Source organism: Quercus suber, unplaced genomic scaffold, assembly GCF_002906115.3.
Source record: "Quercus suber isolate HL8 unplaced genomic scaffold, Cork oak 2.0 scaffold_282, whole genome shotgun sequence".
In the NCBI taxonomy this organism is placed as follows: domain Eukaryota; kingdom Viridiplantae; phylum Streptophyta; class Magnoliopsida; order Fagales; family Fagaceae; genus Quercus; species Quercus suber.
Genome location: NW_027069738.1, coordinates 589,657 through 660,827, shown reverse-complemented (window position 1 = coordinate 660,827; position 71,171 = coordinate 589,657). Strand labels below are relative to the sequence as shown.

The following is a 71,171-nucleotide window of genomic DNA, read 5'->3' as shown; positions in this document are numbered from 1 at the left end:
GTTTAATGTATTTTATCATAATGATTTTGCATATCAAAATACTTTTATGTTAATTGACAAATGCCTGGAAAATGTGTTAGTTAGTGTTGCCTATGAGATCTATCTTAAAAAGCACTTTCTCCTCCCATGATAATGGGATGGAGGATTGAGGTCTTGGGTTGCAAGACGCACTTAGTGTGTAACTTACCAATAATGAAATAAAAATGTAGTGTTACTTTGTGTTCTATCTGGCATTCTTGTTTGAGTTTTCATGTGTTACAGTAACCTATTTTTTGGTATATACATGCTACTTCACATTGGCTGGCCTGTTTTTGTTGTCCTTTGTTTGTTGCATTTCTCCTAAAAATTGTCATGTTTTCTATCCTATGTTAATAAAAAAGCTGTTTTTCTAATTCTCAATCTTTTTGTGCCTTACTGCTGTTGTGGTGCCCTTCCACTGGATGAGTTTATTTATCAGGTTGCACTGAGGGGGAAGCTGTTTTTCTTTCTATGTATTGGCTTTGTATTAAAGCTGTCTTCTAGCTTTCTTGTGTCGTTAATTTCTGTTTGCTATGTCCTTATTTACATGTACGTTTGTGTTTTAATTCTAGGGCTTTAACAACGCAACAGTGCCAGCTTCAGCCCAGGCTACTTTCCCATACGTATTTGCTGTCAGCAAGTTCTTGCAGGTATTGAACCATGGAAGTAATGTATTTTCCTAATAATTATTGTTGAGAATCACTATAATCTTTACTCTATTTCTCATTCCAAAATACATACAATTTATAAGGGGGGGAAAAAAAAAACTTTTTCTTGAGCTTAGGCATTTGCTTTTTCTTTTGCAGCCGGGCACCTTTGACCTTGTAGGCACCATCATTTATGAAATTGACCAGAATCCATACCAGAACACCTTCTACAATGGTACCATCGAAGTTGTTGAGGCTGGTGCTTTTCTTAGCATTGAATCCGTTTTTCTTGTTACCCTTGCAATTGCCCTTCTTGTCCTCCTTGGCATATGGATTCGTGGTCAAATTCAGAATCTTTCCAAGGTATGCACTCTCAGTCCTGCATTTTGTATTATTGGACTATTGTAATGTTAAATGTAAAATCTCATTAACTTAAATCCACAACAGTGTCCAATGTGACAATGTTAACTTTGTCCTGATACAAACCTTCATTTTATGTGCACTTACAATGTTAGTCTTTGAAACATACTAATTTTGTAGCATTGAGGGATAGGAAAATTCTATTTAACCTGAGTCTTTTGCTGCCTTTGTCTTTAATTCTTCTTCTTCTCTCTGTGAGAGATCAATGTGCTTATTGGATGCTTGTTTTCTTATCTCCTCATCACGTTTTATATTTATATTGTGTATGCTTCCTACTTCTATTAATTCTTATCTGTTTGTACTGGTTTAGAAAACTAAGAGGGCTCCCAAGGTGGAAGTTGGAACTAAGACCACAGATGCTTCACTGGATGAGTGGCTTCAGGTGAGTAGTTTATGCTTCACCATGACATTGAATGTTAATAGAAACTGTTGTCCTGTTGATTGTACAAAGTATTAGTGGCTGGTTTTGGTTTCTTACCTTCTATTTGCCTGGTGGCTGCACCCTGCCACGGGGGTGGGGATTGGTGTTTAAAAGGTAGTTTAAATTACATTTACATGGGGCAAATTAAATGAAAAAAAAAGGTAGTCAATGCCTTTGTCGATTTTGGTCTCTTGGATTTCGTACAGAACTTAAAAATCCCAAGGGCTAGCAGAGTCATCTGTGGACCATGCCTCATGAAGTGGAGGTCACTAATTTCTCCTCTTCCTGGGGCAAAGGAAAAAATATCCATATGGAACTAAAGGTCTATTATTGCTACTATGAGTTCTCTTTTACTGGCTATTAACACTGAAATTGTGATGGCTTGCTGATGTACTCTTTTTTCTGCCCTTTCCAATGCTCAGGGAACTGCATATACTCAGTCATTGGCAAACAAATCAAAGAAGAAAAAGTAGATAGGCAATGCTCATCCAGCTCAGCTGCACAAGCCACTACACTGAAGCACAGACTCTTGTAACTCTCACTAGACATTTTGAGTTTTAAGGGAGCTCAAGAAAGTCGGTAGTTTTGAATTTAGACCAGAAACGAACTCTCTTGCTGTTGTAGCCTTTGGAAATTTTTTTTTTTTTAATATTTAAATTTTATTGGAGATGATGTTGAGCATTTTGAGGTAAAACTAACGCAGATTTGAGTTAGGAAGGATACAATTTTCTGTTCAACTAAAAAAATTTTCTTAAATCACATGCCCTTTTTCTCTATTACACTTTTATCTATGAAGCTTTTTGTTGATGCATCTGGTGTTGGTTTGGTTTTCTTGTCCAGATATTACTGTCTTTGTGGTTGTAGATGAAACTAATACAACTAATTCTGCATTTGTTTTTGTCAAGTGGCTAATGATGCTATAAAGATTCTTGGTCAGTTGAATGTTCTGATGTGATCCCCCATGTGTAGCAGATATTGGTGTGAAAATAAATCTGATAAAAAAATCATTAAATTTTCCATGTGAAGGCATCTTGTGGTAGATCTGACCCAATTCTAGTCATTGACATTTGGTGATTAAATTTGGTAGAAGTAAATTGAAAACTTTAAACCTTTGTGACAATTACACAGTTCGGGTTCTAGTAACACTGTGTGTGCGTGTGGTTTGGAGAAGTTTGCGAGTTTTATTAAAATAAACATTTACTGATTTACTTCCCTCATGATGCAAATGCAACCCATTTTAATTTTGTCTGCTCTTTTCCTGGTTGGGACTGAATTTGGTTTCAGTCACAATCATGGATCTCTACAATCTGCTCAAAATTTCACCGAAAACCATTTTACTTGGTTCTTATTTGAAAAATATATATTGTTGCAGCCATAAGTCTTTTATTCACATGGTCGTAAGGTTTCAATTTTGGGATTTTTATTTCAGTTGGGATATTTTCAGGTGCCTTGATTTTGGCTTTGTCATAGTTCTGGCTCTTATGGGTGCGTTTCTCACTGTCATTTTTCTATTGAAGTAGGAATCTCCAAGGAAGGTTTCTCATGTTCTTTGAAGTAACAGGGAAATTTCAACTTGGATGATCAAACAAGGATTTCTGCCACTAATTATGTTGGTTGTGTCATAACAAAGAGAGCATTTTATGCACTAGGTATCTCACATTAGATGGAGCCGGTGAGAATAATTCTTCCAATATCATGAGTATGTATGTGTATGGGTTAGTAGTAACCTTTATTTTTTTGGGAGCAGCATAGTAGTTTTATTGATTAAGAAATAGGATCAGCAAGCAATGCGTCATTCATGTCTGTTGGAACATTCTTCATCTAGATCAACAAACCAACAAATCTTTCAATCACTTTATTCTTTTAGCTAAAGTATGGGCCACGACATTGCCTGTACAAACTCTAAATTACAACCCTCTAGAGAACATGAATAATCCTAGAATTAAGATTGAAACTAAACCCAAATTGTTCAAATTGAACAAATTATTATTATTTTTGAGTAAAATTGACATTCAGACCCCAAGAATTGAATGAACAATGATTTTTTTTTTTTTTTTGCATAAATCAATAGTTACAACAGTGAAAAGGAGAGATTTGAACCTTGATTCTTGTTTTGTTATCGGATTTCATGCTTTTTTTTTTTCAAAAGAACAACTCCTTAGGTCTCCCAAACAACCAAATAATAAAGTTTCTTTATACTTTTTTTTGAGTGGAAAGGGGTATTTGAGAATGGTAACTCAGTTGCGTGGGAGCTTTTCCAATCTCAGGACAAATTTTCAATGTATGAAAATGGCGTTGTACTTGACCGGACCACAGAATTATGGTTTCCCTACTATGGCAATCTCAAACTGATACGTGTAATCACTACATTAAATAAAATGTCTTCTACTTTGTCAAACTTTTACCTACTAAGGATACTTCATTTATGACGATATATATTAAGCCTCCCAATTTGCATAAACATAGCATTTTCTGGATTGATTATGAAACAATATCTATTAAACACAATGGTTTGTGTTTTCTTGTACATATAGGGTTTATTTGGTTAGGCGTTTTGGGAGCTTAAAAGTGCATTTTTAAAACCCAAAACTCTGTTTTGCAGCAGCAACTCTTCGTAGCTTTTTTATAAACACTAATTTTAAATCCAAAACACCATTTTGCAACCACTTATACAAACACACCCTATGATATAAATACAAGAGAAGTTTGGTTTAGGAACCCACCCCTCCCAACCAACAACTCGGCTTAATAGACATTTTCAAGATTGCTTTTTTTTTTTTCCTTTATTTCTAAACCTGATTTTGTTTCCAAAAACCTTCCTTGATTTAATTGATGATGTACCTTTTCTGTTGCTTTTGTGTAGACTGTAGAGAGCTACAATATGAGAGAGAGAGAGAGAGAGAGAGAGAGAGAGAGAGTAGAAAAAAAATTAATGTGATGTGGTTCAGCTTTTTTTGTTTTCTGAGAAAGGTGATTTGATTCAGCTTGATAGCTTTCATTTACAGTAAAAAAAAACCTTTGGAGGATGTCATAAAAAAACCTTAGAGCTTTTTTATTTTTATTTTTTATTTTTTATTTTTGAAAAATGAAGATATCTAGACATTTTCAAATATCTAATTACATTTTTTTGAGCTTTCATCTAGCATAGAAAACCTATGTTAACCATAAACTAACCTTAGATGTAGTACATCAAACCTAGACTGATGTCTTTAATAAATCCTATCAACTATACATCAGAAGTTGAAATTAAAATAAATAAATAAAGGACTAGGTTTAGAGTGTAGAAGGATATTAGTATTACACTATGTTTTGGACAACTTGCTACTGACAGTAAATAGAACAAGGAACCTACACCATGCAGTTGAGTATTGGTTATGACTTATGAAAACAAGAAAGACCAAATTTAGTTCACTTTCATAAAGTGGTAGGCATGTCATGTGAGCATAGTTATTATAATCAGCCAAGCTACACCGCCAAAGAGTCCTTCCATTTAGTGTAGTATGCATCAAACATCATGTATGCATCAAACATCATGATCACAATGTGTATCCCGTGAATCAAAGCATTTGGAATTTGGGGATTCTTTTTGTTACTGCAATTGTGTAAGTCGACAGATTTGTATGTTGAGCCTTTTCACTTTTCAGGCTTCTATCAAGTGATTTTCCGTCAACATTGTAGGCTGTTGGAGACTGGTTCATGGAACAGGCTAGAAAAACCCATTTAAGGTTGTGTTTGACATTGACTTAAAAAACCAATTTTTTTTACTATTTAGCTTATTTTGCATTCATGCGTCCTATTACACTTTTTGGTACTATTCATGAGTCCCACTATACTTTGTAGCTACTTTTTAGCTTTATCTATAGTACTTTCAGTAAAAAGTTTTCAGTTTCAACTAAATAAGGGAGCGTTTGGGATCCGCTCATTTTGCTAAAACTGAAAACTTTTTATTAAAAGTACTGTAAATAAAGGTAAAAGTTAGCTGAAATAATACAATATGACACATGAATAGTACCAAAAACTTTTTACTGAAAGTACTGTAAATAAAAGTAAAAGTTAGCTGAAATAGTACAATTGAACACATGAATAGTACCAAAAAATGTAATAGGACTCATAAATAATAGCAAAAATAAGCTAAATAGTAAAATAAGTTGGCAAAAATAATCTTTGCCAAACGGGCACTAAGTTGTTCACAAACAGACTCTAAGAATAACACATTAAGTGTGTGTTTGGTAAAAATTAAAAACCAGCTTATTTTACTATTCAGCTTATTTTTGTTACTATTCATAGGCCCCACTGTACTTTTAATACTATTTATGAGTTTCACTTTACTATTTCAATTAACTTTTATCTTTATCTATAATACTTTCAGCAAAAAGTTTTCAGTTTCAGTAAAATAAGCGGATCCCAAACAGACCCTAAGTGTCTGTATGAGAATAGCTTATCTATCATTTTGCTGAAAAAGTGTTAAAATATACTCGCATCTTGAAAAATGCAGGACAAAGTGAAAAAAAAAAAAGGGAAAAAGTGATATTTTAAAAAGTTGTACATAAAAACTAAAAGTCAAAAGCTAAAAGCTGAAAATAATGTCAAACAGCCTCTAAGCAATGCATCTACTAGAGTAGGCTTCTCCACAAATTTTGTGTTTTCTCATGCCATTTTTTATGATTTAAAAACCAGTGTCTAATTATATTATACCACTGTATAATATAATTTTAGCAAATTTCAGCAAAAAGTTTTCAGTTTCAACAAAATAAGCGAATCTCAAACAGACCTAAGTGTCTGTTTGAGAATAGTTTATCTAGNGAAAAGGAGAGATTTGAACCTTGATTCTTCTCATAATAGAAAGCAGATAATGTCACTGAATTATAAAACTTTTGACACAATGAGTACACAGTGTAAAGTATAAACATTAGGCATTATTATTATTATTATTATTTTGGGAGAGGTAGGTGGGGGTGGTTCTACGTTTCATCTGTGTTGATTAAATGAGGTGAAACTAATTTGTTTTGTTATTAGAGAAATTTGAATCTTAATTCTCCTCATAACAGAGACCAGACAATGTTACTGAATTATAAGACTTTTGACACAATGAGTGGACGGTGTAAAGTATAAACATTAGACATTATTGGAGGGGGGGGGGGGGGGAGGGGGGAGTAGGTGGGGGTGGAGGGGGGTTCTACGTTTCAACGTTTCATCAGTGTTGATTGAATGAGGTGAAACTAATTTCCTTTGTTTTGTTATCGGATTTCATGCTTTTTTTTTTTCAAAAGAACAACTCCTTAGGTCTCCCAAACAACCAAATAATAAAGTTTCTTTATACTTTTTTTTGAGTGGAAAGGGGTATTTGAGAATGGTAACTCAGTTGCGTGGGAGCTTTTCCAATCTCAGGACAAATTTTCAATGTATGAAAATGGCGTTGTACTTGACCGGACCACAGAATTATGGTTTCCCTACTATGGCAATCTCAAACTGATACGTGTAATCACTACATTAAATAAAATGTCTTCTACTTTGTCAAACTTTTACCTACTAAGGATACTTCATTTATGACGATATATATTAAGCCTCCCAATTTGCATAAACATAGCATTTTCTGGATTGATTATGAAACAATATCTATTAAACACAATGGTTTGTGTTTTCTTGTACATATAGGGTTTATTTGGTTAGGCGTTTTGGGAGCTTAAAAGTGCATTTTTAAAACCCAAAACTCTGTTTTGCAGCAGCAACTCTTCGTAGCTTTTTTATAAACACTAATTTTAAATCCAAAACACCATTTTGCAACCACTTATACAAACACACCCTATGATATAAATACAAGAGAAGTTTGGTTTAGGAACCCACCCCTCCCAACCAACAACTCGGCTTAATAGACATTTTCAAGATTGCTTTTTTTTTTTTCCCTTTATTTCTAAACCTGATTTTGTTTCCAAAAACCTTCCTTGATTTAATTGATGATGTACCTTTTCTGTTGCTTTTGTGTAGACTGTAGAGAGCTACAATATGAGAGAGAGAGAGAGAGAGAGAGAGAGAGAGAGAGTAGAAAAAAAATTAATGTGATGTGGTTCAGCTTTTTTTGTTTTCTGAGAAAGGTGATTTGATTCAGCTTGATAGCTTTCATTTACAGTAAAAAAAAACCTTTGGAGGATGTCATAAAAAAACCTTAGAGCTTTTTTATTTTTTATTTTTATTTTTTTATTTTTGAAAAATGAAGATATCTAGACATTTTCAAATATCTAATTACATTTTTTTGAGCTTTCATCTAGCATAGAAAACCTATGTTAACCATAAACTAACCTTAGATGTAGTACATCAAACCTAGACTGATGTCTTTAATAAATCCTATCAACTATACATCAGAAGTTGAAATTAAAATAAATAAATAAAGGACTAGGTTTAGAGTGTAGAAGGATATTAGTATTACACTATGTTTTGGACAACTTGCTACTGACAGTAAATAGAACAAGGAACCTACACCATGCAGTTGAGTATTGGTTATGACTTATGAAAACAAGAAAGACCAAATTTAGTTCACTTTCATAAAGTGGTAGGCATGTCATGTGAGCATAGTTATTATAATCAGCCAAGCTACACCGCCAAAGAGTCCTTCCATTTAGTGTAGTATGCATCAAACATCATGTATGCATCAAACATCATGATCACAATGTGTATCCCGTGAATCAAAGCATTTGGAATTTGGGGATTCTTTTTGTTACTGCAATTGTGTAAGTCGACAGATTTGTATGTTGAGCCTTTTCACTTTTCAGGCTTCTATCAAGTGATTTTCCGTCAACATTGTAGGCTGTTGGAGACTGGTTCATGGAACAGGCTGAAAACATTTTGTTGAAAAAGTGTTAAAATATACTTGTATCTTGAAAAATGCAGGAAAAAGTGAAAAAAAAAAAAAAAAAAAGGAAAAAGTGAGATTTTAAAAAATTGTACATAAAAACTAAAAGTCAAAAGCTAAAGTCTGAAAATAATGCCAAACAGCTTCTAAGCAATGCATCTACCAAAGTAGGCTTCTCCACAAATTTTGTGTTTCCTCATGCCATTTCTGATGATTTAAAAACCAATGTCTAATTATATTATACCACTGTAACAAACTTCTTATAATTATTGTCAAATGGAGGCACATGATCATTCTAATATATGTTTACAACATTAAGATATTATATATTTTTAGAGTAAATTGCATTTTTTGTTTCTCAAATATGAGGTTAGTTCGATTTTAGTCTCTCAATTTTATGAGATTTGGGATGCTAGATATCCATGTGACACAACCTAATTGAACCAACCTAATATTTAAGTGATCAAACTCAGACCAACCCTATATTTAAGTAACCGAAATTGTAGCAATCTCAATTAAAGGAATCAAAAATCAAATTTACCAAGCTCCAAAAAAAAAAAAAAAAAATCAAATTTACCTCAAATTTCAAAGATGAAACTATTCATTTTTTCAGAATTTTAAGGACCAAAATCAATCTTATCCCAAATTTCAAGGATCTTTTTTTAAGCAAGAAAAAAAAGAAAAAAGAAAAAGGAGATGTTATATTTCACTTCTACCCAATAATAATGAGCATAATTACTCATTTCAAATGCCCCAGAAGCAGTATGCTTGTGTCAAATACCAAATGGAATATATAATATAGAACTTTTCTCTTGGTTAGAAAAGCTTCTTTTAACTTGTGACAAAGATCTGTGAATATTTTCGGGTGAAGAAAGTGAGAAGCAATTGAATGGAGATCAGTACATATAACTCTTTTTTTTTTTAACCGAAATGATAGAACAGTACATATAACTTAAATGTATAGCATATAGGTACTTCAGTTTTTGAAAAGCAAAAATCTTTTCAATGCCTCTTGCTCCACCACCTACTAGTACTCCTTAGATTCAAATAAAGTAAATAGCCCTGACTGTGTACTATTAGCATTTGGGTCCGTTTAGATACAGTTGAAAATTGAAAATTGAAAACTGCAAAATATTGTAGCAAAATAATTTTTAAATGTGTGAATAGTACTGTGGGACTCATTTTTAATGAAAAAGTTGGTGAAAAGTGAAATTTGTGGGTCCGTAAACAGAACCGTGCACTATTCATGAAAAAAGTCAAATATTTCAGCTAAAAAAAAAAAAAAAAAAGTGCTGAAACACAAAACATGTGTTTGGGAAGTGCAATCGCGCTTCCCAAATGCACACTAAGCAGCCAGTACCATGAGGTTAGATTCAAAGGAGAGTGAAGGTCAAATAAAATAAGTGAAGCCCTAGAAACATTCACAGCAAAACATCTAAAAAATTTAGCTTTTACCAACATCAAAAGTTTTATTTTAACATTCAACTCATTAAAATAATATATCTAATGAGTTGAATGTTAAAATCATTTAACATTCAACTTATTAAAATAATATATCTAATATAATAAACAATAACTACAACAATCAACACATTAAAATACTTTTTTTAACAACCCACATTATTTATTTATTTTATTTTTTTAGTTTAAGCTACAGTACTTCTCTAGCAAGTATAAGTGCTTGTGGGGTGTGGAAGGTAAGGGCTAGAGTTCAAGTCTCCAGAAGGAAACTTCACACACATATATACTTAGATTAGGTTAGAATAGAAATTTTATTTTGTAAAAAAAAAACCTTGGTATTGTTGAAAAAATAGTATGGAGTGAATAAGAAATTGATATTTTCTATATTCACTTGAATATATTATTATAAGAGGTGAAAATCCTTGAGTCCCACATTGGAAATAATAGAAAATATGAGCTTTGGGCTGGATATTGGGTTAGGCTTTAGGCATGTGTGGACTAGGCCCACTTATCCAATTAATAATAATAGTTTATTATTTTATTATTGAGTCAGAGTCTGTGCACAGCAGTTGATATCTGAAACAGTGTTTCAGTTTTACGTTACGCATAGTTTCATGGTCCCTCGTTCATAGAAAAGAACTTTTCAGAGAAAAACTCAGACAGTGAGAATTTTGTACATTCATTGTGTCAAAGAGAGAGAAAGAGGCATTGAGTAGTTCGCAGAGCACGACCTTGAGTGCTTCTTCTTCGTGCTGTTTGATCATTTTTTCCTGGGAGGCAGACATCCACGAGTCTCAAAGCACCACAGATAAAGTGTGAGAAACGAAATCTGCTTTAAGGAGATTGTGTAAAACACAAGACTTGATCTCATTGTTCATCCTTTAAAGCATCTGGTCTGTGAGTCTTCAATTATTTGCAGATTTCTATTTATACATATTCAGTATTTATTAATTGTGTGAGGTTTTTATATCTATTTGTGTTACTGATTATTCTTAAATCTGTGTATGGTTCCTTTTACTTTATCACATCAGTAAATTGTTGAATAAATACCCAACAGGTATTTCATAACTACCACAGTCCTTTATATGCCTCATAATTGCTTTATGAATAAAATTTATTCTGCAACTACCTTGAAGTTATTAAAGACAGCGAAAGCATTATTATCTATAATATATATTGTCCTTCTACAAGTGTGTACAAATTTAAAATGTGGTGGACTCTGGAACAAAATTGGTTGATAACTGTAGGTGATCCACGTGAAGTTGATGTGTACTTCAATAATCTCAATGTCTTTAATGTGCCTTCTATTTTTGATAGCCTCTCTAACTGTATGGTCTTAAAAAAATCAAATAATGCAGTGCCATTTGCCAATTTTGCAAAATAATGAAAAACTTTACGGTAATCCAACCTGTGTTTTTATAAAAAGCATAGTATTTATGAGAGCTGGTAAGTAGGTTTAGAGAGATAAAGAGAACACAGAAAGATATAAGTTGTGTAGTTGAGAGCTCATTCAATGAAAGATAATGGCCTTAGATGATAAAGGCAAGTGTGCATCGTGACTGTCTTTCTCATTGAAATCTATAATTCATTTCAATAGGTCCTTATCCTTAGCCTCATGTGAGGCTTTAAAGTTTGGTGTCGGTGAGCCTTTCATATGATCATATCCTTGCTTCAATATCACTATATAATAAGGCTTTTGGAACTCTTATCACTCAAACCATAGAAGCATATAGCTTCTTAGCTCATAAGCTACTTTCTTCAGTTTTTAACACTTCATCTCCTTGCTTCATAATTATTGGGAGCCAAAGGAGTGGTTTCCCAATGCGGATTCTTCCTTTGTGCTTCTGGGCCACCTTGCTTTTTACAGCAAGTTTCTGCTATGGTGATCATAAGACAGTTGAGGTAGTTGGGCTAGGAGAATGTGCAGACTGTGAGCAGAGTAACATTAAGATTAAACATGCCTTCACAGGTATGGTTTTCTTTTTTGGAACCATCATAAATACTGAATTGTTCATGGTTGATGTATTGTTTCTTTTTTATTCTACTCATGATGGGTGCATTGTTCTTTTAAATGTCAATGTCAAGTTTGCCTTGTAAAAGTGCAATGTTGACATGCTTTGACTTGAAATGCTACTATTTGCTATTCTTGGTCCCATATTTTGTTTAGGGTAAAAGTTATGGACATTTCCTTTGGTGTGACACATCAAAAATATTGTTTTTATCTTTTTCAATGATAATTAAATTCATTTAGGTCAATGCTACCACATGATTAAATTTAATTGAGGAACCTAAAATACGTCAAGTAAAAAATTATACTTAAGTTTTAATCTACATTCTAATACTTGAAAATGGTAAAAATAGAAACTACCTAACATAGGAGTCCAATAGCAACAACTGGTCAGATTCAAGATGGCTATTATCTAGTCAGATCTGATACTGTCTGTTATTCTTATTTTCTTGTGTTTTGTCTCAATCAAATTACTGACTTTTTTCTTGCATATGATTAATGATGCCATATACAAACAATATTGAAAAACAAGTAATAATAATTTTGTGTATCATTGTGCAGGGCTTCGTGTAACAATTGATTGCAAGCTAGAAAATGGACACTTCAAGACAAGAGGGGTAGGGAAACTCAATGAAGAAGGAAAGTTCGAAGTGTCTGTTCATCATAAGATTGTAAAAGATGGAAAACTGAATGAAGAGTGCTATGCACAGCTTCACAGTGCATCAGCTGCACCATGCCCTGCACATAATGGCCTTGAGTCTTCAAAAGTAGTATTCAAGTCCAAAGCCAAAGGAAAATACACGTTTGGGTTGGCTGGTAAACTCAAGTTCTCCCCTGTGACATGCACTTCAGCTTTCTTGTGGCCTCACTATAAGCACCCACCACTACCCAAATTGCCACCTTTGCCTAAGTTGCCTCCCCTTTCTAGGTTCCACCATCCACATTTTAAGAACTTTGGTCATACATTTCCCTTCCCTCCTAAGGTGTTTCCACCACTACCACCAAAGGTCTTTCCTCCCATATTTAAGAAGCCTCTTCCTCCACCAATACCCAGCTCCCCTCCTAAGGTCTTTCCACCACTACCACCAAAGGTCTTCCCTCCCATATACAAAAAGCCTCTTCCTCCGCCAGTACCTATCTACAAGAAGCCATTTCCTCCACCAGTTCCTATCTACAAAGAGCCACTTCCACCTCCAATTCCAAAATTCAAGGAGCCACTTCCACCTCTTCCTAAAAAGCCATGTCCTCCACCTATTCCAGTTTACAAAAAACCACTTCCACCACTGGTTCCTATCTACAAAAAGCCACTTCCACCTCCAATTCCAAATTTCAAGGAGCCACTTCCGCCTCTTCCTAAAAAGCCATGTCCTCCACCTATTCCAGTTTATAAAAAACCACTTCCACCACCAGTTCCTATATACAAAAAGTTGTTTCCACCACCTGTACCTATAGACAAGAAACCACTTCCTCCACCAGTTCCTATATACAAAAAGCCACTTCCACCACCTATATACAAGAAACCACTTCCTCCACCAATTCCTATATACAAGAAGCCGCTTCCACCACCTTTACCTATCTACAAAAAACCACTTCCTCCACCAATTCCCATATTCAAGAAGCCACTTCCACCACCCGTCCCTATCTTCAAAAAGCCATTTCTACCTCCCATTCCAATCTACAAACCAAAACCACCAATATTCCATAAACCTCTTCCTCCATTCCCAAAGATTCCTCCATTTTTTAAGAAGCCATGGCCACCCATTTCTGAAACCCCTCTTCTTCCTAAGCTACCTCCTATACCCAAGTTGCATCCAAAGTATTTCCCACATCCCAAGTTTAAAAAATTCCCTCCCTTGCCACCTTTTCCTTCTCATCCTTAGGCCACAGCAGTATTTGCCCCAAATGTAAGTGGAAACAATGTTGTATTGTGTGATGAAGGTTAGTGTGGAAAATTTATAATTTATTGCTCCAATAAAGCTTTTAAAGTAGGGATATGATGGAAATGAAAAAGCAGAGAAAGAGAGAGAGAGGGGGGAGGGGATTGGGGGTAAGGTGAATCATTGTTTATTACTTGCAGAAGTTAGACGCGTGTGGACTGGTTTTTTGTGACATTGTTACCATGGGACTTTCATGGATGTTCAAATTCATCTGGCTGTTGTAATAATTTATAATGGTACTATCTCTGTACTCTTGCATGATATAGATCCCCCATTGTAATTATTTGATACATTCTCAATGAAATCAAGTTCTGATTTTATTGCTTGTCTTCTGCATGCTTTGTTTCATGCATGGCTTCTTTTTAGTCATGCAAGCATGGTAGTGCCTCTTTCAAAAAGCCATCATTTGTGTATGTGTATGCTTGTCCCGTTGTGCTTATCCCTCCTTGCGTGTAATATCAAGTTTTATAATTATCGTAAATTATAAATATTTATTAATAACTATCATAATTATCAAGATTCATATTTACATACAAAATAAAAGAGAGAAAAAAACTATATTTTTAGATAAAAACATATTTTATTAAACTTCCTAGAGCAATGCACAAGTTGTTGACTAGTCAAGGAAATGAAATTTAAGGCATGAATTAATCAACATATTATAATGCGTGCCATGTGAAGAGCTTGATAAATTATAGGAAACAATAAACAGCAAGAGATTAAGGAGGAGAAAGGATCATGGTAAATATCCATATCTCACATCGTTTACACTTGAACTGTGATTTCTTGATTGGTCTCGGTTGAATCTCCTTCCGCAGCCAAAAATTGACCCCTAGGGTTTGGTGATTGTGTTGATAAGCTTTGAGCCAAGCATAGAATGGAATGACTTTAGAGAACCTCAAGTACAGGTTGGAATAAAATGGGATGTTTACAATCTCCAAACGCAGTTTCTTTATCATTAGATGATGTGAGTTCAAACTTTAAATAAATTATCAAAATCATCTTTAGGGTCATATACGATTTTAAATTTTAACTAATTTTCTTGTTCTTCGGTCTTAACCCCTCTGAATTTCTTCAAATCCTTCGCAAAAATTTTCCCGCAATAAAAAATCTATGTGCACATGATTGATGTCTCCAGTAAAAAGCACTCCTTTGGCCCTAAACCATAATGGTTCTTGATCAAGATATGCAATAGATTGATGGTAATTGTAATAAGAAATTGATGTAATCAAACTAAAAATCTGTCTTTTGATTGTTTAGAAAATTATTTTTAACAAATTTTTGCAATGGTTGATTAGTTGGTGGAGGAGGAGAGTGGCAGTAACGGTGGTTTACTTTCTCTCTTAGAACCAACCAATAGTTGTGATATCACTATTGGTCCTAATTGTGTGATGGATGGTAATCTCGTCAAGGTGGTGATCACCATCATATTTGTAGAGAGGATGATTAAAGACACAAACGAAGAGTTTTATATTTATAGACTTGCTCATGTCTCTTAGGAAGAGATGTGTCTCTTCACTAAAAAAATGATTAAATTCAAAGAAACAACTCTCAACCAATAACTAACTAACGTTAATTAATTAATTGTTTTTTTTTTTTTTTGAGAAAGTAATTAATTAATTGTTAATACTGATTAATTGTTAATACATATTCATTGTTTTTTTGAGAAAGTAATATCAGAATTAATTAATTGTTAATATTGATTCATTAGCAAAGAAATATCATATGCTAGACCACTAAGCAGAGCAGCCATTATTGCATGAATGAGGGTGCACTATATTAAAATATGATCATCCATCACTTCACATTAACATATAAGATAATGTAAACTAAAATTTTATAGTGTCAGCGTATTTGATTTTGTTATATAATAATAATGTATTAAAGTTATTTTGAAAGATCTTATTCTTATATTTACATACACATAAACATAAAAATAATTGTTAATAAAATAAATTGGAGATCTTAATTTTCCTAAGACACCAACAAGGAAACATGAAAAATATAAATTAGAAAGTGTAATCATTGACATATGTTAATTAATTAATTTTTTTTACTCAAAATTTTTGCCTTAAGTTTTATTTATTTATTTATTCAAGCCTTAAGTTGATACCATATTCATGCATATTGTTGAATCCAGATTGTCAACATATTATGTTTTTGCCCCCCATGTAACAACATAAGGCAGCAAGGAAAACCCAATTCAATTGATAAACCAATCAAAACCAAACAAGACATAATTAAAATAAAAGGAAAACCAACAATTTTACAAATTAAGCACAACCCATTTCAATCAATTTCAAATCAAACAAATATCCATAATTATAAAAAAAATAAAAAAATAAAAGTTTTCAATACAAAAATAATGTCCATGAGCTATTTTTAAAAAAAAAAAAAAAACACACACACACACACACACATTATCTTTTGCTTTCCACTCAATTGCCTTCCATTTGATCGCTCAAGGGGTTAACACATAGTTTCAGGCACCCATGATAAATAAAAGTATTTCGCACTCACCATAAATTTTAATGACTCTTATTAGTGTTGTACAAGTGATTCAATACACATTATAATAGTGCTTGTAACCAATTGTTTGATTAATCCGGATAACAATGCTAGCAAAAATAATCATTCTAATACAGATGTTTTCATTACACTTCATTAGTTATAATAAGTTAGATTTGTTATTGTAGGGACATGGGCCCAAAACCATATATTGGGCTTTGGGCCTTATCCGAGAACGTTATCATGTCCGCAGATGGGCAAATGGTTAAGGGGGATTCTAGTTTGGAGCCTCATGAGTAAGAAATGAAAAGAAGGTGGTCCGAGGAGAATTTCCTCCACGGTCATGACATATACAACCCAGACACGCATCCCAACCACAAAAATGACCTCCATGGAAGCCCCATTGTAAGAGGTGTGCCTCATGAACACACAAGAAGAAAGGGAGTCCGAAAATATCTAAGGAAAGCTTGCTACCCCTGCATTAAATGCATTGCAGCTACTTTTCTAATTGCATTTATGTGGAGAAAACCCCTAAACAGTGCTTCCTTAGCTATTGCAACTAACAGAGAGCCAAATAGGGTGTCTGATTGGACGGGCACTCGAGTAGTAGCGTGAACAATTGACAAATGGAGGCCAAGATCAGCAGGAATGAGATATATAATGTAAAAGACCCCTGAAGGAAGAGGGGGAAAAAATACAGAAAGAAGACGGTAGCAACCAGAGCTACATTTGTAATCAGTTCCATTAATCTATATAAATATTTGCCTCCTCGGATAACACATTCACCCAATCTTACGCATTTTGCTCTTGCATGTTTGTCTTTTAAACTCATCCTATCCCTGATTAGATTCACTAGGACCTAATTCTTTGACCCACTCTCTACAAATTTATTGTACTTGGCTCATTAACCCATAATTCCATACACATATTGGGCTTGGGCTGTAAACCGTGCCCTTACAGTTATAATATTATTATAATAAAATAAAATTATTTTGTATATTGTCCCAATCAATCAAAATAGAAGGTCTTCTGTTGAAGTCAATTTGTTTTTTATTTATAAATTATGCTTCATCAATCCCTAATCTTATTTAAGTAGCTCTTTATTAACTTCAGTAGCGGCATAAATTCTCCTTAATCCAACGTCCATCATACTCTAGTAAAGTAAAAATGTAAATAATTATATATATTTAAAATTTGAAAAACATGAATCGCATGCAATTATACTTATTGTCAAAGTCACAAAATTATACTCCCCTAAAGGTCAAAGTTACAATTTTCTTTAAAACTTTATTGTGCTTTAGTCGGGTTAATTACTATCAAAGTAAAAGTTTGATAAATTTTCAAAATTAGATTATAATTAAATTTAATACTTATAGCAATTAAATTCTAACTATGTCTCCTCCTACTATACAATAATAATAAGGCTTCATTTGGGAGGAGGGAATGGAATAGAATGGAATGGAAAGGAATAAAAATAATCATTTTAGAATATTATTCCCTTCCCTTATTTTGGAGTTTTAATGGAGGGAATAAAAAATTCATTTCTTTATTTGAGAGTTTAAGTAGGAGATAATAGAATGGGTAAGAGAGAACACTCATTCCTCTCTATTCCCTTGAAATCTTAAATTTTCATTCCTCCCAAAATTGGGAGGAATGGGAGAGCATGAAATTAGATTTAATGATTTTTTTTACTAAAACTCCTAAAATACTCATGTATATTCAACTTTTTATTTTAAAATAGGGGTCTAAAAGTAATATTGTCATAAAATTATTCCATTTCATTCCCTCAATGTTGCTCCCAAATAAGATTACTTATATTCCATTCATTTATTTTAAGGCCTTGTTTGGGAGGAGGGAATAGAATAGAATGGAAAAGAATGAAAATAATAATTTTAGAATATTCTTCACTTTCCTTGTTTAGGAGTTTTAATAGAAGGAATGAAAAACTCATTTTCTTGTTTGAGAGTTTAAATGGGAGATAATGGAATGAGTAGGAGGGAACACTCATTCCTCTCTATTCTCTTAAAATCTCAAATTTTCATTCCTTCCGAAATTAGGAGGAATGAGAGTGAATGAAATTAAATTTAATGATTTTTTTACTAAAACTCCCAAAATACTCATGTATATTCAACTTTTCATTTTAAAATAAGGGTCTAAAAGTAATAATATCATAAAATGATTCTATTTCATTCCCTCTATGTTGCTCCCAAATAAGATTACTTATATTCCATTTATTTTCATTCATTTCCATTCCTTTATTTTAAGGTCTCGTTTTGGAGGAAGGAATAGAATGGAATGGAAATGAATGAAAATAATAATTTTAGAATATTCTTCCCTTTCTTTTTTGAGAGTTTTAATAGAGGGAATGGAAATCTCATTTTCTTGTTTTGGAGTTTAAGTGGGAAAGAACTGAATGAGTATGAGGAACAATCATTCATTTCCATTCCTTTATTTTAAGGTCTCGTTTGGGGGGAAGGAATAAAATGGAATGGAAATGAATGAAAATAATAATTTTAGAATATTCTTCCCTTTCCTTTTTGAGAGTTTTAATAGAGAGAATGGAAAGCTCATTTTCTTGTTTGCGAGTTTAAGTGGGAGAGAATTGAATAAGTATGAGGAACACTCATTCCTCTCTATTCCTTAAAATCTCAAATTTTCATTTCCCCCGAAATTGGGAGGAATGGGAGGGAATAAAATTAAATTTAATAATTTTTTTTACTAAAACTTCCAAAATACCCTTATATATTTAACCTTTTATTTTAAAATAGGGGTCTAATAATAATATTGTCATAAAATGATTTCATTCCATTTCCTCCATGTTGCTCCCAAACAAGATTACTTACATTTCATTAATTTTCATTCCTTTCCATTCCTTCATTTTAAAACATCCAATCAAGGTTACTTAATTCCATTTTATTCAATTCCATTATTTTCCATTCATTTCTCTTACTTAAATACATTTCATTACTTTCCATTCTCTTATTATTATTTTATTTTATTCTATTTTTTTCCCTTATGAACTCCCAAACGAAGCCTAAGGATAGGAATAACAATAATAATAGATAGACAATGCTATAAGTTGTAACAAATATAAATGTTTTCTTTTTCCTGTCTAATTATATAAACTTAAAATGGGATGTGTGTGTGTGTTTTCTTCAATATTTAATGATCTTTGATATTGTTTTGAAGGCATTTATCTATTTTATATTATTAAAGAATATAAGTTTGTATGTTATTACATTTTAATAAAATATCAGTAGGTTCCAGTTAGCTCAACTGGTAAATTCTCTGATAGTTGTATAAGAGATCTGTGATTCAATCTCCGCCTACACTAAAAACTAATTGGTGTCTTGGTCTGATAATAAAGAGTTATCATTAGGAGTAGACGTCATAGGATAAAATTCTCTCAAATAATAATAATAATAGTAATAATAATAATATCATGTCATTACTTGCTATCATCAATATTATCTGTAAGGACTCAATTCAATTTAAACTGAGTGTTGGGTTTCAGCCCAATAAACCCAAACAATAAATTTATAGAGAGTGGGCTGAAAGGCTTAGGCGCTGGCCGTTGATCACCATGGCCAAACTTATCTCAAAAAATGGCTAAGTGTTTTCTTACAAACGGGAGAATGCTCCTCGGCCTGTGGCCGAGGAGGCCTTCCTCTTTTCCCCCTCTCCTTCTTGGGATTACTAACTCTTCTTTTATAGTTTTCATCTTCCTATCTTCTGCTTCCATCTGTTGATCATCTATTCGCTTTTCTTCTGTTTTTTTTTTTTTTTTTTTTTTTTTTTTTTTTTTTTTTTTTTTTTTTTTTGCGCAATAAATACTTAAAATTTAGAACCCTTATCTTATGCAATCTACTGCAAAACAAATACTTATAACTTGGAACATTATCTTTTTCAATCTATCGTAAAACAAACACTTAGAAATTAGAACTTAGAACTTTATCTCATTCAGTCTACTGTAAATCAAAGTCTTATAACTTGGAACATTTACCTGGTGCACCGGCCAGCACCCTTATCCTTCCCACAGACGGCGCCAATTGTAAGGACTCAATTCAATTTAAACTGAGTGTTGGGTTTCAGCCCAATAAGCCCAAACAATAAATTTATAAAGAGTGGGCTGAAAGGCTTAGGCGCTGGCCGTTGATCACCATGGCCAAACTTATCTCAAAAAATGGCTAAGTGTTTTCTTACAAACGGGAGAATGCTCCTCGGCCTGTGGCCGAGGAGGCCTTCCTCTTTTCCCCCTCTCCTTCTTGGGATTACTAACTCTTCTTTTATAGTTTTCATCTTCCTATCTTCTGCTTCCATCTGTTGATCATCTATTCGCTTTTCTTCTGATTGTCCGTCCCATCAGAGGCCTTATCGGTACTCAAGTGGCTCGCTCTAACCAACGTTATCCTGTCAAAGGGTTACCTCCCCATTAATGCGGCCAGGGGGGTTAGTTGAGTGCATTCAATGCGATAGTGACAACTTACTTTGGGGTTAAACCCTCCCCAAAACTGCCCTTGTCAGGCCGAGGACAAGGTATCCTCGGCCTGGTCCTAGGAAAGTAGGCTCCCCCCCCTCTCCTCAGAAATAGTTTGCACTCCTCGGCATGGGCCTTGGGCTTGCTATATGATGGGCCGAGGTTATCAGGCCCACGGGCCCCACATTATCAATACCACTATAATGAAAGTACACATAAAAAAGAAGAAGCCCAAACATAAATAAAGATATTTCAAAGGATGTCATAAATTACATAACATTAACTTAAACATAAAAATCATCCAACGCATACAAGAATTATATTGCGTTAAGGTATTGGTTTACCTGTAACGTAGTATTGTATCTTTTTATTATTTTTTGCTTACACTTTATTTATATGATAAATATAACACAAACTTAATTTTCAAATGTACACATACCTTATATTCCTAACCAAACAAAGAGAATACCAATAATTTGTAAAAATAGAAAAATAAAATAAAATAAATATCTTTAATCAATTAAGAGGTTAGCAAACAAACATGATAAGCCATATTAATTAGAAGATATAATCCTTAAGATATGTTACTTTCTCGATTTCTAGATCACATTTTAATCATATAATAATAACTCGTCATTGAATTATAAAATTGATTAGTTGTTACATATTATCTTATTAATCATATGTAGGGTTGGTATTTGTGGCTCAAGCTCAAAAACAATTAATTTGTAGAGTATGGGTGAAAGAGCTAGGTTAAGTATGTGATTGATAACGATGGATCACAACCTTGAAACACAAGCCAACATGAATTTACACGTGCGATCCGAAAATCCGAAGAGCTACACTATTGTTTATCTGATGAACAAAAATCTTAGGGTTACAATCAAGCTCTCTTTCTTCCTCCCTTCTTGTTAGGAGCTTCCTTCCTTTATATAGTCACCCTTCTCCTCATCTCCATCGTCCACTTGTTCCTCATCCATGAGTTTGCTTAAGTACATGTCACGTCAGGCATCTTCTTTTAGCTCCGTGTGAGTGGCAGTAGGTTAGGATGCACTGTTCAGGGGTCTTCTCCACATAAATGCGGCCAGAAAAGTTGCTGCAGTGCATTAAATACAGTGGTAGCAGCTTTCCCCTTAGATATTTCTTCATCCTTATCGTTCCATAGTATACTCAGAGCTTATCTTGATCAGGTGAAGTCCTTGGAAGGTCATTTTGGCATTTCACACATTCAATTGATTTATAATATTGCGTCAGAGGATTACAATCTCTTCGGACAGAAGATATCCTCTTCGGATTGTGATAATTCTTCCTTCTGAGGGTCCCACTTCCAGACGGGCCCTGCCTTTTCCATCTTCCTCTTCTCGGTTGCAAAATAGCCCTCCTATGGGCCTTCAGCCCATTACATTGGGTTGGGCCTTTTTTCCCCCACATCACATTTTTGTCATATGATATTATTGTTATTGGTGGGTATTCACTATTCATGGTTGAGATTGGAACAGATACTCAAAGCTAACCAGCCAGCTTAATTAAGAATATAATTTACTAATAAATCATAATAGAAAATGAGAATCACCATAATTATTCAATAGTTTATTGTTTAAACATGTGTTTCTCTTAGCACAACTATACATTAAATCCCCCAATTATCAAAAACATTTACCAACATAAAAAATTTCTCCCCCTCAAAAAAAAAAAAAAAAAAAAAAATTCTAACCTATTTTTATGCTTATATAAAAAAATAAAGGCAAATATTCAAATCTGACCCTCTAACTTTTAACTTTTGTTCTTTCAGTCCTCTAAATTTCAAATTTTGTCAATGTACAATTCTGTTAGATATCAATTGCTCCTCCTATTAAGTTTGGCCTTTTAAAAAAGAAAAAATCATAATTAAAAGAAAATAAAAAAAAAAACTGTAAAAAAAAAATGGAAGGGGAACATCCCCTGAAATCAAAACCAGAAAATAGAAAAAGTTCAAGATCAATCTCTCTCTCTCAAATCCACCATCATATATGCATTATGCTTTAAAGCAGACAACCACCAAAACCTCAATACTTCAACAAACCAACCCATAACACACAAACAAACCCTAAAGCAAACACCACACCCTCGCCAATTGACCACCCAGTTAACAGTGAGCATCGGCCATGCGTCACACTCACTGATCGACCACCATCGCCATGATTGAGAGAGATCCAGAGACGAATAGAGAGAGAGAGAGAAACAAAATTGATCTGAGAGAGAGAGAGAGAGAGAGAGAGAGAGAGAGAGAGAGAGAGACGAGTACTGTGTTAATCTGAGAGAGCAGCAGTAAGGGTGTTGGCGGTGGCTCTGACTTTGACTTTGGGTCACCGATCTTTCCTTTCACAAGCTAGTATGCTATAGAGAGAGAGAGAGAGAGAGAGAGAGAATGGGTAGGCTGAGGATGAAGACTGAAGGGGACCTTTTCCTTTTTTTTTATAGTTTTTTTTTTTTAATTTATAGAAAAGGGTCAAACTTAACGGTAGTAGTAATTGAGACCTAACAGAATGTTATATTGACAAAAATTAAAATTTAGAGGATTGAAGTGATAAAATTGAGAGTGAGAGTACTGAAATGATAAAATCTAAAAATTAGAGGGTCAATTTTAAATTTTTGCCAAAAATAAAATACAAATTCTTTCCCATTTTTGTTTTTTCACTCTCAGTCACATGCACTCTCCAAAGTGCGCACTTTCAAAGCGCGAAAAATCAAATTACATAACCCCTTCTTTCTTCTTCTTCACTCTTCTGCTAGGGTTTTAGGTTCTGTCTCTCTCTCTCGAGCTCTCTCTTTCGCCTTCAATGGCGACCACCGCTAAGTCCGTCGACGCCTCTCTCTGGTGGGACCCATTCTCTCTCCTCCTTACCGACCTCGAGAACGCCTCTCTCTCCTCCGATCTCCCTCCAAATCTCGTAAACCCTAATCCTCTCTCGGTCGATTTGATAGCGTACGTGCATGAATTGAGTTTCTTTGTGTTTTGTTTAGGCGAAGAAGTTGAAGGAAAACCGAGGTTGGTTCGTGGACACAGTGTCGCGCTTCAAGTCACCGAATCAGAAATCGAAGGAGGCTTTGAATTCAGAGACAGTGAAGATAGGGGATCGCCAATTGACTATCCAGCCTGAATTGAAAGAAAAGGCATTGCGTATCAGCTCCTACTTGGTGATAATTTTTTTTTTTTTGCCAAATTTTGCCGCTCATTTTGTAGTTTTTGCTAAACCTAGCCTTCAATGCTATAATTGTTGCACTATTGAGTCTTTCATTGCATTGTTTTCTGTGAAGTGAATTTTCTGAGGAGAATGTGAGTTTAATGATATTTTGATTAGTTGGATTTCATGATGTTTATATGATATATCGGATATTGTCATTGATTATTGATTCGCTGTTGATGCTTATTGTTTGTTTCAGGCTTTAGATGAAGTGCAAACGTACATTCTTGTCGAAAGGACTCTAAAGGACAAAAATTTAGGTGCCGATTCTATAGTTCAAGAATATCTTCATGTGGTTAGTAGCTTCTTTTTCCTCTATTCTCGTTGTGTTGTATGGGGGCACCACCAAATCTTGGATACAAGTTGTGATGGGAGTGTAAAGGTCTTTGTGGGGTTTTCATGTGGCTATCCAACTGATATCAATATTTTCAACTTAGTAGAAATGAGTTGTGCATGTGAATTTTTTGTTTTTTGTTTTTTGCATACAGATATGAGATGCTAGTATTGAAGCATTTCTTCATTGCTGGCCACTTGTCTGACTTCTTTTGCTGTTGTTATGAAGATATTGCTTCAGTATTACATGGAACGGCAGTGCTTACTGAAATGTACCAGGAGGATTCTTATGCATGCTTGTAAGCAAATCATAGAGCTCTTATAATTCCTAGTTATTTTCCTTTCTGTAATTTTGAGATTTTTTTTTTTCCACGGGGTCATAGAGTGATTGAGCCATACCTAGAATTTTTTGACTTAACTTCAAGTTCTTAAATATTGCATATAGGTGCTGAATTTTGACTTTCCATACTGATAATCGTACTAATTTTGATGCAGTATATTTTGGAACTGGCTCCAAAGAAGGTCAAATTATTAGGGAGGAAGTGCTAAAGCTGATTTCTGATGGACTTGAAAGGAAATCAATATCCTTACTGGAAGACCTTCTGTCATCTAGTCACCCTGAGCAGATGGTATGTTTAATGTACACCTGTGTCACTTACTTTAAAACTTGTATAATTGTGTAACTGGGGTGCCAGGATGATAGATATATGAGTTGCACACGTTAAATTATAATGTCACCATGTCGAGTCTTTATAAGGACAAGCAGTCCGTCAGAGTTATGTTTTTGGTACATGTTGGTTTAGTCTTTGCTTTTTGGTTAGTTGTACAGTGGAACATATAGAGTTTATTGTGTTGAAATGATTTGTTACTTCATCTTTCATGTTTTTCATTACATCCAGGCTAGTGAGTTTATGTCATGCCTAAAAGAAAGAAAGAAAGAAAATAAATAAATAAAGATTGACGTAATGGGTAACTCTCCCTTAGTGGCTTGGTCCAATTCTATTTTGGTATGGTGCTCATATGACATATCTGCAACTTTTTGGGTTTCTGTTGTTTCTCCAACCATTCTATATAGTATAGACAACAACTGATAAAAATTTTCCATGCATGCATGTTCTATATGGGAAAAAATTACTTACTTATTTTAATCCCATGGGTTGTCATAGTTAGGCTTTTTAACATCTGCCGTGACTTGTGGGGACGCTTTGTAGGATGTTGACCTTTTTACCTTGTGGGCCGAGGAGACACTGATAGAAGACAATTTGGTTTTAGACATTCTTTTCCTAGCGTATTATGAGTCATTTTGTACCTGTGATGGTGAAAGTTGGAAAAAGTTGTGCTTCCTCTACAAGGTATATCATAATCTTTATGAGAGTGCTGTTTTATACATTTTATTTTGATCCTAATCATTGTTTGTAACATCAACCCTCAGGGAATCCTATCCGGGACTTGTAACTTTGGAAAGCTGGCTATATCAACTGAAGCACTACATTATTCTCATCATGCCAAAATTCAGCTCCTCCTTATCCTTATAGAAACCCTGGACCTGGAAATTCTTCTCCAGATGGTTCATGATGAAATACCTTTCAGGTTTTTTCCCTAGTTGTTACTTGCTAGTTACATTTTATATATCTTTTTAGGGTTAATGTGTAAGTTCATAGGAGTCTTTTATCTGCTGGAGAGAAAAAAAGCTGGTCAAATTCGTCAAATACCCTAGTAATATGTAATTTTTCTTTTTTTTTGGATAGGTCAGAAAAATTATATTAAAGAAACTACAATATGCATAAAAAACACAAAGTAGTCTAAAGTCAATGAATTGAAAATGCTTAATTGCACAATTACTGTGCAATACTATGCATGGGTATGCGTGTATTGAGTCTCAAGTCAATGAATTGAAAATGCTTAATTGAATTTAATATCTTTAGGTGTGAGGCACTAATGAGAGACTTTCTAGTCTCTTCCTCCAAGATCTTATGTCAAGGATATCATAGCTTCTCTCAGGCTGTAGCTTAATTGATTTTAAAATACACATATAACATCAGGCCATATCAAAGATGTTTAGGAAATTCCAACAATCAGGTGACATCTCTCTGTTTTAGGTACAGTATGTCCATGGGTATGTGTTGTATGACATACAAATCTAGCTTGTATCCTATAATTATATCTATGTTTTGCCATGGCTGACATGGATACTTTTATTATTTGAAGGAAATGTAATATCTACTGTATGTGTCTGTGTTTCTTCCTCCGTTGGGAGTTTTTATTTCTTGGTTGAAAGTTAAACTTAGACAGAGGGCTCTTATTCAAAATGGACGTTACATTGGTGTCAAACTTATCTACTGTAGATTATTGGCAGCATGACCATTGAATTAGACATTAGTGTCAGTGTTTGCCTTGGGGGAAAGCAATTAATTGTTCCACCAATGTCGATTAGTTAGTAGTAGTTTTTGGATGCTGTCCAAGATTAGTTGGTTCTCTAATTATTTGATCAGTGTTGAGTTTGTTCAATTAGTCATGAAATGGAAAATCTCAGCAGATTTCTCCATGGCAGTTGGGATTGGGTTTGCTTAGATGTATAACAGACAATTTGAAGTGTATGCTTTTTAGACTATTACTTGTAACTGGAAACTATGCAATTTGATATTATTCTCCCTCATTTGATTTGCTATTTTGTGGTAATATTTAGAGCTGTTGTAATTGTTATTTAGATTATTTGATACTCAGTGGGTTTCATCTGTATGAGTTTGATATATCATGTTTCTCTAAATCTTTATATAATATCTGATGTTCTTATGGTAATTATGTATCCTTTGTAGTACATTTCATTTTAATTTGACTCGCTTTTTCTTTGTTCTTTAAATACGTTTGTTCTAATTGTTAGAATACCTGTTTTGCAATTTCTCAGGAACGGTTTCTCTGTTTTCACCTTTACTGATGTCCAAGAGATGGATGCATTAATTTCTAGTTTCAATGTATTTGAGTTAAAAGACTCAGGCCCTCTGATTCTAGCATGGGCAGTTTTTCTTTGCCTAATTTCATCACTTCCAGGAAAGGAGGAAAACAATGTACTAATGGTATGTGGATGTGTCAATTGATGTATTGTTTGCTACACTAGGATGTATGAACATTGCAAATGTTTCTTGTGCACTTGGATCCACTTTTACGAAACTCATGTAAATTTTATTGATTTCCTTTCTTTTCGATTGTAATTCTTTAAGAGAGCATTTTGTACATCTCGTATGAAAATGTTGTTTTTTCCTTCACTCTTGTTAACTTTGTTGCTTTATTTATTTATTATTATTTTAAAAAGAAAATGTTGACCATTTTATTTTTCTTATTTTATTTTCCAGGACATTGATCATGTTGGTTATGTACGCCAAGCATTTGAGGCTGAATCCTTGAATTATTTTCTTGAAATCCTTCAAAGTGATATATTGAAGGAATCAGATGTGAGTTATTCTGAGTTCATAGTTCCAAGAGTTTTACAGTGACTGGTTTCTAGTTTTCCCACATAATTTTAAGTATTGACTGGTTTGTCCTTTTCATTATAAACCCTGTAGCTATAATAAACTTAAAAAAAAAAAAAAAAAAATCCAAGGATAAGAAGACATATAGTCTATTGTCTGACGTTAAGTTTTATTCTGATGGTATTTTGAAGATACTGCCAGATTAAAGGATCAGCTGGAAGCATTACTGATTTTTACTCTGATTGGTCCGGGTGTGGGGTCTTACAAATAGCAATACTTACAGATTTCACAAAATCACTTTTTTTTTTTCTTCTTTTTTCCCCCCATAATTTTTTATAATTCTTTTATGTCCAGAGTGCTAATCACCATGAGCATGACATGTCCTACTTTATTAATAAAGTTTATTACTTATCCAAAAAAGTTTGAATCTGATTTACTTTACTCTGTTCCTTACATGTTCTGGTATTTTGTCCACTTTCCCTCCAAGTTTTTGTATATATATTGGTTTTGTAAAAGAAGTGATTTCTCTTTCTTTCTCTGTGCCTTACCCAGGGACCTGTTGCTGGCTATCAAAGTGTCTTAAGAACTTTTATTTCTGCATTTATTGCATCTTATGAGATCAATCTTCAGGTAACTATTTATGGATATCTGCAAGTAGTTTGTAAGGAATTCACTAAGTACCTTTTCTAATTTATCCTATTTACATAATGGTGCAGATGGGGGACAGTACCCTTAATTTGATATTGGAAATTCTTTACAAAATTTATCGAGGCGAGGTTTGGATGTATAATGATTATTATTTTTCAGGGTCGTTCTTCATATTTCTAATCATTTAGTCTATTGTTCACAGTTTGCTAATTTGAGATTTTTCTCTTGAATTTTGCAGGAGTCACTTTGTATTCAGTTCTGGGACAAGGAAAGTTTTATTGACGGTCCTATTCGGTGTCTTCTTTGCAACTTAGAGGGTGAATTTCCCTTTAGGACTGTGGAACTTGTTCGCCTTTTGTCATCCCTCTGTGAAGGAACTTGGCCTGCAGAATGCGTGTAAGTAAAACTTCTTTGGTGATCCCATTGGCTTCAACTCGTATATCCGTCTTTCGTATAAAATACCCTTTTCTAACGGGGATGTAGAATATCTGTATTGTCAACGTAGCATTAAATAAGCTCTATTCTCGATTCTTTGTTTGTTTGTTTTTTTTTTTTTTTTTTTTTTATATATTTAAAAATATACTGCTACTTACTTTTTATATGTTCTTTCTGCCAACAGGTATAACTTCCTAGACAAGTCAGTTGGAATATCATCTCTGTTTGAGATTAGCAGTGATTCCCTGGTGGATAACGTCTCTCAAATTGTTGAAACACACCTGCCAGTGCATGTTCCTGGAGTTGAAGGTTTACTCATTCCTAGTAAAACTCGTGGACATGTTTTGAAAATGATTGGTGGGAATACTGCTCTTGTCCGATGGGAGGTAATAGTTGTTTTAAATTTTTAATCTATGTTTGCTGATTTTATTGTTTTAGGCCCTTTAGATATTCTCGGAAACAAAAAGGTTCCTTTAATTTACATCTGAACTTGCTTTTGAGTGTTTTCAATAATTATATTACAATTATAATCTGCATTTCTTGATGTTGCTGCTATAGAATATCTAATTTCTTTCTTCCTTGGCTTCCAATCTACGATGGTGATACTGTCTTTGTGTTGTATTTTCAAAAGGTCTAGTCTACTAATACTGATGTGACTGACCTATCCGTCTGGATTAGATGTAGGATGTTATTCATATTTTACGACAAAGTTTTGTTGGATGTTATCCATGAAAGCACTTGCTGTCATCATGCTTATGGTGCAGCATCACAATGCAATAGTGTGTAACCCATTCACAAATGTAGTCATGTTCTGCTATGTGATCATCTTTATGGTACAGCATTACAATGCACTTGATGTCATCGCATTAATCTTACATGACTTGTTTATCACTTTGCAAATATCTTTTTCCCTGATATTGCTTGGCTTTGTTTCCTTGCTCTCAGAACATGATGGTTTAGGTTTTGTCATTGTATTTTATACATTAAAGTCTTAATCTGTGTTGGCGATGCTACTCTTTCTCCCATCAAATTAATTGCCACTACTTAGTTGCCAAGAGCCTTCTAGCTCAACAGACACGTCTTGGTGTTTCCAATGGAGATGTCTAGGGTTCGTTCGAATACTCCCTCTCCATCATAACTATCAAATTATAAAATAAAATAGTAATTCAGTTTACTGTTATAGTGTATATATTACAATTGTGTAGGTGACTGTCTGAAGTTAGGAGGGTTGAGATGATTTCAGTAATACGATAGTATTACTAAAGAAGTCAAAATGAACTATGAAACTGTGTTCAATCAGGAAAAGTTTTAGTTAGATCAATTGTCTTTCAATTCAATTCATATCAGCTAATTCTTTCTGCTGACATATGTATCTATTTTTGTAGTATACACAATCTGGCGTGCTTGTATTGCTCCTCCGATTGGGGCAGGATCTGTACCCGGACAAAAGTGAGGAAATTTTTCTTACTCTTGACCTGCTTTGTCGAATGGTGTCTTTCAACACGGTAATTTGTTTTTACTCCTCTGGCTATTGTTTGGTATGTTATGAATTTTTGATTTGGAACTAATTTGGTTGGCTCATATTTAGGTGATTGTTATATAATTCTCCTGTAGTTTGGAGGACTATTGCCTGAGATTGTTGGTTGCTATATAGTGTTATATGGTAATGTTAGTTAAATGGCGTTCGATGGTGTAATTTATCCCCCCCCCCCCCCCCCCCAAAAAAAAAAAAAAAAGCTGCATTGGATGGTGTACTGGATGTGGATAAACCTGAATGTTGATTGTCCTCTCATACTTATTTTCATCTGATAAGACTTTGATTTCTTGAAGCCTGGATTTGGGTTATTGTTTATTCACTTCAGTCATTAAAATTCCTCTATTATCACTATAGTATCTGAGTACTAGACATGAAGTCCATTGATATGCTCTATTGGTATGGTGTTGCTGTTAGACAACTTTGGTCCTTTAGTTTCAGCTTTCTATGCTGAATTGACTCATTCAATCAATTTGTTTATTTCTTTGTTGTTGTCAAGCTTTGATTTGCTACCAAGTTGACTTGGAAAGATTTGGTTTAGTATGGTTTTATTATTGAAATGGCCTTTTGTTTGCATTCTTGAACTGAGATTTGGTTTAGCATGGTTTTAATGTTGAAATGGCCTTTTTGTTTGCATTCCTCAAACAATGATAAACCGAGATTTTGATGGGCTTATTGATATTGCTGTGGCATGTTGAGTTTATCTTTTCTTCCACTGTTTCTTTACTGATTAGTCTTTTATTTTTCTCATGTTCCTTATCCTTAAAGTTCAATTTGGAATATGTAATTGTAAAAGATATGCAATGCCAATAAGCTATAGCTCAAATGGGATTTCCTCATCCCATGGCTATTAGTTATGGGATGGAGGGTGAGGTTGTGGGTTCAAGATCCATTGGGTTTGTGTCTAACTTACCAATCAAAAAATTGTAAAAGATCTGCATTGTGCGCTTGGGCTACCCTTTCTTTTCCTTCATTTAAGTGACTTGTTAATATTAAAAAATAAAAGTCTGCACTATGTGCACTTCAGCTTTGTCTTTTACTTTGCCTCTTTCCCTTTCCTGACTTTATAATCTTGATGTTTACTTATCAATTTGGACTCTATTTTATTCTCATTGTTGCAGGCATTCTTTATGTCGACCATTTTTTTTCCCAGCTTCTGTTAAAGAATCCTTGCATTTATTTTTCCTGAAACTGTGTTCTGAATTTATATATTTTGTGTAACTTATATTCATTCTAGCAATTCTGAGTGTAATAAAAAGACCATGAACTTTTTTTGAGTTTATGAAGATTGCTGTTTGGTTTTGGTTCCTAAAGTTGTATCATTATGTTTCTTGCTTGCTGTTCCTTGTTGGCTCTGCCTCTGGTATCTTGGAGATGTTGGTTCCATTACTTCTTCTGGTTCCTATCAAGAACATATGTTCTGATTTCTTTTGGCATGACACCCATGTTCCTGCTCAGACATTTGGCTTATCCGTTGTGCTGAGCAAGCCAAAGCCTGTACATATATGATGGACTGAGCTTGAACATGTTTGCCTCAGTTTGGCTAAAGCCTGATTTTGGCTTGATCAAGTCTAGCTTGATTGAGTTGAGAACAGCCCAGTGCATAGCTTGGTTTATTTGGATCTGAGATAAACATATTGGAAAAGGGTCCTAGTGCTAAATAAAGTTCATGCTTTATGAGGCAAGCAGTAGTATTTTTTTTTTTTTTTTTTCAATAGTTTGATTTATTTTTTCCTGTTTCAATTTTATTGTCATGAATTTTTCCTTCAATTTGTTATATGTAGGATGTGTGTTTTTCTTTAATGGAGACCGGCAGCTTATTGCATGTGCCAGAAACTGGCATGACTGCAACATTGGAAAAGAATGTGTGGTAATTAGCCAATCTGGATCTTTTTTTTACCTTTTCTTTTTTGCCTTTCCTGAGTTCATTTTCTGGTGCTTTGCATTTCGTGGCTATATTTCTTTTTAATTTGGAGATGGTTGGCTGTCTTTGTGTTCACTGCAGGGCGGTTGAGATCATCTGCACTTTGGTCAGAAATCTGTCTCCTAATTCCAATAGTGCTGCTCTGATGTCCATGGGTGTGAAGATCTTAGGAAAGTTGTTGAAATGGTATACAAGACCCCTCCATGTATTAAACGTGTCTTCAGCTAGTGATTGGTTTATATATATATATATATATAATGATATTTGGAAAATATGATGTTTTGGAAGAATCTGTTGTTCCTCTATTCATTACAAATTAAGCTTTGCACATGAATTGTTTATGATTATAAACTGAAACACATATACTACAACCTTAATTGTTAATATGTATTTTTCCTGGTCAGTTCTCCATCTCATGTTTCTGCGGCGGCTCTGAAGGCAAATATATTTGATCTGGTTTTAGAGACAAGTATCCGTGATATTGGCAGTAATAGTTCATCAAGGTGATTCCTTTAGCTTAAACCTTTTGCCTTTTGGATTCAACTGCCAAAATATGAAGATGAGATTGTGCAGAATTGCATACTTACCTAAGTTCAGTGGCTTTTACTCTTTCCCTTTTCCATTGTTATGTCTGAAGTCCTTCATAATCTTTTTCTTTTTTAATTTGACTTAAATATTTTGTCAAAATTTAGCCTTGAGTGTGCTGTACATAAGCTTTCATTTACCTTGTCAAAATGTTAGCCATACTATCTTTGCATGGGTTTTGAGGTGTTTTATTTCTTTATTAAATGAGGCTGAATTTTATAGATGATAGAAGCGCACGCACACACATACAAATATATGTATTAACTCATCTATTTGTCCTACATTTTTTGGGCCTTCTTTACTGCCATATATCTTATGGCTACTTTAAGTGCATAATGAATAATATTGTAATTGGTGGTAGCTGTATTGTTCTTGACTCCAAGCCTTACACTGGAATGTAAGGGTTATTGGTTAATGTGGCCTAATTGCAGCTTTATGGATTTGCTTTTGTGGACTATCTTGCTATTTCATTGTATTGGGCCATAAACTCTATGGGCATTTTTATGGGCATTTTGTTCTTCTGTTTTGTGTGAAGCCAAAGACTTGATTTTTTGCTTCCTTTGTCTTGGGAAGGGGTGCAGTTTAATGTAATTTATATGGACTCAATTAGTTAATTGAAAATTGGATTTATGGTTTGTGTTTTAATTAGTTTTATCCTCTTCTTTCTTTGTAGTGGATCATGGTTACTTTCTGGAAAATTGGCAAAGATGCTTTTAATTGACTGTGAGCAGAATGATAACGACCACCCATTGGCCATATCAGGTATGGTTGCTATTAGCTTCTTGTATTTTTGCTGTTAGTGAGTTTATATTTACCTCCTGTTTTGTTTTTTAAGCATTGCTGTTTGTTCTGTATGCTTATACTCTTTTTCCTATTTTACGCTTTCATGATTGTATGTCCTCGATTAATACTTATCTCTTTGCAACCCTTTGTATTGCCTTTACATTTGTCCCTACAACTCCCCTTTCCTTTTATTGTATGTATGTATGTTTGTGTGTGTATATATAAAAACTTTCAAATTTCACTGCTTTTCTTTTTATAAACCACCTTTTAATGAACTTTGTATATTAGGTACTCTACTCTAACATGACTTCATAAGCATGAAAATGTGAATTACAATATCAAATATGTGTGTGTGTAAGTAAAAAGTCTTTGTGGATCTAACTAGGTTGAATCACGCATTCTTTGCTGTGTGTGCTTGTATTTGTCTCAGGCTAACAATCATATTGATGTGTCAAGTCTTCCTTGCTTCACTTTGCTCTTCTGAGATCTAGAAACTTCTGTTCATATTATTATTTGCGATGACTTAGTATGCTGATGATGTTATCCATTTTGCTATTGAAATGATTTGAGTCTGTCTTTGTGGTAATATTGTTGATGAGCACATAGCCCTCTCATAATAAATTTTACTTACCTATAAAAAACTGTTGATGATCATTATTTATTTGTTCTCTGGATTCTGATATGCATGATTCAAAACCTTTGCAGTGCTGGACTTTACCACGCAGCTTGTGGAAACAGGATTAGAGGATGATTCTCTCTTGGCTCTAATCGTTTTCTCTCTGCAGTATGTCCTAGTTAGTCATGAGTACTGGAAATACAAAGTAAAGTATGTCCGTTGGAAAATAACACTGAAGGTACACCTTGGACCTTTTTGGAAGCTGCTACAACTTGGATCTTATTTTTGTTTATATTTCAATAGCTAACTTGAGTCTTAACTGGTAGAAATATTACTAAACAGACAGGTGAAGGTCCAAGAACAAAGTAGCCTTAAGCAATCAAAACTGCAAAAATTTTAAGCTTTCTCTTTGGGCCATACAAGAAGGTCTATTCATGATAATTAGCCAAGATTAGAATCTAATAAAATAGTCAATTTGAAGTCCAAATCCCACCCCCAAAAAAAAGATGGGAGGAAAATTGGAAATACAACTTAGAAGGAATGGGTGATTTGGGTTCTTTTGCCAATCTTCCCTATTAATCCCTTAATTGCAAGTGTTTATGGTAATTACAAAAAGATTCTCTCCCCCCCTCCCTCCCTCCTTCTACATCCTAATACCAAAAATAGAACAGAAAAAATATCCTTTCCTTCTTTGCACTTTTATATCCCTCCTTTCTTGTCCATCTTTTCACTTTTTCATTTCTTCCACCAAATTTTCTCTTTAAACAGTTGTTCACATGTTATTTCTATCTCATGATTCACTGTCTTTTTGTTGTGACAGTGATCAGAGAGCTATTCCTGTTCATCTTGCTTCATCCATCTATTTACGTTTCTCTAATGGAATTTTACTTATGAGCATTTACCATTAAATTTCAAATTCTAGTTGTTTTATGATGAATCTTTTATCTGAGTGGTGTGCACGTGATTTGAAAATAGTTTCTCTCCCTTAACTCTGGTTAGTTTTTGCCTGACAAACTAATATCATAAATGGATAATTATGGATGAATCACAGCACTTAATGTACTAGTATGATACTTTGGATAGAATAGAATGGAGGAAAAGAATATATGTGGCCGACCATGACTAATTTTTTGAGGATCTATAGCCGACCCCAAAATTTGGGACTAAGGCTTTGTTGTTGTTTGCATATTTCTTTTTCAATTTTGTTCCACATAGTTTCATTCTTACATGTTTGATTTGTCAATGTAGTTGTATTTACCAATTTGGATGAACATTGGAGTTCTTAAACTTTTAAGATCTTCAACAGTTATCTTGCAGGGTATGATGTATAAAATTGCAATCACAAAAATATTGTACGTGTATTAGCCACATCTCTTTTCTGGCTTTAAAAATCACTGGTATTGGTGACAATGAAAAGTAGCTCTGGCCCGTCTGTGGATGGTTATGTCTGTCTTTTTCTTTGACTTTGGAAATAAGTCTTCTTTTAAATGTGGGTTTGACATATACATGTTAAATAGTCCTATTGCCTGCACAATTGTCCTACTTATGCCTGGTTTGTTGTGAACTTCTCAAAGGGGTCTGATTAGTTGCAGACTTTACTTAAATAACATGATATGTTGATGATGTGTCTACTGTTTTAGGTGCTAGAAGTGATGAAAAAATGCATATTATCAGTCGCATACTATGAAAGATTGGGCGATATTATCCAGGATTTGTTACTTTGTGATTCTTCTATCCACGGAACACTCTTTCGAATTATTTGTACAACTAAACAATCCTTAGAGGTCAGCCATGTTCTGTCTCTACTGATTTTGCTCATCCATGAAAAACTATATTTCTAATCTCCTAACGAATGTGAGAACTTTTTCCTGCAGAATCTTTATGTTAGCCGTCTCTTTGAATTGATGGAGATTGAAGGATTACAGCTTGCTGTAGGTTCTGTATTAGATATTCTGTTCATCATGCTCTCCAAATTTTCAAAGGTATCTATATAAGTGCCGATGATTGCAATTTGATTGACATGCTAAAGGCTTCTTTTCCTGACTGGGAGATTGGCATGCCAAGTTGGAAAGACTTTTGAAGTGGCATTTCATATTGTATTTGTTGTAATAATGCTAAATAGATGTAATATGTTTTTGTTTAAAGATTGCTGTCTCAAGTACACATGACTCACTTTTGCACTATAATTTTGGAAATCTATCATCCGCATCTGTGGTAGATATTTTTCTCGTTTAAATTATTGTGGTTGATTTTGTGAATCATATAATTTGAAATACAAAAGTTGAAAAACAGTTCTGTCAATTTTCCAGGATGTATCTTCCAGCCTTTCTGTCTTTCATCAAGCAGTGCTGTCATGTACAACCAAACCAGTTCCCGTTGTTGATGCTGTTACATCCTTAATATCATATTTTCGCAGCCCTGTATGTGCTTTGTCCTTGCTCATCCAGTAATCATGCTTACATTTTTATTTCCCTCTCTTAGTATTTTATTAATCTTCTGTTTATTAAATGATGCAATTAATTTGAATCCCTGCACATCATGTGTTTTTGCATATTCATAACAAAAATTTGCTTTATTTTTTGAAAATTTATTTATTTATATACGTATAATTAGTTCCTTATCTGCCTTTCTCTTTTTACGCATTTCATCCAAATCATCCAATTAAAGATTGTGGGAAAATGTTTGCATCATGTGGTGTCTTTTTATTTTTATGCAGTTGTCATTATCTATTTGTCATTTTTTATTTATAAAAAAAATTAAACTAAATGAAAAAACTTGACCCACTTGCCCACACAATACATACGTAAATAATACACTAAGTGTATGCTTTAACAATCACTAACTCTACTATTTTTTTCTTGAATCACTAACTTATAACTATAAGTTATTATAACATGATAACAATACACACACATGTAACAAACCCTTTGTATTTCCTAATTATTAAAATAATATAAAGTTATATTATATTTATACTATACATGTACATATTCACAAAAATCACAACTCACACAAATAACATTACAACAACAATAATAATAAAATAAATGCACATAATTAGTATCAAATACACACCCACACACATGTAATATAAATTTATAATTAAGACAGCGACTCTGTGTTGTTTAGATGAGATTCATGAGAGAGGGATCTGTGATTTGTGTTGTTTAGTTTTGGAATGGATTGATTTGTGGTGTTATTTGATTAGTTTGTGTTTCCTGCATGAATTTAGTTGTGCATCTCTATGTTGACTAACCATTGATAAATAATCCAATGTATTTTTGTGGATTCATTTTTCTGTTTTCATCAAAGTTATCTCATATGGTACTTTATTGTTGAGTAGCTTTACTGAATTCTTTTTGAGTTGTACATTCAGGAAATCCAAGTTGGTGCTGCTAGGGTACTGTCAGTATTGTTGATCATGGCAGATTATTTACAACAATATTTGGTTGGAAGTGCATGCCTTCGTTTGGATGATAAGCAGGTTGACATTTTGAGCTTATTCTCCTTCCCTCTGTATTTAATTGACCAGATAAATTTTTTGTAATTTCTAATTTAATTTTGATTACTTTTCGGTTTTAGATTACAGATTTGAGGCATTCTATAAGCTACATACTACGTAAGCAGTCAGAGTGTAATGAAGATCTCTTCGTTGCCACAGTAAATGTGCTTACTTCTGCAGCGCATTATCAGGTTGATAACTTGTATACTATTTTGAGGTTAAAAAGTGTTTGTTGCTTGAATTTAATTTGTAAGTGTATGGGATGACAAGTTTACGGGCTCTGAATTCAGTCTGATTTGTTCAGGACTGGTCCCAATATTATTATGTTGTACTTATCTATTCTGGTGGTGTTGCTATACAACTAAATTCTTCTCTGTTATCATTATCTTGGATAACAACGGGTTATAAACGTACAGGGTTTTACCTATACATATATTTAGATTAAACAGTAATCTTATTGGGTTTTCAAACATTGTAGATCCAATAGATTCCGTAAGATAGCATGGATCTCTGTATAAGATGTTTTGATCTGCCAATGAGCTATATAGCGCAACTCACACTTTCTTCTCCCCATAACAATGGGTTGGAGGGTGGGGTCATGGGTTCAAGACTTATTGGTTGCATAATTTCCTAATAAAAGAAAAAAGATGTTCTGGTCTTTTCAGATTAGATGTTTCCCTATATTATTATATAAACTCTTTTTAGGCTTGACAAAGCTAAACAGTTTGTGGTTCTGGCACATTGTGAGCGAAGTCAAAGCTTATATACTGAACTGCTTATAAACTAAAATAACAACAAAGTCTCAACTTGGATCAACTCACTCTTTTTTACTGGTGCATCAGTTGCTCTCCTTTGAACGTGACCAAACCATCTTAAGTGATTCTCTTTCATCTTTTCATCAATAGGAGCTACCCTTATCTTTATGCAAATTTTCTCATTTTGAATCTTATCTTTCCATGTATTTTCACTTATCCATTTTAACATTCTCATTTCAGTTATACTAATTAATGAATAATTGCTTCTTAATAGTCTAACATTCAGTGCCATAGAGCATAGCTGGTTTTATGGTAGTCTGATAAAGATTTTCTTTTAAGTTAATAGGTATTCTATGATCACAAAATACTTATGATGCGCTTCTCTACTTCATCCACCCTACTCTTATCCTATGATTGACATCCTCTTCAATCTCTCAATTTTTATGAATTATTGATGAAAACTGTCAACCTTTAGTATCTCTTAACCATCAAGTCTTAACGTTCCTTTGTTTATGTTTCTGTTTTTACTAAACTTACATTTCATGTACTCTATTTTAGTCCTACTTAATCAAAAGCCTTTAGATTTTGGAGCGTCTCACCAAATTTCTAACTTGGCATTAATTCCACTTCTAGTTTCATCTACTAAAACTATATCATTTGCAAAAAGCATACAGAAGAGACTTCCTCTTGGATCGATTTTATGAGTTCATCCATCACTAGTGAAAAGAGGTATGTACTTAATGCTGATCCTTGATGCAAATCTATAGTGATAGGAAACTCACATGTGATTCTTCCACTTGTTCTCACACTAGTTACAGCTTTGTTGTACATATCCTTAATCAATTTAATATATACTTAAGAGGAACTCCTTCCTTTTTCAAAATCCACCACATAACCTCTATAGGGACCCCCTATCATGTGCTTTCACTAAATCAATGAAAATCTTTACATGTCTCTCTATATTTTTCCCATTAAAGTACTCATCCACTCACTAGGAATTTTGTAACACTCAAGATCTTATAAACCGTAATGTATATAGGAATATTGTGTAAAAGAAAAATTGTTCCTCTCTTCACTGAGTTTAGCTCATTCGTTGGCAAGCTATGCCCCTAGTGTAAATCATTTGGTTCATTCTTTTTTTCCCCTAATTTAGTCCATCATCGTCATTATTCTTGCTTTATCTAGCGTTGTTTCCTAATATATGATTTCTTTCTGCAGCCTGCTTTTCTTGTTGATGTATTTGGTACTAAAGAGAGTACAGATGTCCAGGATAGTAATGTTGATAGTTTGAAGCAAACAGCAAAAGAAGCTGTGTCACAGGGTTCCAAGAATTCAAGTCTTGTAGATGCACTCCTGCACTATGTTGATAGGGCTAATGATCTGATCAACAAGTATTTATTTTGTGGTCTTTTTAATTTTTATTCTGGATTCTTTTTTGGTCTTTTTATTATTATTGTTATATTTTACGGCTTCAGTTTGACAAGATTTATATGGTTACATCGTTTCTTAGGTTTACATTTAATTTGCTGATTTTTTTTCATTTATTATCTTCAGCAATCCCCGGATACTGTTGAATATACTTAACTTAATCAAGGCCTTGTGGCAAGGGGCTGCTCAGTATACACAAATTTTGTCAGTGCTGAGGAGCTCTGAAAATTTCTGGAAGCAATTGTCCAACACTATTTCACTAATTGCTGGCATTAAAGATCCTCCACTTGAAAATCTGACTGAGACGGGGGGGCTAAACTTGGCATACAAATATCGATGCCAATCTACAATATTAGAAATAATTTCGTATGAGATGTTCCTGCAGAAAAAATTGTCACATGCTGAATCACTTGTAAAGCATACGGCTGAATCAAAGGACAGGATAGAAAATGCAGTAAACATTGAAAAATCAAAAGCTACAAAAGATATTGTGTCAAGCTGGTGTGAGAGCTCTGTTTTAGGCAATCTGATCAAGTCATATTCTTCTTGTGAATATGACAACGAAAAATACTTCCGGGCAAAGGTGATCTTTACTTCCAATTTTATGTTTTTAATTATAATATTTTAGTTTAGACAGAGTAGCAGTTGAGAATTGGTTATTTACTTCTGCATACTAGTTTCCCTTTTCTTGAACTCTTTTTATTTTTATTTTTTGGCATTATATATGTATTGAGCACAGAGCTAGGGTTAAAATAACTTATGACATAAGCTGTAACAGTTGACTTTTCAATTAATTCACAAATCTTCAGGCAACTATATGAGTGCTTTTTGTTATTAAATATTTGTGCTTGACTTATTGACGTAGGACAACCAGAACAAAATTGAAACAACAATAAAAATAAAAGATATGACCTAGGAGTCAGCACTTAGGCTTTGCTTGGAGTCAGCACCAAGCGGGGAAACTACTAGAAGTTAGCACCTAGGGTAGACCTGGAGTTAGCCCCAGACCAAGGAAAGACCAAACGGCCATTTTTTTTCATTTATCAAAATATCAACCATTCCCTCAAGGAGAATAATAGGTTGCTTATAAAGGATTACTAAACCTTAGTTCTAATTAGCTAGGAAACCCTGATTGTCTTATTACGAAAATAACTTGCTTCAAACTTAAAATATTAATAGCCTAATAAACTACTAGGACCTAAAACATAAAAATACAATTGACTTGCAAACATAAATAATACTAAATAAAAATCTTCTTGCGTCTCCTGCATCACTTATTCTGTTTGTATAATGATTTTGCGTGCATGAGTGGTATGTTTCCTCAATATTTGTTTCAGCCTTTTGATCTTATCTTCTATGTGTTTAAAATTTGAGAGAATTGTTGTATTGAGTCACAACTTTACAGGTTGCTGCAAGTTTGTTCACTGTGCATGTGATGGGTAGACTAGCAACCAATGACTCAGGAACTTTGTCTATATCATTACTTCAGAAGATCCTTGTCATTTCAAAAAAGGTTTGGTCCTGTCTCTGACATTTTCATGTTGGTTTATTCTTTAAAAGTTATTTCTTTCATATCATCATCTGGGATTAACATCTAACTCTTAGTTTGTTTGTGATTTCCTGATTGCAGTTGAGCTGTCAGCCTGCTTTTCCTGAATTGTTGGCTCAATATTCTCAGCGTGGTTACAGGTAGAGCATTTGGATAATCATCTAGTTCTGATTTAATATCATGTAGTTCTGATCTAAATGCATAAAATTGTAATTTACTAATTACTACTTCAAGAAGTGATGAAATGATAAAGAAGGCCAGCTTTGGGGGTAGGGGAATTTGGTATGAAAACCTCGCAACTATAGATGTTTTGTAACCTTCAAAATGGTCCTGTATATTTCATAAAAACTTTTGAAGGAAAATTTCTTTATCTGTTGTATTTTAGAACTATTCCTGTTATACTGAAGTTTACTATAGTTTATTTTGGCAGCAACCTGCGACCCTTCATGTGTATGTGATTCTATTGTGTGTAGTATATACCTAATATATATGTGAGGATTACTTGTGCAACTTATTTTCCTCGTGGTTCTGTTTGTGTGTGTAAAATCATGTATATGATTGTTTCTCGATGTTGCCATGATTCCAGCTGTAACATCTGGTTTTTGTTGGCACTCCCAATTTTCTTTGGAGAATTGAACTATTTTCTACTGATTAAGGCTGGGGGAGATTATCTAGTCATTTACATGACATTGAGCATTTTAATTTCAGGCTAAGTTCTTTGGCTCATCTTATTGAATATTGAAGTTTGTTTATTTTTTTCTAAAAGACAAGATTTTTGTATATTTCTTATCACTTGGTATTTCTTCTTAAACAATGTATTGTATTTTAGATGCAGCATAAAAACAAATATTTTTTTTTCCAGTGAAGGGAAGGAGCTAAAGACTTTAATTCTTAGTGATCTTTATTATCAATTACAAGGAGAGTTTGAAGGCCGTAAAATTGCTCCTGGAGCATTCAAAGAACTGCATCAGTATCTTGTTGAATCAAAGTTTTTGCAGACTTATCATCATAAGTATGATGATGACCTTTTTGCAACTTCTAAAGATGTCTACTTGTTTGACCTCGAACGACTTAGAGCAGATACGGGATTAGATATGTGGGATTGTTCAGAATGGAAAGCATCAAAAACAATTGCAGAAACAATGCTGCATTGCATGCGGGATGCTAACTCGATGATATTGCTTTCAAGTTCAAAGCATTCTGCATTGAAAGCATTAATAAGTGTTTTAACCGTCTATGAGGATGATGTGAGTAATCAGAACTCTAATGCCCTTTATATTTAAGTTCCAAAGTTAGAAATACATAACTATGGCTGGATTTAGTAAGAAAAACATACAAATTTGCAAAGGGTTGAATGTTTATGTTTTAAGAAGTAAAACGTGAAAGCATGATCATGTTCATCAAATATTATGTCTAATATATTTTGAGGGATTGTTTTCTCCTGTCCAACTTAATATTTGTTGTTTTGGGAAGTTTTGCAGTATGTGATAAAGACATTAATTGTAGTAAACATCATTCCTTATTATCCTGTTTTTCTGTAAAAAGTGATGCTTTGAGAATTCAGATGTGAGTGAGACACCAGGGCCTATAGACAATTGAAAAGTAAAGTCCTGCTGTATCACCCATCATTTTTTACATGGAGTGTGGGATAAATTTTTAGAAGGATCTGGTAGTAACCAATATAAATTGATGCTTGTAAGATAGAAACATAGAGATTATAATAATTCTGCAATTTAGGTCTTCCTCTCTTTCTACCAGTAAGCTATTGTGAATTCATGTCCATACAAGTTACATTTCATAATTGCCTAGGGTAATTATGTAATGTTAAATGAAGCATGAAAATAATTAATTCTAAAGACTACACCACGGAGAAACATCTTGGTATTCAACAAAGTGAAATCATTTCTATATAATACACACCTTAGGTATTAACATACAAAGAAACTCCTCTTGCTTTCTGCCGTGGACGCCTAAATTTGATTCTCCTAATGTGTTAAGCCTTGATGGATGCCTGGTTTGATTTATAGCTTTCATGGTTCAAATTCGTATTTTGAAAACCACAATGTTAATTTTTGCAAATTTGCACTATTTCAGATTATTAATTTACTTTTACCTATTCATGCAGTCAACAGAGAGAAAAACTACTGGAGGAAAGATCCCTGATCGACTCATTTTATCATGTATAGATCATATATGCCAATGTTTCTATGCCACAGTAGAATCATTAGCTCCAATTCTGGATGTCTCTGAAGATATCCTTTGTTTTCTAGCAGCCCAGGCAGAATTACTTCTCCATCTTATGAGATCTGCGCATAAAAGCTTGTCCTTGCATGCTTGTACACTTGTCTTAAAAACCTCAGGTTCTGGTCTTAAAGTGTTGAGTGACTTGAGGCAATCAATTACAGAGGTTAACACAACAATGGAGCTATTACTTATGTTGGTTCTTTCAACTTTGGAGTTTACTTGCCTTAATTCACCTTTAGGTGGGGTGACAGACATGGAATCTGTGGAAGACTTGGCTAAGATTTCAAATGCAACTATTGTGCTACTGCCCATTTTCTGCAACTACATTACTACTGCTGAGCATTGCACCCTCTCCCTGACGATTATGGATTTCATATTAAGAAGTTTCTTGACACCTGACACTTGGTTTCCAATCATACAGACTCATCTCGAGTTGCAGCATGTAATTCTGAAGCTTCATGATAAAAATTCTTTTGCATCTATTCCCATACTATTGAAGTTCTTTCTGACCCTCGCACGTGTTAAAGGAGGTGCTGTGATGCTTCTTAATTCGGGTTTTCTTACTTCTCTGAGGGTTTTGTTTTCTGAATACTTGGATGGGGGATCTTCCTCCTCAATTAATGGTGAGGGGAGTATCTCCAACTCATCTGACAAAATTGAAAAGCCTCAACACATTTGGGGACTTGGCTTGGCTGTGGTTACAGCTATGATTCAATCTTTAGGAGGCAGTTCTACTTGCACTGATATTGTGGACAATGTGATACCGTATTTCTTTTCAGAGAAAGCTTACATGATTTCCTATTATCTCAATGCACCAGACTTTCCATCTGATGATCCTGACAAGAAAAGACCTAGGGCTCAAAGGACACAAACTTCTTTGGCTGCTCTTGAAGAAACAGAGCATACCCTGATGCTGATGTGTGTGCTAGCAAAGCATTGGAATTCATGGGTTAAGGCCATGAAAGAAATGGATTCACAGTTAAGAGAGAAAAGTATCCATCTCTTGGCCTTCATAAGCCGGGGAACTCAACACCATGGAGAATCGGCCATCAGGGGCGCCCCTCTTTTGTGTCCCCCTACCCTCAAAGAGGACTTTGATTTGTGCAAGAAAGCACCATTTATCAAAAGCAAAAATGGATGGTTTGCTCTTTCACCTCTTGGTTGTGTGTCAAAGCAGAAATTCACTGCTGTCTCAACTGCGCTGATAACCAAGGATCAAGCAAATACTGTTCCAACGCACTTCTCTGATGCTATTGCCTTGCAGATCTACAGAATCACATTTCTTATTCTGAAATTCCTCTCTTTACAAGCTGAGGGTGCTACGAGAAGGGCAGAGGAGGTGGGGTTTGTTGATCTTGCTCATTTTCCTGAGCTTCCAATGCCAGAAATTTTACATGGTTTACAGGTATGGTGCTATGTATTCTTTTATTTGCATTATGTCCTGTCTCGACATAATGGGATGTTAAAGATTTATAAGCCTTTTGGTCCTAGGTTTTGATGTGTTCCATTTGTTAGCATACTTTTTCTTGACAAAAAATATATAAAATTAAAATCATGAAGTAACCCGGAGATCATTCTTTTTGGACGTGTCCAATGCAGGATCAAGCCATTGCTATTGTTACTGAGCTGTGTGAGGCCAACAAATCGGATCGGGTTCATTCAGAAATCAAGGGTGTCTGTTGCCTATTGCTGCAAATAATGGAAATGGCTTTGTATTTGGAACTTTGTGTTCTACAGATTTGTGGCATAAGACCTGTATTAGGGCGAGTTGAGGATTTTTCGAAGGATCTGAAATCGTTGATAAGAGGTACTAATCTTTTCATCCCTCTGATAATCAGATAACTCTTATGTTTGGTTTGGTTACAAATTATAACTTTTGTCACTGTTCGGTTCATGCAGCAACAGAAGGCCATGCTTTTTTGAAAGCATCAATGAAGTCCTTGAAGCATATAGTATCATTTGTCTATCCACGTCTGTTACAGTCGGAGGGTTTCATGTAAAAGTAATTGTGGATAATGTTGAATTCTGTAGGCTTAAAATTGTGTAGATATTTCAATTTTCAACATCATTGCATCTTTTTGAATGTATAAAAGAATGCGTGTACAAAAATATTAAAAAATGAAAAAGAAGAAAAGAGACATGATTTTATATTTATGGCATTTTCTTTAGCCACTCTTTTTTGTGATTCCAAGGACTACCCTATATTTGAGAAAGACATCTTCATTGATGGGCCACTTAATTATTTTTTGTCTCCATACATGATTGTTGTCGTTCCGTGGAGAAATGAAATCTTGTCAGAGGGTCCCTTGGTTCTCACTCCAGATTGTGACCTTTTATTATTATTATTATTATTATTATTACTCTTTGATAGTCTATGCAAGCATGAATTGCCACGAAAATACATCGGATTCTTGGGCAAGAAATAACACACGCACATAATTGAGGAATTTTTCTGGTTTCTTATGACTTGTGAGTGTTCAAATTATGCTTTCAGTTCTTGCAGACTAATATAGTGGTTGATTCTCCTGTTGGATGTGACCATCTTTTATGAGAACATGTTGGTGTAATATTTGCGAGGACTCAGCTTGTGTTAGTGTCTACTTCGCTGGAGTCTGGACAGAAACTTCGGCCTATTTGCAACACTAATGGAATAATGGAATGTTTCAGTGGTCCGGTTATTGTTCAATCTCCGTTCAGAAATGGCACCTTACAAACTTTTGCTATCAGTCAATCACAACTTCCTATACTCACGTTTTTTATGGCCATTCATGAGGGAAATATCATATGAAGAAACTATATACAATTTTCTGGATGGAATCCTGTTGCTTTATGAAAGTGGTCTACAGTAGTGCATTTGGGGAATAATGTCACTTTTAGCAATGGAAAAAGTAGAGAGAGAGAGAGAGAGAGAGAGAGACTTTAATGTGATATGAGAATTTTTTTAAGATAGCTTAGTATTCAAACAATCCAATTACTATACTGGTTACAGTAATTTAAACATTTTACAAATCTCATATGTTTTCAATCGAGGATAAGATTAAAATAGTTTCATTAACCCCTCGTGCTTTGGCAACAGTTAGGGCTATGCATTTTATAAACAAATAATTTACCTCATTGTGATTTGGCTCCATCAAAAATTTTCAACAATTACATTTTGACGTTCTAACTGATTAGATTAAAATGAAAAGGCATTATAAGATCAAGTGTAACCATTAAAAGTTTGTGGAGTAGAAACGGCCAATTAGATAATAGTAAATTACAATTTTATTTTTCAATATTTCCATAGTGCAAAAGGAAAATATAAATATTTTTAGTCGGTGAAAAGATACAAAACCAATGTACCAGCCTACACCCTTAGCTCTTTTACCCAGGTGAGATAATTGTCTTTTCCTTTTGTCTTTTTTAGAAAAACGGAGATAGTAGTCAACATGTCATATTGAGCCAAAATAATGTGTGGTATGAGAGGAAAAATTTGTGCATGCGCCGGGCGTTTATTACCTTTGTCTCACTGATAAGGTAAATCTCACATATATGAGGGCCACTTATCAGTGAGATAAAGGTACAAAATGTCCCACGTGCTCAGCGCATAAAATACCTTCTTGTGTGAGAGAAGGAGAAAATATTTTACGAGAGAAAAGAGAAAAAAAAAATGTTCAACTTTGCTGTTATTAGGAGTTGAAATCTATCCCATTAAATGTGATGTGTTCATTAAACAAATGCATATCTTATTACTATAAACTGAAAACAGTCATACACAGATACACCTGCTTTCTATTTCCTTTACAAATTGTGATTTGACAAATTTTTTATTTTAAAAAATAAAAATAAAAACTATTTCTAAAACTAGAAAATAAGAGAAAAAAATATTTAACAAACATGCCTTTAGGCTCCCAAATTTCTTCAACAATTACATTTTGACCTTCTAATGATTAGATTAAAATGAAAATTAAAATGAAACCCACTAACTTTTGTGTACACGATAAGACCAATTAGAAAGATAGTAAATTTCAAAATTTTATTTCTCAATAATTTTATAATAATGCAAAAAGGAAAACAAATAATATAAATATTTGTAGTCGGTAAAAAGTCACAAAACCAATGTACTAGCAACAAGTGGCCCCAAATTGCAATAATCTTGTCTCTTATAATGCCATGCATAGTCCTTCATATGAGGCGCGTTGCAGTTGAACTACTTGTAGGACATACTTCATCTGCTCTTCATGGGGGCTTGTCCTGGAAGTCAGTGTACTTAGGCACCAAAAAAGTTTGTGAGTAACGTTGAGGACATGTTAGTATGCTTCTGTTCCTCATAAGCCATGATGATCCATGTACGTATCTGTGGATTCTCATGTTTCTTACTGTTGAAAATTTCACTCTCAATTTTATAACATAAATGAATGTCTTATATTCCGTTGGAGAAAACTAGTTTCTTAACTAATGCAGATAAATTTTATTGCTTTCCTTTTCTTTTCTATAATTTAGATTGCATTAAGGTTTAAAATTAAGTCATCAAAATTTCTTCTGAAGATATCTTAACAATAGCTAATTTTTTGTCCAGAGGCCCCATCATACAAGAGAATTATTTTTGTTCCAATTATTGTCTAGAAAAAATCAACATATATGTCTAAACCTGTCCCCCATCGAAAGAGGTCAGCTGGTAGTTCAGAGTTTTATCCAATCCACATATCTTTCATCTTGATGAGGTCCCCTTGCTGCTGCTTGCTGTCCTTGAAATGCTTGGGCATATAACTTATTCATAAAATAAAAGGTCTCAACCACAACCAACTTCTTGATAATGAGTTGGAAGACAGTTTCATGTGATCCTTCAAATGCTTATCTCTCTCACATAACCGCAGCCAATATTTCCTCTACACCACTTATTCTACAATCCACACAACAGAAATTGTCACTCGCCATTCATCTATATATACATGAAAGCATAACATCAAAAACCAAGACAAGTGCTCGCATCCTCTGATATTAAATCCTTACATTCTTCTCCCTTTTCTATTGTGAACTCTATCATTTTTCTCAGCAGTAGTCTATAGCCAGATATCAATGGCCATTCGTTTGCTTGGTATTATGCATGCTAAGCACATTCTCCGACGATCAAACTCATTTGGAAAGCAAGTAGCTTCAACATCTATAGATGTTCGAAAAGGCTATATTGTAATATATGTTGGAGAGAGTGAAAGAAGGCGCTTTGTAATTCCTATATCATTTTTGAACCAGCCTTCATTTCAAGAATTGCTAAGTAAAGCTGAGGAAGAATTTGGATTTGATCATCCAATGGGTGGTCTCACAATTCCCTGCAGCAAAGATATCTTCATCAATCTCACTTCTAGCTTATATGAATTGTGAGATGGTTCTTCTTAGCTAAAACAGCAGAAACAATTTTGTTAATCAATGTAAATTCTTTATTTCTTTTAGGCAGAAGAAGAGATGGGGATTGTCCATCCACCGAAAATATTATAATAGAATTATTGCAGCTCCTCCAACATTCTTCAGAATATTGTAAAACTGTGAACGCATTTGGATGAAATTAATCCTCTTTAGGTTTCATCATAATTCTAGTGCCTTTCGTTTTATTTATTTATTTATTTATTTTAATCATTTTCTACCCCCAGTGTATACTGCCAGTCTAGTCTACCAAAGGCTAACAATTCGAGCAAGCTTAGTTTTCAATAACCATATGATCATATACAACTTTTTAATATCAATCACATGGTCCTTTTTTCCCTTTTTATTGTAGATTTTCCATTTTGCCTATTCATCAAGACTAATTAGGAGGAATCAAAATGATTTTTACCCTTCATTGTATCTATTTCTATTTTGTTGCCAATGTTTCAGCTTGGTTAGCAGATTGACTTTGGGAAGTATGGTATCTATCTGGGTAACATTTAACACATTTGGACAAAAAAAAAAAAGGTATAAAATTATATGTGCAGTTTTGCTAAAGTAAATGACCACATGCACGAAGGTTATTACACTGTCACTTTGAATTTCCATAATAAATGTCAAGGAAAAGCAGAAAATAAAAGAGAAGAAATTTGTTTGTAGGTAGTCAGCAACCAAAATGACATATCTACTGATGTTTTTTGTGCAAGTCTCTTGCAATAATTTCATTTCTTATTGTGCAATATATAGTCCTTGATATGGTATTGGTCGCAGTTGAACTACTTGTAGGACATACTTCTGTTGCTCTTCATGTGGTTTTGTCCCAGAAATCATTGTATTGAGGCACCAAAAAGTCAGTGAGTTATTCTGAGGACATGTTATTTTGTACGTTTCTCTTCCTCACCTTAAACCATGATGGTCCATGTAAAAATCTATAGATATTCTCATGTTTCCTACTGTTGGACCACTTTCATTTTTAAACATAAATGAATGTCTTGTACTCTGTTGGAGAAAATCAGGGTCATTACTGATACAGATATCTTTTCATTCTTAAATTTTGATTGCATTGAGGTTAATGGTTAACTCATCAAAATTTGTTCTCGGAAAAAATATGCCATGCCAGGGAGACTTTATCAATATTTGTATTTGGCTCAAATACAAGACACTATACTTATTGTAAAATTCTGAGTAAGGTTTGCATGATGTTACAGATGTTTCCTACCAAAAAGGATTTGGAAAAGATCTTAAACATAGCTAATTTCTCATCTAAAATCCCCATCATACAAGAGACTAATCCAGTTCCAACTATATGTTATTTTCTAGACGTAATCAGCATATATGTCTAAGCTTGTCCTTCTATTGCAAGAGGTCAGCTGGTAATTCAGAGTTCTCTCCAATTCATGTATCTTTCATATCAATGGGGTCACATTGAAGCATGTTGTTGTCTTGGAAATGCTAGGGCATATTATATTCCGAAAATATAGGGTCTCAATCACTACCAATTTCTTGATGATTTGTTGGAAGACAGGTCCATGTGATCCTTTAAATGCTTATGACTCTGACAGATCCCCAGACAATTTTCCCTCTACACCACTCATTCCACATAAGAGAAATATTCACACACACCATTCATCTATATATACACGCAAACATATCATCCATATCCAAAACAAGCCCTCACATCCTTTGATATCAAATTCTTACTTTCTTCTCTCTTTCCTTTTGTGTACTTCATCAATTTTCTCAGCAATATTATATATCCAGATATCCATGGCCATTCGTTTGCTCAGTATTATGCATGCTAAGCACATTTTGCGACGATCAAACTCATTTGGAAAGCAAGTAGCTTCTACATCCATAGATGTTCCAAAAGGCTACATTGCAATATATGTTGGAGAGGGTGAAAGGAGGCGCTTTGTAATTCCTATATCATTTTTGAACCAGCCTTCATTTCAAGAATTGTTAAGTAAAGCTGAGGAAGAATTTGGATTTGATCATCCAATGGGTGGTCTCACAATTCCCTGCAGCGAAGACATCTTTATCAATCTCACCTCTCACTTATATGAATTGTGAGATGGTTCCATTTAGCTAAAACGGCAGAAACAATTTTGTTAATCCATGTAAATTCTTTCTTTCTTTTAAGCCAGAGAAGAGATGGGGATTATCCATCCTCCAAAAATATTACTAATAGAATTATTGCAGTTCCTCCAAAATTCTTCAGAAAAATGTAAAACTGTGAACACATTTTGGTTAAAATTTATCCTCTTTAGATTTTATAATATTTCTAGTCACTTTTGTTTAATTTATTTTTTGCATCGTTTCTATAAAAACTGAATACTTCCAATCAAACCCACCAAAGGCTGCCAAGAGCCTTATAAGTCAATTGGTTGGCACCTCTTGGTGTTTTCAAAGGGGACATTTAGGGTTCAAATCCCCCTGCTCTCAACTGTCAAATTATCAAAAACAAAATTCTATCAAAGGCTAACAATTCAAGCAAGGCTTAGTTTTCAAAAACCACGAGGTCATATACAACTTTCCAATTTTCCCATTCACTGAGAATAATTTGGTAAGAGGAACCAAAATGTCTTTATCCATTTATCATTTCTTTTTCTGTTTCATTTCCAATGTTTAGCTTGGTTAGAAGATTGACTTTAAGAAGTATGATTTCTATCTAACTAATATTTAACAATGCAGACAAAATATTAGTTTCAATTTAGATGTGCAACTTTTCAATAGAAGGGACCCTATAAGGCTTACAAAGTGTATGAACACATATACCCAAATCACAAATCTCATGAGACTAAGGTTGTTACACTCTGTTACTTTATATCTTTAATAATGAGACCATAACAAAGGTCATGGAAATAATGGAGAAAAAGAGAAGAAATGTGTTTTGCCAGTTGTTAGCATCCAAAATGACTTCTCTACTGATTATTTTCGTGCCAACTGCTTGCAATAATTTCATCTCTTAGACTGCCATATATAGTCCTTGAAATGCTATGGGTTGCAGTTGAACTACTTGTAGGACATACTTCATGTGCTCTTCATGGGGCTTTGTCCTGCAAGTCATTGTACCGAGGCACCAAAAAAGTAGGTGAGTAAGGTTAAGGACATGTTAGTACAATTTATTTTCCTCACCCTAAGCCAGATGATCCATGTGCATACCTGCAGATTCTCATGTTGCTTATTGTTGGAAATTTCACTCTCAGTTTTATAACATGAATAAATGTCTTATCCTCCATTAGAGAAAATAAGTGTCTTATCTAACATGTAAATTTTATTGCTTCCCTTTTCTTTTTTAGGATTTAGACTGCATTAAGGTTAACATTTAAGTCATCAGCATGATGTTGTAGATGTTCTCTAACACCCCACAACCCCCCTCCCCCTCCCCCCCAAAAAAAAAAAACAAAAAAAGAAGAAGATATCTTAATTATAGTTAATTTTTTGTCCAAAATCCCCATCATACAAGAGGATAATTTAGTTCCAAATATTGGCAAGAAATATTCGACATATATGTCTAATCCTGTCCTCCTATTGAAAGAGGTCTGCTGGTAGTTCAAAGCTTTATCCAATCCATGTATCTTTCATCTCGAAATGGTCCCCTTGCTGCTGCTTTTTGTCCAGGAAATGCTTGGACGTATAACTCATTCAAAAAATAAAAGGTTTTAATCACTACCAACTTCTTGATAATGAGTTGGAGGACAGGTCCATGCGATCCTTCAAATGTTTATCTCTTTGGAAAAACCCCAGCCAATTTGCCTCTACATCACTTATTTCACAATCCACATAACATAAATTTTCACACGCCATTCATCTATATATAGATGAAAGCATATTATCAAAAACCAAGCCAAGTCCTCACATCCTCTGATATCAAATCCTTAAATTCTTCTCCCTTTTCTTTTGCGAACTTCATCATTTTTCTCAGCAGTACTCTATAGCCAGATATCAATGGCCATTCATTTGCTCGGTATTATGCATGCTAAGCACATTCTCCGACGATCAAACTCATTTGGAAAGCAAGTAGCTTCAACATCTATAGATGTTCCAAAAGGCTATATTGCAATATATGTAGGAGAGAGTGAAAGGAGGCGCTTTGTAATTCCTATATCATTTTTGAACCAGCCTTCATTTCAAGAATTGCTAAGTAAAGCTGAGGAAGAATTTGGATTTGATCATTCAATGGGTGGTCTTACAATTCCCTGCAGTGAAGACATCTTCATCAATCTCACCTCTCGCTTATATGAATTGTGAGATGGTTCCTCATAGCTAAAACAGTAGAAACGATTTTGTTAATCCATGTAAATTCTTTATTTCTTTTAGGCAGAAGAAGAGATGAGGATTGTCCATCCACCAAATATATTACTAATCAAATTATTGCAGTTCCTCCAACATTCTTCAGAAAATGTAAAACTGGGAACACATTTTAATTGAAACTAATCTTTTTTAGGTTTTATGATATTTCTAGTCCCTTTTGTTTAATTTATTTTTTCATCATTTTCTACCAAAGGTGCAAACTGCCAGTCAAGTCTACCAAAGGCTATTAATTTGAGCAAGGCTTAGTTTTCAATAACCATGTGGTCATATTCATCTTTTTAATATTAATCAGATGGTCTTTTTGCCTTTTCTATAGTTGATTTTCCATTTTCCCCATTCACCGAGACTAATTAAGAGGAACCAAAATGTTTTTAACCCTTTATCATATCTGTTTCTTTTTTGTTACCAACGTTTCAGCTTGGTTAACAGATTGACTTTGGAAAGTATGGTATCTATCTGGGTAAAACACATTTGGAACAAACAATAAGTAAAAATGTGTATGTGCAGTTTTGCTAAAGTAGAGACCCTTATAACTCTTACAAAGTGGATGACCACATGCGTCCAAATCTCATGAAACTAAAGTTTTTACACTCTGTCACTTTGAATCTCCATAACAAAGGTGAAGGAAATACAGGAGAAAAAGGGAACAATTTTTTTTTGTAGGTAGTGAGCACTCAAAAAGACATGACCACTGATGTATTTTGTGCCTGCCTCTTGTAATAATTTCATTTCTATGGGATGGGTTGCAGTTGAACAACTTGTAGGACATATTTCATGTGCTCTTCATGAGGGTTTGTCTCAGAAGTCATTGTACTGAGGCGCCAAAAAAAGGGTGAGTTTGGTTGAGGACATGTCATTGATTATGTTGCTCCTCAACTCAAGCCACAAATATGCATGTGCATTATCTGCAGATTCTAATGCTTCGTACAGTTGAGTGTCATTCTAAAGTACATAACTTACATATACTCGGCTGAGAATATCACGGTCTTTATTGCTGCAGAGAACTCCATTTTTCTTTTTTCTTTTCCATGATTTAAATTTCATTGAGGGTAACGGTTAAATGTTAACTGTTGACACATCAAAATTTGTTCTGTAGAGCACATGAAGTATGTCCTGACATCAAAATTTCAAGGCATCTTTATTAACATTCTTACTCAGCAATTGAAAAGATATGGCTTAGTTTTCATTGATTCCTAAATAAAGGTAATACTTTATCCAAAACTCCCATCATACCAGAGACTACTAATCCAGTAGTAATCCAGTTCCAACTATTTATTGTCACCTATAAATAATTGACATATATGTCTAAACCTGTCCTCTATTATTAGAGGTCAGCCAATTGGTTTGAATTTTCTCCAACCATATATCTTTCATTTGAAATGGGTCCCTTCTTGTATCAACAAATGTAGAGTCTCAATCACTGTCAAGTTATTGATGATTAAGTTGGAAAACAGATCATGTGACTCTTCAAGTGCTTATGTCTCTCACACAACCCCAGCCAGTTGTCTCTATGTCATCCAGTGCACATTTCAGAGATTTTTGCGTATACTAGTCACTTATATATAGCACACTCATATCATCCCACCAAAGCCAAAACAAGTCCACTCATCCTCTGATATCAATTCCTAACTTTCCTCTCTCGTTGTTTTTTGATCTTCATCACCTTTCCAGAAACATTTCATACTAGTTAGATAGCCATGGTTATTCGATTGCCCAGTATTATGCATACTAAGAACATTCTCCGACGACCAAACTCATTTGAAAAAGCAAGTAGCTTCAACATCTAGAGATGTTCCAAAAGGCTATATTGCAATATATGTTGGAGAGTGTGAAAGGAGGCGCTTTGTAATTCCCATATCATTTTTGAACCAGCCTTCATTTCAAGAATTGCTAAGTAGAGCTGAGGAAGAATTTGGATTTGATCATCCAATGGGTGGTCTCACAATTCCCTGCAGTGAAGACATCTTCAATGATATCGCTTCTCGCTTACATGAATTGTGATATGGCGCCACTAAGATAAAACAGCTGTGACAATTTTGTATATCTATGAAAAATTCTCTCTTTCTTTTGGCAAAAGAAGAGATGGGGAATGTCCATCCACTAAAGATGTTACAAGTAGAAATACCATAGTCCCTCTCATATTCTTTGGAGAAATGTAAAATTGAGTTAAATTTTTGTTGAAAGTAATCCTCTTTAGTTTTTATGGTAATAATTGTCTTTTTTATTTGGTTTAACATGCCAAGGTTTTATATGGGTAATAGAGATCTGTGCAAATTTTCCTATCCCAGGGTCATCTTCAATGATTTATTGGAACAATTTTTTCTTTTAAGTACTCAAGAATGATCTTCCATTGCTCAAGGAGATCAATTGAACCATATGATGAAATTCTCTAGTTGAGCTGGTCTTGACCATGAACTCAAATCACATGAGGCTCATTTTACTCTTTCTTGCTTTGATAATGAGATTGTTGGAGCATTTTGAAATCAAAATATTATTTTGACGAAATTAATTAATAATACCAGTGGTTAATTAAAAAGATGGGCTAAAAAAAGATGATGTCTTTTTGGCTGCTAGTCAGCACCCAAAATGACATGTCTGCTGATGATTCTTCTGTTAGTCAATTGAAATAATATCATTTCTTATCAATTTAATAGTCTTTTTTTTTTTCCTTTTTTTTCTTTTTCTATATACATATCTTGCTGGTTTAGTCTTCATATTTGTTGTGGCTGATATTCACACTTGGTTAAGAACTTGCTCCCACTTCTTGTTGTGGCTGAAATTCATTCTTGGTTGAGAGTGAGACTTTGCGCTCACCAAGAAGTGGGTAGTTTTTCCCAATCAAGGACTATTGCATTCCAACAAAAAAATATATAAAGGCTAAACCAGCAAGATATGTATATAGAATCTAAGAGAAAAATCATCAAACACATAGAAGGCATACATAATGCACACAAGATTTATGTGTTTCCATTCAACACTAAGCCCAAATTCACGAGTCAAGCTTTAAATAATCCACTATAATCAACAAGTTACAATGGTCTTCTACTCAAAGTTTATCACACAACATGAGCTTACACAACAAAGTTTGAAAAAAATACTTCTTTACCTCAATGAGTTTTACAAAACCCAACTTCACCAAAATGAAATCTTCCAAACAACTTGTTGAAAGAAACTTCAAACACCTTTGAGACACTTGCTTCAATAGGTTTCCATAGCCATGGTAGACTGAGGAAGAATAGCTCACAACCAAGCCCTTATCTCTCACCCTTGTGTAGATGCATAATTTCTTATTGGTTTTTTTTTTTTTTTTTTAACTAAATGCAAGTTTAATAAGTCTAATGAGAATACTATGCCCACATTTGTAATTTAGTTACATTTCTATTTTTAATATTATAAATTACAAATTGTCCTAAAAGGCTAAAAATTAAGTTTAATCATAAAATGAGAGGTAAGTTGTAGGCAGGAATTAAACCCTAAAATCTCTTATTTGAAGACGGTTAAGCTAACTGAAGCTCATAAGTAAGTCTAATTTTTTTTTTTTCTTTTTGGCGGAAAAATTTGGTTAAAACTTAAGCCAATAGGAAATTATGAATTTTATCATTTAAATTAATATATATATATATTTAATATAAAGTATCATAAAAAAATAAAAAAAATAAAAAAAGTTTAAAACAAACAAGTAAATAAACCCTAATGAGCTTGGGCTAAACAAGGCTCAATACTAGATGATCATAAAAAAATTAAATTAAATTAAATTTTAAAAAAAAAAGAAAAAAAAAAGAAAAAAGAATAAAAAGAGGCTCAATACTTGATACGGGGTGGGTTGGACTTGAATAGTTGAACTACTTGTAGGGCATACTTCATGTGCTCTTCATGAGAGTTTGTCCCAGAAGTCATTGTACTGAGGCACCAAAAAGTCGATGAGTTAGGTTGAAGACATGTTATTCAGGACGTTTCTCTTCCTCACCTCAAGCCACAATGATTGATCTACATATCTGCACATTCTAATGTTTCTTACAGTTGGAAATTTCATTATCATCTACATATAATATACGCTGTTCCAAAAATCAGGGTTTTATTGCTACAGATAACTTTTCTTTCTTTTTCTTTCCATCATTTGGATTTATTAAGGAAATTTGTTTTGAAGGGTACCTGAAAATATGTCCATTAACACATCAAAATTGTAAAGTGCCTTTATTAACAATCTTCATGGCTACACTAGTTGTAAATTTGCAAGTTATGATGTTACAAATTGTTTATCCAAAGGGCCCATCATACAAGAGACTAATCCAGTTCTAGTCATATGTTGTTTCATATAAATAATAGACATATATGTCTAAACCTGTCCTATATTATAAAAAGTCAGCCAATAGGTAAAAACTTTCCAATACATATATCATTCGAATTGGGTCCCTTCATGTACCAAAAAATATAGTCTCATTCACAGCCAAGTTCTAAATGATGAGTTGGAAGACATATCCATGTGACACTTTAAGTGCCTATGTCTATCACACAACACCAACCAATTGCTTCTACACCATTCATTCCACACTTCAGAGATTTTCACACTCATTATTAATCTATATATATGCACACGCATATTATCCATAACCAAACCAAATCCTCACATCCCTTGATATCAAGTTCTTAATTTCTTTGCCCTTTGCTTTGTGATCTTCATTATCTTTCTCAGCAATATAAAATAGATAGATTGCCATGGCCATTCGTTTGCCCGGTATTATGCATGCTAAGCACATTCTTCGACGCTCCAACTCATTCAAAAAGCAATTAGCTTCAACATCTATAGATGTTCCAAAAGGCTACATTGCAGTTTATGTTGGAGAGAGCGAAATGAGGCGCTTTGTAATTCCTATATCATTCTTGAACCAGCCTTCATTTCTAGAATTGCTAAGTAAGGCTGAGGAAGAATTTGGGTATGATCATCCAATGGGTGGTCTCACAATTCCTTGCAGTGAAGACATCTTCATTGATCTCACTTCTCGCTTACATGAATTGTGATATGGTGCCTCTAAGATGAAACAGTAGTGACAATTTTGTATATCTATGTAAATTCTTTCTTTCTTTGGGCAGAAGAAGAGATGGGGATTGTCCATCCACTAAAGATGTTACAATTAAATTACTGTAGCCCTTCTCACATTCTCCAAAGAAATGTAAATTTGAGTCAACTTTTTGTTGAAAGGGATTCTCTTTGGTTTTATGATATTTCTTGTCCTTTTAATTTGATTTAACATGCCAAGGATTTCTATGGGTAATAGTGATCTGTGCAATTATTCTCTTTAGACTATGATATTTCTACTCCCTTTAATTTAATTTAACTTGGTATGATGTTTCTATGGATAATAGTGATCTATGCAACTTTTCTCATCTGAAAGTCATCCTCAATGATCTATTGGAACAATTTTTTTTTTTTAATGTATTCAAGAATGTTCTTCCAATGTTCAAAGATTTCAATTGAAACCAAATAATGAAATCATCTAGCTGAGCTGATTTTGGTTTGCACAGCATGTGAAACCAAAAATTGACATCTCTTAACCATTAACTCAAATCTCTTGAGGGTCTGCTTGTTCCTTTCTTCTTTGATAATGAGATTGTTAGAATAATGCTTAAAGGATTAAATTCATCATTTCTTAATAGCTTGAGCTTCTAGGACAACCGGTAATTGATCGTGTAATCAAAGTAAATGGTCCTGAATTTGAACATTGTCTCAACACTGCCTCCCATTTAAAAAAGTTAAAAATCCCATGTGTTAGGTTAAATGATTGAATTCACCTAACATCTGTAATTTAAAAGAGATCATAGCAAAGTTCAAGGAAATATGAGGTAAAAAAGAGATGAAATTTGTTTTCTAGTCACTACCCAAAATGACATGTATTATGTATACTGATGATTCTTGTGTTGCTTGCTCGCAATAATTGTCTCTTACAATGCAATAGTCCTTGATACAGGGTAGGTTGCAGTTGATCTACTTGTAGGACATGCTTCATGTGCTCTTCATGGGGTTTTGTCTCAAGTGTCATTGTACTGAGGCAGCAAAAAGTCGGCGAGTTAGGTTGAGGACATATTATTGAGTATATTTTCCTTCCTCACCATAAGCCATGATGATCAATGTACATATCTGCAGTCCGTAGATTCTCATGTTTCTTACTGTTAGAAATTTCACTTTCATTTGTATACATAAATGAATGTCATATACTCTGTTGGAGAAAATCTTGGTCTATAGTGATACAGACAATTTTTTTTCTTTTTTCTTTTATAGGATTTAATTTAAGTTGAGATAACGGTTAACTCTTAAAATCTGTTATGAGAAATATATGTCAGGGAGGATTTATCAATATTCCTATTTGGCGCAAATAGATGAGGCTATACTATTTGTAAAGATATAAGATTTGCATGATGTTACAGATGTTCTCTACCAAAAAAACAAAAATGAAGAAGAATATAAATATATCTTAATTATAACTAGATGTTTGTCCAGAAGCCCCATCATACAAGAGACTAATCCAGTCCCAATTGTGTTGTAGTCAAAAAATATTCGACATGTATGTCTAATCTTGTCGTCCTACTACAATAGTTCAGAGTTTTCTCCAATCCATATATCTTTCATATCAATGGGGCCCCCTTGTAGCTTGTTGCATTGGAGATGCTAGGGCATAATGTGAAATATTAGGTCTCAATCACTACCAAGTTCTTGATGATGAGTTTGAAGGCAGGTCCATGTGATCGTTCAAATGCTTATATTTCTGACAGAATCCCAGCAACCCCACTCATTTTACACAACAGAAATGATCACACACACCATTTAATGAAGAAGAAGATAAATATATCTTAATTATTACTAGATGTCAAGAAGCCCCATGATACAAGTGACTAATCCAGTTCCAATTATGTTAGTCAAAAAATATTTGACATATATGTCTAATCTTGTCCTCCTGCAGTAGGTCAAATGGTAGTTCAGAGTTTTCTCCTATCCATATATCTTTCATTTCAATGGGGCCCCCTTGCAGCTGGTTGTACTGGAAATGCTAGGGCATAATGTGTTTCTACAAATATAAGGTCTCAATCACTACCAAGTTCTTGATCATGAAATGGAAGACAGGTCCATGTGATCGTTCAAAGGCTTATATTTCTGACAGAATCGCAGCCAATCTTGCCTCTACACCACTCATTCCACAACAAAAATGTTCACACACACCATTTATCTATATATACATGCAAACATATCATCCAAAGCCAAAACAAGTCCTCACATCATCTAATATCAAATCCTTACTTTCTTCTCCCTTTTCTTTTGCGAAGCTTGTCTTTTTTCTAAGAAATACTACCAGATATCCATGGCCATTCGTTTGCCAGGTATTATGCATGCTAAGCAAATTCTCCGACGATCAAACTCATTTGGAAAGAAAGTGTCTTCACCATCTATAGATGTTCCAAAAGGCTACATTGCTATATATGTTGGAGAGAGTGAAAGGAGGCGCTTTGTAATTCCTATATCATTTTTAAACCAGCCTTCATTTCAAGAATTGCTAAGTAAAGCTGAGGAAGAATTTGGATTTGATCATCCAATGGGTGGTCTCACAATCCCCTGCAGCGAAGAGATCTTCTTTGATCTCACTTCTCACTTATACGAATTGTGATACGGAGCCACTAAGATAAAACAGAAGAACAATTTTGTAAATCCATGTAAATTCTTTATTTCTTTTAGGCAGAAGAAGAGTTGAGGAATGTCCTTTTACTAAAAAAATTACTAATAGAATTATTGCAGTTCCTCTTACATTCTTTAGAAAATTGTGAAATTGTGAACACATTTTGATTGAAATTTGTCCAGTATAGGTTTAATGATATTTCTAGTCCTTTTTGTTTACTTTATTTTTGCATCATTTCCTACGAATTGCGTGTATACTGTAGTCAAGCCTACCAAAGACTAACAATCCAAGCAAGGCTTAGTTTTCAATAATCATATGGTCATAAATATTTTTATAATATTTGTCACATATTCACATGGTCATTTTCTCCTTCATTTATTTATTTTTGATTTTCCATTTTGTTGGTCCACTGAGACTAATTAAGTGAGAGGAATGGGGTTATTTGTGGAGCCTACTTAGCTTATTTACTTATGTAAAACTATATAAAGCCTCACTTTTTATTGGTAAAACCGTACTTTTGCCCATTTTATGAAAATCAAAACCAACACAAGTAAGGGAAATCAAAATGTCTATAACCCTAGATTATATCTATTTCCGTTTCGTTTTCAATATTTTAGCTTGGTTAGAAGATCAAATTTGGGAAGTGCAATGTCTTTCTGGTTACTATTTAACACATGCGGACAAATAAATTAGTATAAATTTCTAGGGTTACAAAATGGATGACTAATGTACCCAAGTGTCATGAGGCTAAGGTAGTTACATTCACTTTGAATCTTTTGTAATGAGACCATAATAAATTAATAATGGTCAAGGAAAAAAGGTAGAAAATGTGAAGAATTTTGTTTTGCCAGTAGTCAGCACCCAAATTGACATATCTGCATATTCTCATGTTTCAAACAGTTGGAAATTTCATTCTCAAGTACATTACTTATATTATGTAGACTGTTGAGAAAATCAGGGTCTTTAAGTCTTTTGCTTTTCCATAATTTTGATTTCATTGATGTCAATGACTAACTCATCAAAATTTGTTTTGAAGAGCACATTAAGTGTGTCCTATAACTCATCAAAATTCCAAGGAGCCATTATTAACATTCGTAATGGATAAAGCATTAGTTAGGTTTGCACAATATAATCATAAATGTAGGTAATAGTTTATCCAAAAGGCTCATCATACAAGAGGCTAATCCAGTTCTATGTTGTTTCCTATAAGTAATAGACATACCTGTCTAAACCTGTCCTTTGTTATAAGAGATCAGCCAATAGGTTGGAATTTCTCTAATCCACATGTCTTTCACTTGAACTGGGTCCCTTCTTGTACCATCAATTGTACTGTCTCAATCACTGCCAAGTTCTTGATGATGAATTGGAAGACAGGTCCTCAAATGCTTATGTCTATCACACAACCCCAGCCAACTTCCTCTTTGCCAGTTTTTCACACATTCTATTCATCTATATATATGCACACACATATCATCAAAATCCAAAACCAAGTCTTCACATCCTCTGATACCAAATCCTTACTTTCTTCTCCCTTTTGTTTGTGATCTTAATAATCTTTCTCAGCAATACTTCATAGATAGATTGCTATGGCCATTCATTTGCCTCGTATCATAAATGCTAAGAACATTCTCCGGCGATCAAATTCATCTGGAAAGCAAGTTGCTTCAACATCTATAGATGTTCCAAAAGGCAACATTGCAGTATATGTTGGAGAGAGTGAAAAGAGGCGCTTCATAATTCCTATATCATTCTTGAACCAGCCTTCGTTTTTAGAATTGCTAAGTAAGGCTGAGGAAGAATTTGGGTATGATCATCCAATGGGTGGTCTTACAATTCCTTGCAGTGAAGACATTTTCATTGATTTTACTTCTCGCTTACATGAATTGTGATATGGCGCCACTAAGACAAAACAGTAGAAGCAATTTTGTAAATACATGTAAATTCTTTATTTCTTATAGGCTGAAGAGATGGGGATTGCCTATCCATTAAAGATGTTACAGATAGAATTACTGCATTCCCTTTCACATTCTCCCAAGAAATGTAAAATTGAGACACCTATTAGTTGAAATTGATCCTCTTTTGATTCTGTGATATTTCTAGTCCCTTTTAGTTGATTTAACTAGGCATGATGTTTCTATGGATAACAGTGATCTGTGCAACTTTTCTCATCTCTGAGTCATCCTCGATTTATTGGAACACTTTTCTTTTATGTACTCAAGAATGTTTTCAATTTTTCAAAGAGTTCAATTGAACCCAAATGATGAAATCATCAAACTGAGCCAGTTTTTGGTTTGCACTGTGCACTACAAGTCAAACCATGAACATATTTGAAATGCATTGGAATTTTATGCTTTCTATTTCTACTTACTCAAGATGTAGCTCTTGGGATCCTCCAATCCCCCTTTTGTAAGCCACACTTATAGAGGGAACTACTTTTGCCACAATATTGCTAAATGGTCCAGTTTGTGTAACAGTGAATGAAATCAACTCCATCCTGGATTTTTGCCTTAGGTTATAGAAGGGAGGTGGTACTAATTCCATGCATTTCTAATTATTTTGTTTTTCTTCTTTTAATATGTATAAAGTATTATTCCAATAATAATAATAATAATAATAAAGCTTTACAAAAGTTTTGAGAACTTGGGACAAAAACTAAGGTAATAAACCTTGTAGGACATACTTCATGTGCTCTTCATGGGGGTTTGTCCCGGAAGTCATTGTACTAAGGCACCAAAAAGTCAATGAGTTAGGTTGAGGACACGTTATTCAGTATGTTTCTCTTCCTCACCTCAAGACACAATGATTCAAGTACATATCTGCACATTCTAATGTTTCTTACAGTTGTAAATTTCATTCTCATGACTCATGTGCATATCTTATACTCAGTTCCCAAAATCAAGGTTTTACTGCTACAGAGTACAAACACTTTTCTTTTCTTTTCTTTTTTGCCTATCCATAATTTAGATTTATTGAGGTTAAAAGTTAACACAACAAAATTTGTTCTGAAATGTACATGAAAATATGTCCTAAACACATCAAAATTCTAAAGAGCCTTTACTAACAATCTTCATGGCTACACTTGTTGTAGATTTCATGTTACGATGTTAAAAACTTGAAATTGTTTATCCAAAGGGCCCATCATACAAGAGACTAATCCAGTTCCAATTATATGTTGTTTCAAATAAATAATATACATATATGTCTAAACCTGTCCTCTATAATAAGATGCCCGCCAATAGATAAAATTTTTCCAATATATATATCTTTGATTTGAATTGGGTCCCTTCATGTATCAACAAATATAGAGTCTCAATCACAGCCAAGTTCTAAATGATAAGTTGGAAGACATGTCCATGTGACACTTCAAGTGCTTATGTCTATCACACAACACCAGCCAATTGCCTCTACACCATTCATTCCACACTTCAGAGATTTTCACACGTACTAATCTATATATATATATATATACTCATGCATGTCATCCAAATACGAACCAAATCCTCACATCCTCTGATATCAAATCCTTAATTTCTTCACCCTTTTGCTTTGTGATCTTCATCATCTTTCTCTGCAATATAATATAGATAGATTATCATGGCCATTCGTTTGCCCGGTATTATGCATGCTAAGCACATTCTCCGACGCTCAAACTCATTTGGAAAGCAAGTAGCTTCAATATCTATAGATGTTCCAAAAGGCTACATTGCAGTTTATGTTGGAGAGAGCGAAAAGAGGCGCTTTGTAATTCCTATATCATTCTTGAACCAGCCTTCATTTCTAGAATTGCTAAGTAAGGCTGAGGAAGAATTTGGATATGATCATCCAATGGGTGGTCTAACAATTCCCTGCAGTGAAGACATCTTCATTGATCTCACTTCTCACTTACATGAATTGTAATATGGTGCCACTAAGATAAAAGAGTAGCAAAAATTTTGTATATCTATGTAAATTCTTTCTTTCTTTAGGCATAAGTAGAGATGGCGATTGTTCTTCCAGTAAAGATGTTATGAGTAGAAATACTGTAGTCCTTCTCACATTCTCCTGAGAAATATAAAATCGAGTCAACTCTTTGTTGAAAGGGATTCTCTTTAGTTTTTGTGATATTTCTTGTCCTTTTTGTTTGATTTAGCATGCCAAGGTTTTTTTATGGATAATAGTGATCTGTGCAACTTTTCTTATCCCAGGGTCATTTTCAATGATTTATTGGAAGAATTGTACTTTTACATACTCAAGATTGTTCTTTCATTTTTTTTTTTTAAAGAGTTCAATTGAACCCAAATTATGAAATCATCTAGTTGAGTTGGCTTGGTTTTTCACTGCATGCTAAACTGCAAAATGACATGTCTTAATCAGGAACTCAAATCTCATGTGGTTAAGCTTATTACTCTTTCTCACTTTGATAATGAGATTGTTAGAATAATGGTTAAATGATTGAATTCACCATTTCCTAATAGCTTAAACTTTTGAGAGAACTAGTAATTTATCATAGTTTCAAAGCAGGTGGTCCTAAGTTTGAAGTTTGAACATTGTCTTAACTCAACAACCCATTTAAAAGTTAAAAACCCCATGTGTTGGGTAAAATAATTAATTCACCTTACTGTGGTATTTTATAAGAGATCATACCAAAGTTCAAGGAAAAAACGAGGTAAAAAGAGAGATTGAAATTTGTTTTGAAAGTCATCACCCAAAATGACATGTCTACTAATGATTCTTGTGTTGGTCGCTTGCCCCGTTGGTGTCTTTTCCTTGGAAGAGCATTTGGTGTGTTAAGGTACCTAAAAGGGTGGCTTTCTTCTTATGGACAGCTACTAGGGGTGGGCTTCTTACTATAGATAACCTTGTTAAGAAGAAGTTACCTCTTGTGAATTGGTGCTACCTTTGTCAATGTGAAGAGAAAACTGTGGATCATTTATTGATCCATTGTAAGTATGCTTATACTTTGTGGAGTGAAGTCCTTCGTTTGTTTGGGGTTCAGTGGGTGACGCCGAAGAATGTTGTTTCTCTTCTTACTGCATGGTGGAATTGGTTGGGGAGTCACACTTCAAAAGTGTGGAATATGGTTCCAGTGTGTATTATGTGGTTAATTTGGAAGGAACACAATGCCCGTACTTTTGAGGAAACTAAGAGACTTGTAGACTGTGTGAAGTCTTTGCTACTCAGGACTTTGTTTGAGTGGTTCCGGATTTGAGGGTTTACGCGTTGCCATTCTTTGTTTGACTTCCTTAATTCTATTAGTCTTTCTTTTTGATTGGTTTCTATTCTTTTCAGTATAGTGAGTTTACTATCGTAAATTCATTGTGCTTTTATTATCAATAAATTCATTGTGCTTTTATTATCAATAAAGCTGTTATTACCTATAAAAAAAATAATAATAATTTCATCTCTTATAATGCAATAGTCCTTGATACAGGGTAGGTTCCAGTTGAACTACTTGTAGGACATACTTCACGTGCGCTTCATGGGGGTTTGTCCCAGAAGTCATTGTACTAAGGCAGCTAAAAGTTGGCGAGCTAGGTTGAAGACATATTATTGAGTATGTTTTCCTTCCTCACCTTAAGCCATGATGATCAATGTACATATTTGCAGTCTGCAGATTCTCATGTTTCTTACTGTTGGAAATTTTACTTTCATTTGTAAACATAAATGAATGCCTTATACTCAGTTGGAGCAAATCTTGGTCTTTTACTGATTCAGACAAATTTTTTTTTTTTTTCTTTTCTAGGATTTAGATTAAATTGAGGTTGACGGTTAACTCTTAAAATCTATTATGAGAAGAATATGCCTGGGAGGAATTTTTTTTTCATTTAACATTAGATTGCTAAGGATTTCGTTAGTTACCCAGTTTCAAAACAAAGTGGAAAAGTAGCATCTTGAGTTTTTAAAACTTGAGTTCCGGGTAGAAATCTAGTTTCTAATACTTGAGATCCTGAGCTACAAACATCTGACGTGGACTTTTTTCCACGTGGAGCCACATTGAAATCAAGTTTTTAATACTCGATTTGTGATCATATTTCAAACACAAAACACAAACTCAACTTTTATTTCACTTCTCACTCTCACTTAAGCGTCAAGAACACTCTTACTCTCCTTCACACCCAAACATACAAACCCCAAACCTTCACTCTACCGGAGACAAGCGCATCTCATCGGCGGCAGAAAACTCTCATCTCCTCTCATCGGCGACCTCTCACTCAGCTCTCTCACTGTCTTGCACTAAGGTCAGTAGTAAGACACAGCCCCTCTCTTTCTATATTTACTCACAAACATTTGGCAGTTCTCCTATCTTATATTACTGCTCCCATTTATTCATTATCAAACCACATCAATCCACTGTGAATTTTTTTTTTAACCCTCATTTCCACATAACCCCAAACCAGATACATAAAACACTTAGATTTTATTCTGGTAGAAATCAAGTCTTACAGACTCGAGATCAGTGGCATTTCCTGAAGAAAATCGAGTCTTAAAGACTCGGTTTTGCTTTGTAGAACTCGAGTCTTTAAGACTCGAGATCTATGTGGCATAATAGTGTCCAACTCAGCAAGTAGGAAGCAAGTCTTTAAGCCTCGAGTTTTATATGGAACTCGAGTTTCTAAAACTCGAGATGCTAGTTTGCAATTATCTTTCAAACGCGTGTTAACTTACTATATTCTATCCCTTTACTATGCTAGTCCCCAAATATCCCCTGCCAGGGAGGCTTTATTAATGGTCCTATTTGATGCAAATAGATGAGACTATACTTGTTGTTAAGTTATAAAATTTGCATTATGTTACAAATGTTGTCTGCCAAAAAATAAAAAGATAAGGATATCTTAATTATAGCTAATTGTTTGTCCATAAACCCTATCATACAAGAGGCTGATCCAGTTTCAAATATGTTGTCAAAAACTATTCGACATATGTGTCTAAACCTGTCCTACTGCAATAGATCAGCTAGTAGTTCAGACTTCAGAGTTTTCTCCAATCCATGTATCTTTCATATCAATGGGGTCCCCTTGTAGCTGGCTGTTGTCTTGGACATGCTAGTGCATAATGTATTACAAATATAAGGTCTCAATCACTACCAAGTTCTTGATTGATGAGTTGGAAGACAGGTCCATGTGATCCTTCAAATGCTTATATCTCTAACGGAACCCCAGCCAATTTTGCCTCTGCACCACACATTCCACACAACAGAAATTTTCACACACACCATTCGTCTATATATACACGCAAACATAAAATCCAAGCCAAAACAAGTCCTCACACCATCTGATATCAAACCCTTACTTTCAGTTTTCTAAGAAATACTGTACAGCCGGATATCCATGGCTATTCGTTTTCCCAGTATTATGCATGCTGAGCACATTCTCTGACGATCAAACTCATTTGGAAAGAAAGTATCTTCGCCATCTATAGATGTTCCAAAAGGCTACATTACAATATATGTAAGAGAGAGTGAAAGGAGGCGCTTCATAATTCCTTTAACATTTTTGAACCAGCCTTCATTTCAAGAATTGCTATGTAAAGCTGAGGAAGAATTTGGATTCGATCATCCAATGGGTGGTCTCACAATCCCCTGCAGTGAAGAGATCTTCATTGATCTCACTTCTCGCTTATATGAACTGTGATATGGCGCCACTAAGATAAAACCGCAGAAACAATTTTGTAAATCCATGTAAATTCTTTATTTCTTTTAGGCAGAAGAAGAGATGAGGAATGTCCATTTACTAATGGAATTATTGCAGTTCCTCTCACATTCTTCAGAAAAAATGTGAAACTGTGAACACATTTGATTGAAAATTTTCCTCTTTTGGTTTGATGATATTTCTAGTCCTTTTTGTTTAATTTATTTTTTCATCATTTTCTATGAAACACGCATACTGCAGTCAAGTCCAGCAAAGACTAATAATGCATGCAAGGCTTAGTTTTCAATAATCAAATGATCATATACATCTATATCTATATATTACTAAAAGCTGAAGCGTAGTAATTAATGTTGCTACGCTCCCGTTGAGCCACATCAGCAGCCATGTCATCATCTTTTTTCTTTTCAATTTTTCATATAATTGTTTAAAATTTAAGGTGAATTAATAACTCAATTTTATTAAAATCAAAATATCATATTAATCTTATTTTTAATTATTCTTATTTATTATTATACTTTTTTCAACTTTTCTCATTCCATTTTAACTTTTCATATCCCCACTATTCTCTAACTTAATATCACTATTCCCCTATCCCTTTATCTTCTTTTATTTTTGACTCTTTTTATTCTTAACCTCTTGCTATAAATTTGTTGTTCTCTCAATCATTCCTTGCATAATTTTCTGTTTTTCCACAAAGAAAAAGTTTTCTCTCTCTCTCTCTCAGTTTTTGGTGTATTTTTTAATTTTGAACTTTTGTATTCTTTACAATTCTACTTTAAATTGATACGATTTGGTTCTATGTTTTCTGTTGTTATCTTTTTAATTCTTATATGATTGTGTTGAGCCACATCAGCAGCCATGTCATCATCTTTTTTTTTTTCAATTTTTCATATAATTGTTTAACATTTAAGATGAATTAATAACTCAATTTTATTAAAATCAAAATATCATATTAATCTTATTTTTAATTATTCTTATTTATTATTATACTTTCTTCAACTTTTCTCATTCCATTTTAACTTTTCATATCCTCACTATTCTCTAACTTAATATCACTATTCCCCTACCCCTTTATCTTCTTTTATTTTTGACTCTTTTTATTCTTAACCTCTTGCTATAAATTTGTTGTTCTCTCAATCATTCCTTGCATAATTTTCTGTTTTTCCACAAAGAAAAAGTTTTCTCTCTCTCTCTCAGTTTTTGGTGTATTTTTTAATTTTGAACTCTTGTATTCTTTACAATTCTACTTTAAATTGATACGATTTGGTTCTATGTTTTCTGCTGTTATCTTTTTAATTCTTATATGATTGTAAAATATTATCTTATTGTAATATAAAATACTATATAATCATCATTGCAAGGAAGACATGCATTTTCAATTATTGGTTCAAAATAGGATAGGTAATTCTTTTCATCATTGTCATAAATCAGGTTGACCCCAAACTTCTTCACTTGGAAACCACTACTCATTATGTATTATTGAATACTCCATTTCATCTCCGGCTTCCAATAGAGTGCAACCATAGATATTCCTAACATGTAAGACAATTCTTTTGTCGATATTACCATGTGATTTTCTTGGTATAATTTTTTAATTCATAGATTATAGTGAATCCATTCATATCATGAAAGCTTCTTGCAAATATCGCACATAAAGACCATCCTCGAATCTTTTGCTTTACTAGCGTGTGCACACAAAATATAAAATTGATCCCTCACTCTTGTACTCAAGCCAGTTTGGAAGCTCACCCAAAGGAAGAAAAACACTAAAATTGTCGGTTGCAATCAATTCCTAATAAATTAAATCATGAGCAACAAATTATTATCCAAATTGAAAGTTTAAAACCTACAATCAAATTAGGAGAGAGAGATAGTGGAGATAGAGAGTCATTATCTCTTTCATTTTATTTTATTCAACATTTAAATTCAGCAACATCCTCCATAATCCATACCATTAAATTATTTATATTTTGTCTCATTTAAAAAAAAATTAAACATTTAATATTTTACTTAAATTCAAATAAATAAAAATTGTTCTTGTAAAGTCTTCCCATGAAATCTTACAATGGAAAAATGAAATGCAAAACAAATACCAATTTAGAAACACTAAATTAATAATAATAATAATAATAATAATAATAATAATAGAATATCAAACCAAACATAACTGAAAAAACTAATAGTGATGGCTATACTAATTTAATTCAAATACCAATTTAGAAACACTAAATTAATAATAATAATAATAATAATAATAATAATAATAGAATATCAAACCAAACATAACTGAAAAAACTAATAGTGATGGCTATACTAATTTAATGGCAGCAAAATGGAATGAAAAAAAAAATTAAACATTATAATGCATATTTAGTACATTAGAATTATTATCAA

At 33.8% G+C, this 71,171-nt stretch overlaps 9 protein-coding genes and 2 pseudogenes across 9 annotated transcripts in view; all 11 read left to right on the top strand.

Annotated features, from left to right (window-relative positions):
* Positions 1–2,285, top strand: part of LOC112022920 (translocon-associated protein subunit alpha) — a 4,165-nt gene extending 1,880 nt beyond the window's left edge. Inside the window, exons 5-8 of the mRNA XM_024055544.2 lie at positions 591–668; positions 825–1,028; positions 1,396–1,467; positions 1,929–2,285. Coding sequence (XP_023911312.1) covers positions 591–668; positions 825–1,028; positions 1,396–1,467; positions 1,929–1,979 — 405 coding nt within the window. The 3' untranslated portion in view covers positions 1,980–2,285. The remainder of the gene's footprint in view (positions 1–590; positions 669–824; positions 1,029–1,395; positions 1,468–1,928) is intronic.
* Positions 2,286–11,503: 9,218 nt separating this feature from the next.
* On the top strand, positions 11,504–14,079 carry LOC112022926 (proline-rich protein 4). The gene is made up of 2 exons (XM_024055548.2): positions 11,504–11,783; positions 12,384–14,079. The coding sequence occupies exons 1-2, from the start codon at positions 11,636–11,638 to the stop codon at positions 13,700–13,702; spliced, it is 1,467 nt and encodes a 488-aa protein (XP_023911316.1). The 5' UTR covers positions 11,504–11,635; the 3' UTR covers positions 13,703–14,079.
* Positions 14,080–23,435: 9,356 nt separating this feature from the next.
* LOC111994730 (uncharacterized) lies at positions 23,436–45,925 on the top strand. Its single transcript, XM_024026611.2, has 32 exons — positions 23,436–23,674; positions 23,748–23,921; positions 24,168–24,263; positions 24,531–24,600; positions 24,797–24,930; positions 25,513–25,653; positions 25,734–25,891; positions 27,207–27,375; positions 27,652–27,750; positions 28,321–28,398; positions 28,485–28,544; positions 28,655–28,812; positions 29,036–29,237; positions 30,237–30,356; positions 32,170–32,255; positions 32,391–32,495; positions 32,714–32,812; positions 33,568–33,656; positions 34,383–34,531; positions 35,934–36,077; positions 36,168–36,275; positions 36,603–36,713; positions 37,670–37,777; positions 37,876–37,986; positions 39,769–39,941; positions 40,105–40,561; positions 41,384–41,491; positions 41,609–41,667; positions 42,390–42,774; positions 43,653–45,176; positions 45,371–45,578; positions 45,671–45,925. Exons 1-32 carry the CDS (start codon positions 23,564–23,566, stop codon positions 45,769–45,771), a joined length of 5,895 nt encoding a protein of 1,964 aa, XP_023882379.1. The 5' UTR covers positions 23,436–23,563; the 3' UTR covers positions 45,772–45,925.
* Positions 45,926–48,291: 2,366 nt separating this feature from the next.
* LOC111994731 (auxin-responsive protein SAUR24-like) lies at positions 48,292–49,313 on the top strand. The gene has a single exon (XM_065781895.1). It carries the CDS (start codon positions 48,830–48,832, stop codon positions 49,130–49,132), a length of 303 nt encoding a protein of 100 aa, XP_065637967.1. The 5' UTR covers positions 48,292–48,829; the 3' UTR covers positions 49,133–49,313.
* A 1,537-nt stretch (positions 49,314–50,850) lies between these two features.
* Positions 50,851–53,422, top strand: LOC111994735 (uncharacterized). The gene is made up of 3 exons (XM_024026614.2): positions 50,851–51,194; positions 52,650–52,693; positions 53,114–53,422. The coding sequence occupies exons 1-3, from the start codon at positions 50,939–50,941 to the stop codon at positions 53,420–53,422; spliced, it is 609 nt and encodes a 202-aa protein (XP_023882382.1). The 5' UTR covers positions 50,851–50,938.
* A 1,524-nt stretch (positions 53,423–54,946) lies between these two features.
* LOC111994733 (auxin-induced protein 15A-like) lies at positions 54,947–55,672 on the top strand (annotated as a pseudogene).
* A 2,279-nt stretch (positions 55,673–57,951) lies between these two features.
* On the top strand, positions 57,952–58,706 carry LOC111994734 (auxin-induced protein 15A). The gene has a single exon (XM_024026613.2). The coding sequence runs from the start codon at positions 58,202–58,204 to the stop codon at positions 58,502–58,504; it is 303 nt and encodes a 100-aa protein (XP_023882381.1). The 5' UTR covers positions 57,952–58,201; the 3' UTR covers positions 58,505–58,706.
* Positions 58,707–60,670: 1,964 nt separating this feature from the next.
* Positions 60,671–61,287, top strand: LOC111994736 (auxin-induced protein 15A). Its single transcript, XM_024026617.2, has one exon. The coding sequence runs from the start codon at positions 60,838–60,840 to the stop codon at positions 61,138–61,140; it is 303 nt and encodes a 100-aa protein (XP_023882385.1). The 5' UTR covers positions 60,671–60,837; the 3' UTR covers positions 61,141–61,287.
* A 1,448-nt stretch (positions 61,288–62,735) lies between these two features.
* Positions 62,736–63,134, top strand: LOC111994737 (auxin-responsive protein SAUR21). Its single transcript, XM_024026618.2, has one exon. The coding sequence runs from the start codon at positions 62,736–62,738 to the stop codon at positions 63,036–63,038; it is 303 nt and encodes a 100-aa protein (XP_023882386.1). The 3' UTR covers positions 63,039–63,134.
* A 1,609-nt stretch (positions 63,135–64,743) lies between these two features.
* Positions 64,744–65,046, top strand: LOC111994738 (auxin-induced protein 15A). Its single transcript, XM_024026619.1, has one exon. It carries the CDS (start codon positions 64,744–64,746, stop codon positions 65,044–65,046), a length of 303 nt encoding a protein of 100 aa, XP_023882387.1.
* Positions 65,047–68,456: 3,410 nt separating this feature from the next.
* LOC111994739 (auxin-responsive protein SAUR23-like) lies at positions 68,457–68,759 on the top strand (annotated as a pseudogene).
* Positions 68,760–71,171: the final 2,412 nt, after the last annotated feature.

Coding starts and splice junctions, on each gene's coding strand:
- LOC112022926 (XM_024055548.2), top strand. CDS start 11,636: ATGCGGATTCTTCCTTTGTGCTTCTGGGCCACCTTGCTTTTTACAGCA. Junction 11,784..12,383: donor GATTAAACATGCCTTCACAG/GTATGGTTTTCT, acceptor ATCATTGTGCAG/GGCTTCGTGTAACAATTGAT.
- LOC111994730 (XM_024026611.2), top strand. CDS start 23,564: ATGGCGACCACCGCTAAGTCCGTCGACGCCTCTCTCTGGTGGGACCCA. Junction 32,813..33,567: donor GGCAGTAATAGTTCATCAAG/GTGATTCCTTTA, acceptor CTTTCTTTGTAG/TGGATCATGGTTACTTTCTG. Junction 45,579..45,670: donor TCTGAAATCGTTGATAAGAG/GTACTAATCTTT, acceptor CGGTTCATGCAG/CAACAGAAGGCCATGCTTTT.
- LOC111994731 (XM_065781895.1), top strand. CDS start 48,830: ATGGCCATTCGTTTGCTTGGTATTATGCATGCTAAGCACATTCTCCGA.
- LOC111994735 (XM_024026614.2), top strand. CDS start 50,939: ATGGCCATTCGTTTGCTCAGTATTATGCATGCTAAGCACATTTTGCGA. Junction 51,195..52,649: donor TGGTCTCACAATTCCCTGCA/GCGAAGACATCT, acceptor AGGATAATTTAG/TTCCAAATATTGGCAAGAAA. Junction 52,694..53,113: donor CGACATATATGTCTAATCCT/GTCCTCCTATTG, acceptor CTCTATAGCCAG/ATATCAATGGCCATTCATTT.
- LOC111994734 (XM_024026613.2), top strand. CDS start 58,202: ATGGCCATTCGTTTGCCCGGTATTATGCATGCTAAGCACATTCTTCGA.
- LOC111994736 (XM_024026617.2), top strand. CDS start 60,838: ATGGCCATTCGTTTGCCAGGTATTATGCATGCTAAGCAAATTCTCCGA.
- LOC111994737 (XM_024026618.2), top strand. CDS start 62,736: ATGGCCATTCATTTGCCTCGTATCATAAATGCTAAGAACATTCTCCGG.
- LOC111994738 (XM_024026619.1), top strand. CDS start 64,744: ATGGCCATTCGTTTGCCCGGTATTATGCATGCTAAGCACATTCTCCGA.